This window comes from Danio rerio, chromosome 19 (genome assembly GCF_049306965.1).
Source record: "Danio rerio strain Tuebingen ecotype United States chromosome 19, GRCz12tu, whole genome shotgun sequence".
Lineage (NCBI taxonomy): Eukaryota > Metazoa > Chordata > Actinopteri > Cypriniformes > Danionidae > Danio > Danio rerio.
This window is the reverse complement of record NC_133194.1, coordinates 16,061,157-16,133,245: the sequence shown is the minus strand read 5'-3', so window position 1 is coordinate 16,133,245 and position 72,089 is coordinate 16,061,157. Positions and strand designations below refer to the sequence as shown.

At 37.4% G+C, this 72,089-nt stretch overlaps 1 protein-coding gene across 1 annotated transcript; it reads right to left on the bottom strand.

The window, feature by feature from the left end:
• Nucleotides 1–25,199: 25,199 nt before the first annotated feature.
• Nucleotides 25,200–56,060, bottom strand: oprd1a (opioid receptor, delta 1a). The gene is made up of 3 exons (NM_131258.4): nt 55,578–56,060; nt 25,926–26,281; nt 25,200–25,822 (listed from the first exon to the last, which is right to left on the bottom strand). The coding sequence occupies exons 1-3, from the start codon at nt 55,814–55,816 to the stop codon at nt 25,293–25,295; spliced, it is 1,125 nt and encodes a 374-aa protein (NP_571333.2). The 5' UTR covers nt 55,817–56,060; the 3' UTR covers nt 25,200–25,292.
• Between the last annotated feature and the right edge of the window lie 16,029 nt (nt 56,061–72,089).

Sequence of the window (72,089 nt, the reverse complement as noted above, 5' to 3'; positions counted from 1 at the left end):
GACTCCACGTCAGGGCATAGGCGCGCTCGGGGAGGGGGCTCTAGCCCGAGTGACGGTATTAGCCACCGCAATCGGAGGTTACCTAAGTCTTCCTCGCGTCTAAAACTCTTCAAAGATCGGCGAGGGTGCCAGGTGGTGCCCTGTCCCTGAGAGAGTAGGTGCTCTCTCGAAGGGACTGCCAGGGGAGGGCTATCGCGAGGGAGAGCTCTGACATCCAGGTCCGGTTGAGCCAGAGGGGCGCAACCAGCAACCTGTTCCTCGTCCTCTTCCTGACCTTGCACAGTAACTGCGCGAGCAGGCTCACTGGGGGAAACGCGTATTTGCGCGTGCACCGAGGCCAGCTGTAAGCCAGTGCATCCGTGCCGAGAGCACTCGGTCAGGGAAAGAACAACTAGCAATGAGCGATCTCGGGGGAAGCAACAGATCGATCTGGGCTTCCCCGAATCGCGCCCATATCAGCTGAACAGACTCGGGGTGGAGTCTCCATTCTCCAGGACGCAAGGCTGCCGTGAGAGCGCATCGGCTGCACGGTTGAGCTTGCCTTAATATGAATGGTGTGCAGCGATTTCAGCCGCGGATGACTCCAGAGGAGCAGACGGCGGGCGAGCTGAGACATGCGGCGAGAGCGCATACCCCCTATACGGCTGATATACGCCACCGCCGCCGTACTGTCGTCCTGACCAGCACGTGTTGCCGCTCCAGCACCGGAAAAAAACGGTGGAGAGCGAGGAACACTGCCAACAGCTCCAGGCGATATGCCAATGCAACTGGGTACCTTTCCACAGGTCCGCAGCCGCATGCCCGCAACGCACAGCCCCCCAGCCCGTGTTGGAAGTGTCTGCTGAAACGACAACAAGACTGGACGCCTGTTCTAGAGACACCCAGGTCTGTAGGAACGAGGGGTCGCTCCAAGGGCTGAGGGCGCGGCGACACAGCGCAGTAACAGAGACTCGGTGTGCGCGCGCGTGCCATGCGCGTCTGGGGACTCGATCGTGAAGCCAGTGCTGAAGTGGTCTCATATAGAATAATCCGAGCGGCATGAAGCGGCTGCGGATGCCATATGCCCCAGGAGCCTCTGAAATAGTTTCAGTGGGACCACTATTTTACTGTCGAGCTCTCTCAGACAGTACAGCATCAGCTGAGCGCGCTCTCCGGAGAGGCGCGCTGCCATGGTGACCGAGTCCAGCTCCAGCCCGAGAGAAGAGATCCTCTGCACGGGGGCGAGTTTGCTCTTTTCTCGGTTGACCTGAAACCCCCACAGGTGGAAGTGCCAGAGCACTTTGTCTCTGTGCATAATCAACTGCTCTGAGAGAGGGCAAAAATCAGCCAGTCGTAAAGAAATTGAGTATGCAGATGCCCGCGAGCCTTAGGGGCGCTGAGGCACCCTCCGCGGGCTTGGTGAGGACCCGCGGAGACAGAGAGAGCCCGAAGGGGAGGGCTTTGTATTGCCAAGCTCGACCTTCAAACGCAAACCGCAGAAACTGTCGGTGGCGAGGAAGAGTGGAGACATGGAAATACGCGTCCATCAGGTCTAATGCTGCAGACCAACCCAGAGGACGAACGCACCGGAGGATGCGCTTCTGCGTGAGCATTCTGAACGGCAGCTTGTGCAGGCAGCGGTTCAAAACGCGCAGATCTAGGATTGGCCGTGACCCACCGCTCTTTTGGGCACGATGAAGCGTGGGCTGTAAAACCCACTCTCCATCTCGGCTGGAGGGAGCGGCTCGATTGCATCCTTCGCCAGGAGGACAGCAATCTCCTCTCGCAAGACAGGGGCGGACAGGGGGCTGACCCTGGTGAATACACACCCGTGACTTGGGGGGCCGTTTCGCGAACTGAATCGCATAGCCGAGTCTGATTGTGCATATGAGCCACCGCGAAGAGCTGGCCCGCGCTAACCAGGCAGGCAGAGCTCTCGCTAATGGACTCATCGCTACAATCGCTGACGTACCAGCAGTGGGGCAGCGCGGAGTGGGTGTGCTGATCCAGGAAGCTCGCGGGTCCCACGGAAAAGCTGGAGGTGAGATATTTGCTCTCACTCCAAACCCGAGCTCCGGAGGGGAGGCTCGAGGGGTGGGAGAAAGGAGACCGTCCTCCCAGCGCTCGTGAGCCACTGGCGAAACGCACCGAATCTGCAAGCTAGAAAGCATAGCGTCCCAGACTGGCAGATTTCGGGCTGTCACATCTGGGGAAGTGAAAAGTGCCCTTTCATAATGTTTTCATGGCAGTAAAAAGTGCCGTTGGAAATGGGGCCCCGCCCTCCAGCGGGGAAAGAGCAAGTTCCCTCTTCTCCAGATGGCCTGTCCCAGGGGCGCTTCACGGTCCGTTGCCGGACTTAGCGGCGTTCTGGGCAGGGGGGCTGCCTGCTTCCAAGGTGCCCGACGCGCTCGCTTCGCCTGAGGCGTGTGCGGGGGCGGAGCAGCTCTCGTAGGCGGGCGCCTTCGGCGAGGAGCAGGTATGAATGGCACGGCGGGCGGAGCGGGCTACGGACCGCCGATAAGACATCACCCACCAACTGCTCTCTCACCGCCTTGAATTCCTGGGTGAATTCACAGACAGTGTCGCCGAACCTGGCTGGGGATATGGGGAAGTCAAGAAAGCGGACTTTGTCGACTTTGCGCATATCAGCCAGGGGTGGCGCTCCTGGACCACTAATGTGGACATCGTCCTCCCCAACGCACACGCAGCGGACTCAGTAGTCCGAAGAGCTAAGTCGGCGGCGGTGCGAAGCTCGTAAGCCTGGGTTGGACCCACCCTCGTGCAGCTCGGCCAGCGCCTGCGCTTGGTAGCGCTAGTAGGTGGCTATCGCATGCAAGGCGGAAGCAGCCTGGCCCGCAGCTATGCAAGCTCTAGCTCTGAGGGAGGTAGATAACTTACAGGCTTTGGATGGGAGACGAGGCGGATCCCGCCAAGAAGAGGCGCCGCGCGGATTTACCGCCATCGCGCACTCAACCTGAGGAATCGCCACATACCCCCTGGCTGTTTCACCGTCAAGAGTGGTTAGGGTGGAGGAACACGCAGCACGAGCAGAAAAAAGTGCTTTACAAGACCGCGTGAGCCTACTGTGCACCTCCGGGAAGAAGGGAACGCCCCTCTAGTCGGTCCGGCCGCGGAGCTGGGGGATAAACCATCTCCAACCCACGGCCGAAGCAGCCCGGGAAAGCACGGCTAACATGTCCGTTTCAGGATCCGTAGTGACAGCGCTCACCAGCCCGAAGGGGGCGAGCGGGTCTGGATCATCATCGGACAATGAAAGCCCACCCTCCGATGCCGCGGTGGACATCTGGTCTCCGGTGTCATCGGGCGTAAGGGCTACCATCTGTTAGACGGATCGCTTCCCCCGCCCGAAGCTTGGATGGAGCGCTTAGAGGAGCGGGAGGTCCGCGGGCCCGTGGGCGACGGATTATCTCTCGCTGAAACCCTCAGATCTGCCCGAGTGCCCGCTGCAGAGCAGGGGACAACTGGGGTGGTTCACCCTTTTGCAAAGGCTAACCGCGATCTTGCGCAACAGTCATGGCATCGCAATGACGACATGAACTGCCCGCGAGCCGCGCATTAACATGCTGGACCCCCAGACATGTAACGCAGTGCCCGCGCCCATCATCCGAGGACAGGAAACCACCGCATCCAGAAACGCACAGTCGGAGCGCCGTCCTGATAAGGACGTGCTGCACGACTGTGTTGCTCTTTCTGTGAAGTTTGCAACTTTATACGCACCGCTCTGGAGGACCGGACCCAAAGAACGCCAGGCAAGGGAGAAACCCAGCTCGACCGTCTGCCACTGCGTGTACACACTCTGGACCGGGAGAATGCTCTCGTTCGCTCAGAATCGCTGGTCACAGCAGGAGGAACCCTCATCGACTCGATCAGAAAGTCTCTGAAGCGAAAAGGATAGCGTCTGCTGGCGCCAGGTGAGCTTATATACTCAGTTGATTGCTTATGCCGCTCACCTGCGCAGGCTTGCGCTGCCAATTCATTCTTAATTGGCCCGTTCAATACTCTTTCAGACGAGTAGCTTCTGAACCGAACCTCCCAATGCGTGGATTTTACAAATCAAATCCACTTATAGTGCTGAAGTTCCCCCCGAAGGGGAACCGTGGTGTTCGTGGTTTATCAGTATCAAAGGACTATAGCAGAACCTCCCGCTGTTCGTCTTCACAGATTTGTCCGGATCACTACTGTGTTTATTACAAGAGACAACAGCTATAACCTTATCGCCGAGACATACAGACCCTTCAAGCTGTGCTGAGGAAATTTGTTTGACAGAGGTGTCGTACGGGTTTGCATAACAGACAGGCAAATTCACAGAAACGTACACACTGTTTAATGTTAATATCAAATAAAATTAAATAGACTAAAACAAGACGGTCAATAAAGATTATCTGTTGTATGCCAGATTATTAATGTAAACATTATATAGCCTAGTTGCAATCATTAAAACGATGTAAGTGGTTATCATTCATCTGGATTAAAATATGTAACAACATAGTATTGAGTAAAACAACATAGTCTACCAAATTGATGATGGTTTATTAAATACTGTTTCTTGAATTCATTTGATCCATTATTTCTATATTGGGCCAAAATAATATACAGTTCCAATCGTGTTGAGTGTTTATAATAATATTTAATAGTCATCGTGTAGGATTTTAAATTATTTGTGATTGAACATTTATTCACAGGTTGCATCATAAATATATAAAAAAATTGTATGAGATAAGCTTTACATCAGAAATGGGTCATACAACACAGATAACTGTTTATTATAACATTTAAATAAAGTTAAACATCCATATTAATCATGACGGTTTAATATTTGTCTATGCTGAACAGTCATTCTCTCTTTCGCATCCATAGAGAGACATACAAACACACCGAGAACCATACCAGAGAGACAGACACAAGCACAAACACACAGACTCACGCTTAAAGAAACGGAAAGAGCCGGACTGAACGATAACGATGTAAATGGACGTTTGCGCTTATTTAACAACCGATAACATTCATAACGTTCTCTTATCAGATATACGCATATAACAATTGCGGTGTTACAGTCATCAGATGTCTTTTATCTTTCTCAAGCACGCTTCAACCGGTTCAAATTTCCCTCACACACACCCACACAGGCACAGCCAGAGCCTCCCGCCACACCCAGACCCGAGCCGGAGAGACGCACACACACATACACAGACACACAGTTCTGACCATAACAGAGCAAAGGCAAGACAGCGGTGCATATACTATAGTTTATTAATTCTAATATAATATATTAATATATCAATACATAATTTAGTTATATTAACGTAATTTACTACAATAATTACAATATAATAGTGTATAATTATAACAACATTTTTATCACAATAATTAAAATATAATACTGTATAATAGTATATAATTAAAATATAATTTTAATAACGGTTGATATATTTTATTTCATTTGATTTAAAATCAAATTAATAACATTATAATATCTAAATTTAATGTAATATTACAGGAATTAATAATTTAATTAAACCGATAAGAATCTAATTACAGGAATTAATCATTTAATTCAACTGATAAGAATCTGATTACCAGAATTATTAATTTAATTTAAATGATAAGAATCGAATTACCGGAATTATTAATTTAAATCAAATGGTAAGAATCTAATTACCAGAATTATTAATTAAATTCAAATTATAAGAATCTGATTACCAGAATTATTAATTTAATTTAAATGATAAGAATCGAATTACCGGAATTATTAATTTAAATCAAATGGTAAGAATCTAATTACCAGAATTATTAATTAAATTCAAATTATAAGAATCTGATTACCGGAATTATTAATTTTATATTTTAAAAGGGGCGGGGCTTAAACTAGAAGTCCCGCCTAAAAGGGGCGTGTCGGTCATCAATCAAATTTCTTGACACATGCCACCCCATATTCCTCTCTCTAAATATATTTCTTAAAATAAAAGTATCAAAAAAAGTACCGTTCGGAACTGGTATCGAATTCAGGGTATCGGTTTTGAAAATATTGGAACAATACCCAGCCCTAGTTTACAGTGTGCCCAGCTTGCTGGTTTGTCTAGTTACACACATTTGCACCATCACATGATCTCTTATCACATAATCACATAAACTTTTTAAATGCGCATACTGAAATTTGTGTGGTAAAAGTGTTTCCATCTTAGTTTATGCGCATCTTTTCTTATTGAATAAAAAGTTTATCCTATTCAGTTATGCGCATAAGTTTTTATGCACATTTTCAAAACTTATGCACATCATGGCGTTTCCATCAACCTTTTTTATGCGCATATGCAAAAGGTACATAAAAATAAGTTGATAGAAACATACTATGTACTAAGACTGACTGAAACTATTTTGTAGGTGATATGGCTCTCAATCCGGCATAATATTCAGCAAACTTTGTTGCCATACCATAGCATGGAAATCTTGTAACCATGGAAACATTTGTGAGAAAAGATTATAACTATTTTCAAGCCTTGTGTAATATCACCTGCTGCAACCATGCACACAATTAACACAACCCACAACTACACACTGCAAGATCATAAACAACCAATTTGACTGCTTTCCTGGTATGGATTCATAAAGCCAAATGTGTTAAAACATATTGACCTTATTCTCCGCAGACGAGCGGGCGCTGCCATTTAAATCTTTTTGGCACGAGACTTCCGGTCTCATTCACTTCCATTCATTTTTAGACATTAAAAACTGCTCGTTTCGCTGTTTGATGTTGCAAACTGATATTTCCTTGTTATATTATTTTACTTGGTCTGTATAGTCATGTAAACATATTTTTACAAAAACATTGTTTGTAGAGCAAGTAGTTTGACCATTTTTTGCTGTTTATTATTCCTAGTAATTTCTCCCATAGGCGACTGAAACGGAAGTTCTAAGACAATCGCGAAAACAGGCGCACTTCCACATTTTAGAATAAGGTCAATAATATCACTTCCTCTCTGCCAATTATTATCATTACAGGACATGTGGAAATGGAAAGGACAGGGACATGCAGAGCATAATTTTATATATAAATATCGGTAGCATATTTTAAAGGGCAGGAGCTCAAGTGGAATAATGGCACTTTTCTTGTTTATTTACATATATATATATACATTCCTTAGTACTTCCACAATCACTGACTTCCAGTGGCTACCATATATATTCTTTGGATATTGTTGTGAGGTTTTTTGTGAGCTCTTGGATGAGCTGCCGTGGCTCGGATGAGGGTTCTTCAGTGTCCCATGTCTTCACCATTTGGAGATAATAGCTCACACTGTGGTTTGCTGTAGCACCAAAGCAAACCCTCCAGAGTAAGTCTTCTACAGTTTAAAACAAAGCAAGCTTGTTCAAATTTATCTACAAGAGGATTGACAACTTAATAAACAGTTTACAGTGACAAATTGGTCATTGGAAATTATACATCATTGCTTCTCACAATGCAAATGATGTGTTAATAAGATTACAGGTTTTTCCTTGTTTCCAGACAGAAAGACACTAAAATCCTTGTTGACTTTTTGACAGAACTGTACTGTACATAGGAAGGTCCAAAAGATGCTCTAAGAGAAGTTAAGAGCTAAGTATAAACACTTCATTACTCCTGGTTCATTGTCACTGCCTGCCTGCATGCTGACCTACCCCTTGCCTTCTGATCATTTAAGCCAAAGGTGTCAATTCCAGTTTCTGGAGGGCCGCAGCTCTGCACAGTTTAGTTCCAACCCTGCTCAAACACACTTATCTGTAGGTTTCAAACAAGCCTGAAGAATCAAATTAGTTTGATCAGTTATGTTTAATTAGGTTTGAAACTAAACTACACTGAAAAAAGTGTTGCATGCAGAACAATTTAGTCGCAAACAATTTATTTGTGTTGATTTTAAACAATCAAATTAAATTAAATAATATTCAACTTAATTTGTTTGTTTAAATTCAACACAATTAAATTGCTTACAACCACTTAACATACAAAAATTGAGTAAATCCAAGGAATCATCTTTGATTAATTTTTTTCAGTGTATGCAGAGCTGCAACCCTCCAGGAACTGGAATTGACACCTATGATTTATGCTATCATAAAGACATACAGTAAGCCAAGTCTTAGCCTCATCACACTTTTCTATACGTTCATAGTGTTGTATTCACAATAAAGCTGTCTCCAACTTTTTTCTATTTGAAATCACAAGACTCTGAATCTTTCAACCAATCAAGACATCACTTTCCATCTGCAAACCTGTAAGAACCTCTTTTATGAAAGGAACCACAGGAAAAAAAAAATCCAATTGCAAGTTAAATGCAATACATTCATTCATTCATTTTATTGTCAGCTTAGTCCCTTTATTAATTCAGGGTCACCACAGCAGAATAAACCGCCAACTTATCCATCAAGTTTTTTACGCAGTGGATGGCCTTCCAGTCACAACCCATCTATGGGATCCACACACACATTCACACACTACAGACAATTTAGTCTACCCAATTCAACTGTACTGCAGGTCTTTGGACTGTGGGGGGAAACCGGAGTACCCAGAAGAAACCCACACGAACGCAGGGAGAACATGCAAACTCCACACAGAAACACCAACTGAGCCGAGGCTCGAACCAGCGAACCAGCAACCTTCTTGCTGTGAGGCAACAGCACTACCTACTGCTTCACTGCTTCACTAAATGCAATACATCCAAATTCAAAGCATAACTCTTCCAAAATCTAATTAAAAACTCAGTGCAAAGGCTGAATTAATTAATAATGGAACATGTAAACGTTTCCTGACTCACTCCTCCAGAACACCCCAAATGGACTCAATAAATCTAGGTGCAGGCCATGGGAGATGTTCAACTTCACTTTCACGTTCATCAAACCACTCTGTCACCAGTCTTGCTGTGTGTATTGGTGCATTGTTATCATAATGCACAGCACTGCATTCAGGACACAATGTTTAAACCATTGGGTGCACATGGTTCTCCAGAATGAAGCACAAATATTGGGACTAGGGAATGCCATGACATTGCAGCCCAAACCATCACTGATCCACCCCCATGCTTTACTTTGAGCATGCAGCAACCTGGGTGTTATGCTTCTTTGGGGCTTCTCCACATTGTAACTCTCCTAGATGTGGTAGAAACAGTAAAGGTGGACTCATCAGAAAACCACACATGCTTCACACATTCAGTCCAAGCTTTTCAGTGCTGGTCCCACTAAAATTGAGTTTAAATTAATCTCACTAAAATTGACCAAAGTTTTGGCTATAGTAGCCTGGTGTTGCACGTTTAATACTGCCGTGAGTTGGGCAGATGTGGTTTTATGTTTTTTTTTTTTTTTTTTTTTTTTGTGCATACAATCGGGTAGAGGTGTGAAGCTATACTGGTCTCACGGTTCGGTTCAGATACGATTATCATGCCTTCGATTTGGTTCAATTCGATATCTCGGTGCATTGACAATGCTTTCCATATACAGTATTATATTTTAGGGGGGAGGCTATAACATGCTGTCTGTATAAACACACAGACACAGCACCACACTGTCTCTCATTCAAACACATACACAAACATAGTAAGCAACAAACACACACACAGACACACACACACACTTAAGCCCTTGCAACAGGGAGAGCTCGAGCTGAGCGGAGCAGAAAAATGGAAAAAGAAAAAGAAAATAAAGAAGCACTTTTCCGACGGTCCCTTACTGAGAGCTCCTCTCAGCGCGAGCTCTCCTGGCTAAACACATATTGCGAGGGCTTAAATTTGAGCAGTGCTCGTAATGTCGAGTGAAAAAAAAGAAACACCGCTGTGAAACATAACCAGCTTTGTCTTTTTGTAGGAAACACACTTTAGATCTTTTTAGGGTAAGAGTTTTTTTAGTTAATGCCATCTATAACTGAATGTGTGTTAGGAACATCGATAACAAAATTAACTGAACCGCGCTCATTTCTGGCGCCCCCCTGGATATACAGCGCCCTTAGCATTTGCCTATGGTGCCTATGCCATGGGCCGGCCCTGAGTTGGGTGAGTTTTCAGTGCGCATAGGAGATAAATGACGTCAGTACATAATAACCGGTTATGATTATTACCGACCGATACTAAATTGTCCTCATCTGCATCGCGGTGCACCGAAGATACAATTAATTTTGACACCCCTACAATCGGGGTTATCGGCTGTACATCCCTCAACAACTTTCTTTTGCGTTCACAGTTCCTCCTGTTGGATGTGGTTTGTCTTTCTTGGTGGAATGTTTGGATTACCCTAAACACTGTGGAGCTTGATTTTTCACAAAGACTTGCTGTCTTGGACCCAGATGCACTAGCGACTCACACACCAACAATTTGTCCTCTTTCGAAAAGGCATCATACAGATCAAAAGTACACTCTGGGTTACCAGAAAGCTCAGTTCTTGGTCCCTTACTTTTCACACAATATATGCTACTGCTAGGTGATATCATTAATAAACATGGAGTTAATTTCTACTGTTATGCTGATGATACACAACTTTATATCTCCTCTCAACCTGAAAATTTGTATGAATTTACTAAATAAATAGATTGTATAACTGGTATTAAAAATAGATTAATAATAACTTAAAGGGACTAAGCGAAAATAAAATGAATTGAATGATTGAAGGAATGAATGAATGGTTAATAATTTCTTAATACTAAATTCAGATAAAAATGCAGGGTTCCGCACAATTCATTAATTTTGTCCCAAAACGTATAGATTAAATCAACTTAACATTTTTAACGTATTTATGTGCATTGAACATACGAAAATTAAGTTGTCCCAATGAAATCTCAAGAATAGTGTTGATAAACACATATATATATATATATATATATATATATATATATATATATATATATATATATATATATATATATATATATATATATATATATATATATATATATATTATTGAGTGAGTCTAAACCTTGATGTATTCTTAGTTCAGTCCTCATTTTCAATCAAAAATTTGGGGGTGATTTTTGATAGTAACCTGTGGTTTGAGGGATGATTTCAGTAATCTGTAAAATTGCATTTTTTTATCGTAATAATGTTGCTAAGTCTTCGACATATGCTGTCAATGTCTGATGAAGAAAAGTTTATACATGCTTTCATGACCTCTTGGTTAGACTATTGTTATACGCTACTAGGCAGTTGTCCTGCTGGCCTAATTAACAAACTTCAGCTAGTTCAAAATGCAGCTGCTAGAAGTGCTTTCTAGAACAAAGAAATATGATCATGTTACTCCAGTTATTTCATCATCACATTGGCTTACTATTAAATATTGTATAAATGATTAAATTTTATTGATTACCTACAAAGCCCTTGATGGCTTAGTTCCCAGTATTTGAGGGAGCTCCTGGTGTATTATAGCCCCTCACGTAAACTAAGCTCAATTTATTCGGGACAATTATTTATTCTCAGGATTAAAATCAACTGTAGTCAGTAGATTTCTCATATCTGGCACCTAAACTTTAGAACAGCCTTCCTAGCATAGTTCCAGACACACTCTGTCAGTTTTTAACTAGATTAAAGACACATCTCTTTGCATTAGCATACACATAAAACACAAATGCTTTTGAAATCCAAATTCTCAAAAGAATTGTTAGTCTGGTTTTTATGGGATTTAGGGCCAGGAACACTTCCCTGAGTACATTATAATTTGAACAGCATCTGCATTTATGTTAGTCTGTTTTTATTATTCCTGAGGTTTTTGGTAATCCTGGACCAGGCCGTATCCTCAGCAGCTGCTGTGGTGGTCATGAAGGAGTGTAGAGCATGAGACTGATTCATGTAAGAATCCACAGCCATGTCACCCTGCAGCCCAAGACCGGTTACTCACTGAAGCTAAGCAGGGCTGAGTCTGGTCATTACCTGGATGGGAGACCACTAGGGAACACTAGGTTGCTATTGGAAGTGGTGTTAGTGAGGCCAGCAGGGGGCGCTCAACCTGTGGTCTGTGTGAGTCCTAATGCCCCAGTTAAAGTGAAGGGGACACTACACTGTCAGTGGGTGCCATCTTTCGGATGAGACGTTAAACCAAGGTCCTGACTCTCTGTGGTCATTAAAAATGACCATGGCACTTCTCGTGAAAGAGCAGGGGTGTAACCCCGATGTCCTAGCCAAAGTCCCTCTATTGGTCTTATGATCATGGCCTCCCAATCATCCCCTTTCACCGAATTGGCTCTATCACTGTCTCTCCACTTCACCAATAGCTGGTGTGTGGTGAGCGCACTGGCACCGTTGTCCTGTGGCTGCCGTCGCATCATCCAAGTGGATGCTGCACACTGGTGGTTGGTGTGGAGAGACCCCCCCTCATGATTGTGAAGCGCTTTGGGTGTATGGCCATACACAATCAATGCACTATATAAATACACATTACATTACATTACATTACATTACATAAGACCCCAGTGACAGGCAAGTCTTTGCATTGATCCTGAAGGGCCTGCATGTACACCAGCCAATGACCTCTCCCACCTGCAGCTTCTTCACGATGAATGTCCAGAATTCTCCAGCCTCCAGCGCCTAGACTGCAGCACTGCCCAAGAGGTTTGGCCAAAAAAGAAATAGTCATGCCCAACTGAGCCTGGTTTCTCTCTAGGTTTTTTCCCTTCACTTTTGTCAGTTGGTAAAACTTGTTCTTTACTGCTATCGCCACTGGCTTGCATGGTTCAGGACTTGTGGAGCAGCGCATCAATGGATTTGCTCTGCAGTGTTTGGACTTCCAGCAGTGAAAATTAAACCACACTGAGCTGAACTGAACTTAAATTCTGAAAACTGGACTGACACAGTTTCAATTTACTATAATCTTCTATGTTAAGCTTCTTTGACAGTCTTCACTGTAAAATTACTATAGAAATTAAGATGAATTGAAAAAAATAAATTGATATTTTCCCCATAATGTTGTATTCATTGCACTATTTTAAGTGAAACAGTCCTATTACTTTGCTAAAAAAAAAAAAAAAAAAAAAAAAAAAAAACCTTTACACTCTGTTCTTACTTATGGAATTTGCAATCAATCAAGATTGGCGACTAGGCTGGTCACATTTAGCCATGAAACCTGCAAATCTAAATTGGCCAGTGTTTTAGTTTCATCATCAACACAATGCCTTGTGTTAACTTTGGAAAATGGTTTGGCAAAGTGAATTATTCTCAACTCTTAACTAATAAACAGTTTAAACTGTGGACTATGACTATGTAAGTTGTGATCACACATTGGATGACATTTATGCTGCTTAAAGAATGGTTGACAAAGGTTCGTTGTGCAAGTGTCACAACTCTGAATGTCTGGAAGGATAAATAAATTAGTCTGCAGAGTATTTTGGGAATTTTGAAACAGCAACTAACATAAGCAGTGCCTCTCTAAAAGTTAACCCGCTTCTGTAATTCTCTCCAGAAGACACTCTGTGATCAGTTTGTGCAGATTGCTCAAAGATTTCAGAACTTTGCTGTGTATTCCAGCAGATATTTCCATGGTGTTAAAGGATATTGTATTCACAGTGCTTCCTGTTCAGGGCTGCTGACAACAAAGCTCGTAAACCTTTACCTAAAAAGACCCAGACCTGTGTGAATCACGCTTCAGGAACTCTACCTTCAATGATAAAAAGTTGTTGTGTTCCCGACATCAGGAACATCCTCTACAACAATCTACAATCTGCACAATCCAGATTATTCAGATCTTTACACAAATCTTAAGAGACTCATGGTTGTTTTTACATGCAAATGGACCTTCAGGATGATCTATCTTCTTCCTACCACTGCATTGTCAACAGCAGAAGCAAAAAAACCCTTATCAGAGGTCTTGGCATGGTGTGCTTCAGTGAATTATATTATATACACTGTACCAGATCTATACACTCACCAGGGTGCTCGAGGGTATATAGGAGTATGCCCAACCAGTCCAGATTTGTTTTGTGGACTTGGAGAAGACATTCAACCTTGTCCCTCATGGCATTCTGTGGATGGTGTTCTGGGAGTATGGGGTTAAATGTGCTTTGTTAGGGCAGCCTCATCCATGTATAAACAGAGTAGAAGTTTGGTTTGCATTGCTGGCAATAATTCAGACTTGTTTCGAGTGCATGTTGGACGCCAGCAGAGCTGCCTTTTGTCACCAATTCTGTTCATAATTTTTATGGACAGAATTTCAAAGTGCAGCCTTGAGCTGGAGCGGGTCTGGTTCGGGGACTTAATTGCAAGGACTGAATTTAATCACAAATGATGTTGTTCTGTTGGCTTTGTCGAACATGGACCAAACCACCGAAAAAAGGTGGTTTGCCATCTCCAGCTTGGAGGAAAGACCTTACCCCAGGTGGAGGAGTATGTTAGGGTCTTGTTCACAAGTGATGGATTGATGGAACATTTGACAGATGGATTAGTGCAGTGACAGCAGTAATGCGGTCGACGTACCAGTCCTTTGTGCTAAAGAAGTAGCTGAGCCGAAAGGCAAAGCTCTCGATTTACCGGTTAATCTACGTTCCTACTCTCACCTATGGTCATAAGATTTAGGTCATGACCAAAAGGATAAGATATCAGATACAAGTGGCCGAAATGAGCTTGCTTTGCAGGGTGGCAGGGCACACCCTTATCAAATAAAATCCAATCAGGCCTTAATTTGTCACATACACTTTTGTATAGTGAAATAGAAACTCCACCTGACCATACACAAACATTGCAATTTTCAGGGGAAGACAGGTCACAGGAGGTAGCATTTAGAAAAAATATAATGAGATACATTTCAAAACTCCCTTTCGCCCTGCTCTTCAATTAGGGCAGAGTGAGAACAGGGAGAAAAAAAGCCCCAGCAGTCATGCACATGAACAGACAAGACATGACATTGCAACAGGGGATGGGAAAAGGGGATGTGGATTTGTCCGATGATGGCGGGCTGCTATCTGGTCTTGTAGCTAGGGGCGCTGGTCAGAGAACTGCCTACTCCTCCAGTGGGTGAAAGCACACAAAGGTGTGGGATGAGGAGCTAGGTGGTAATTGTCTGTAGCTGTGTATGTGTGTGTGTGTGTGTGTGTGTGTGTGAGCCTGTAGAGTCCAATAGGTGTCCTTGACAGGGAGCAAGAACTTAAGAGCATCTCCTTATCTTGCAATCAGGAAGAAGTTGTTTTTCTTCAGCCGAGGCCGTCTGGCAGGAAAAAAAAAAAAAAAAAACGGGAGCCGAAAGAGTAGAACAAGTACTTAAGTTTTAGGTCAATATCTGCCATTTTCACAGATATTTAATTTCTGTTACTCATCTCCAGAAATGGCCAAATGTTGTTGCAAAGCCGCTAGTTCCCCCCAGTGTTTTTCAATTTGCGGTCTAGGACCATATTCTGAGTATTAGCGAGCCTACCCATCAGTGTTTCAATCAAGACAGCCAGCTTGGTGGGGTTTTGAGCTTATAGATAGGTTGAGGAGTTCTGTCACCCTGAATGAGCTCGAAGTAGAGATGCTGCTCTTCCACATTGAGAGAAGACAGCTAAGGTGGCTTGGGCATCTGTTTCCGATGCCTCCTGGATGCCTACCTAGGGAGGTGTTCCAGGCATGTCCCACCTTGAAGAGGCCTCAGGGAAGATTGAAGACAAGCTGGATGGGCAGGCCTGGGAACACCACATAAGGAAGATGTGCCACCACAAGGAATATGTAAGAGTGCAAGTCTGTGGGAAACACAGTTATTCTTAATCAAGACTTCAAAAAGTTGTCACTTATCATTTACTAGACAGAAAATAATCATAACAAAATATGCTTTTATTTAATTTAATGAGGATATGTTCAAGGATTTATACAGTATAAGCAGTTCTTGTGCAAGCTAATGATAAATTGTAAAATTATCTCCGGCAGACTGATGCAATTACAGTATACACTTAGCACTGTATCTTGAGATACAGTTTCCAACCAACAAAATGTATACCTTCTGTTCTGCCACATATAAACAGCCAGCAAAAATAACAGAAATCAGACTTTTTGCTTTCTTATGATAAATACTAAATAGGGGGAAATAATCTCAAAACAACTGTGCAGATCATGCTACAAATGCTTTAAAGCCAGATATAAGATTGAATATTCTGTTATCTGATGTTGTGTTTGAGCAAATGAAGATGGCATGATGTTTAAACTATTAATCACTCTTTAAATAGCCAACAGTTTATGTTGTCTCTATGGATTTAGAGTGAGCAGTGTAGCACAGACTTGAACAGTTTAATTTAAGTTTATTTAATTTTACACCCACTCCAGACAATACAAGGTGATGGTGACTTTTCTCTTTAGTAGAACATTAATAAAGTTTTGTTTAATTATTTGTTTATTATTATTATTATTATTATTATTATCATTATTATTATTATTATTATTATTATTATTATTATTATTATTATTATTATTATCAATGAAACTGCGGTCCTTGGTAATTCATAAAAGTTATCTGCTACCATGGATTGAAAGTCAAACCAACCTAGATCTGTGGCTCCTGCTGATACATTAAAGACGAGGTATTATAAAGCCAAAAGAGTTATCTGTTTAAGAAATTAAACATTATTACTGTTTACCCACAGCAATCTGTTCTAAGTATGATTGTGGTAGTATGGAGATTGAGTTTGCTGTTGAATAAGTATACCAAATGTATACCAAATATTGTAAATCTATAAAGTCTTGTTTAAGATCACACATGTATTTAAGTATACTACTCTACAATTTTGAGAAATGGTATAACAATACATTTTCTCTCTTCTCTCTCATACAGTCAATGAATATATCAAGGCTGTTTGCTACAGCTGTGGATAAAAAGAAAATAAGGTTTATATTGTTGTACATTTAAATACTTTTTTAAGACCTTAGTTTGCCAAATTCCTTCAAAGAAAAAGAGAGCAGAAGCAGTGCGCAGGCGTTTGCCTTTCATATTGACTGCGTATACAGCATGCAGCTCTTCGGTAGATGCTGCACAAATCAATGTTCTATCTAGTTACCCATCTTTCTCTTTTCATCTGCACCAAGGCCAAAGGCAACTTCATTCCATGCTGTTTCCTTACCCTGCAACTCTTTATTGAACAAATTAAATAGACCATACAGTACTATATGCTTCTCATGCTCTATGAGGAGTGTCATTCATGTCTGGGGCACTCAGAAGACAATCGCCTGTGACATGATATCATGTTATTTTGTTTTTGATTGTCAGGATGTTGTAGGCCTATAGTTATAATAATATTTATACAATATAGTTATAATGATATTTAAACATAATTAAACTAGTGTTACTTATTTTGATTTAGAGATGTCCAGTGGCAGAGTAACAACTTGTTAATCCATGCTCGTGCAAAGGATGAGACGGATAAAAGTAAACAATGCATGCCCTTATTTTACTTATTTTTTGTGTTGTCAGGTTCAGCGAACAGCTCCCGGGTGCAATAACTTGAGTGAACATAAAATAAAACAGAAAAAAAAAAAACTTTCTTCCTCTGCTTTAACTGCACAGCACACAGCAAGCTCACATCATCCAGCATACGTGTCGAACAACACTACCCACAATACACTTTGCTATGGACTTCAACTCCCATAAATAGCAGTCTTGCGCCCCAATCACACGGGGCGTCAGCTTCAATGCTTCCCATTCACTCTGAATGGAAGACGTCAGGCATTGTCAAACTGCATTGTGAATTCGTCAGCGCTGCTTCAGTGGTGTTGCTCACTGCAGAAGTTGGGACTTTCTCAACGGAAGCGTCAACTAATCTGATCGCTTTTTGCAAATATATCAGCTAAGACAGTAGCCGATTGCAGATTAATTTCATTGGCTGATGCTGCTTTGACGATCGCGTCCGCCCCAACTTCAGACACACTCTCTGTCAAGTGTTGACACTGAAGCCTCGTGTGAATGCACTGTTAAAGCATCCACTTGTATTTTTTGCACTGCTACTGTGTGCGATATAAAAGCTCTAATCTGTTTACATGGACGTTGGAAAAACAAGCGCTGCTCACGCTCTGCTCACACGCTTGCGGTGTGAAACAGGCTTTATTTCGAACAGTTTATGTCGAACAGTTCACAAATCCAGTTAAATTTTTCCTGATGGTACTGATAACCAAACTTTCTGGATTCTAATACAAATGTGTCAGTTGTTGTCTTTGCACCATCAGTGTAATGTAAACCATGATATTGATGATAATCAGATATTTATGTTTTAGGGCTTTTTTGTATTTACTTCATTAGCAGAAAAAAAAAACATGTGTACTTGTCTAGCTAAGGAGAAACTGGCAAAACCACCTGCTTCGAATGCTATCACTCGATCGAATGGACGTTATCAGTGGTTATCAGCTGATAAGATATGGGCCAGTAGGGGCCTTCTGAGCCTACTGGTAGGCTCAGAAGGCTGTTATCATCCATCCACATGGTAAATCAGCTACACTATTAAAGAAGACTTCAGATCTGTTTTTTTTTTACTGTGACAGTTGGGTTTAGGGTTGAGGTGGGGGTCGACGTTAATAAAAAACATTTCATGGGAAATATAATAAATAATTTAAATAATTCTTGTTAATTTCCAGCTGATTAACCATGTAGATAGATGATAACAGCCTTCTATGCCCCTACTGGCCTATTTCTATCAGCTGATAACCACTGATAATGCCCATTTAATCGAGTGATAATGTTCGAATCGGCTGGGCAAAACACACAAAAAGTGGCGATACCATGCAAACACTCAACAGGTTGCACACCATTAAAAGTGTTACAACTTATTGGTCACACTTTACAATAAAGTTTCATTGGTCAATGTATTGACTAACATGAAGTAATAATGATCAATACTGTACATCATTTATTAACCATAGTTCAACCTTTAGTAATGGATTATTAACATCTAAATGTATGCTTGCTAACATTAGTTAATGCTCTGTGAGCTAACAAACTAACAATATATGTATTTTCATTAACTAATGTTAAACATGAATAACTACTGTAATAAATGTTTGTTCCTGTTAATAAATGTGTTAACTAACACAACCTTATTGTAACTTATTTTCACTAATTGTATGAATTATAGCAACTGTGCCATTTAGCAACTGACCACAGTGTCCAGCTATGACTCAGCTCTGTTCAAACTCCTGCTGCTCCACCATCTGTAGTTTATTAAATAACATAACAATAACATATATTGAATGTGTGTTGTATCTGGTGTGAAATACCTTGAGATGTCATAGATGTGGCACTGCACGGTGTTGCACTTCCTGTCTGTTGCGCGACCCACCTAACTATGCCCACAGTGCATCCAGAAAGTATTCATAAAGCTTCACTTTTCCCACATTTTTTATGTTACAGCCCTATTCTAAAATTGATTAAATTCATTTATTTCTTCACTCAAGATTTTTTGAAATTGTTACAAATTTAGTAAAATAAAAAAGCTGAAAAAGTCTTTGCTGTGAAGCTCTAAATTGAGCTCAGGGATATTCTGTTTCTACGGTTCATTCTTGAGATGTTTCAGCAGCTTAATTGGAGTTCACCTGTGGTAAATTCAGTTGATTGGACATCATTTGAAAAGGTTTAAATTTTCTACATAAGTCCCAGGGTTGACAGTGCATGTCAAAGCACAAATCAAGCATGAAGACAAAGGGATTGTCTGTAGACCTCTGAGACAGGATTGTCTCGAGACACAAGGCTGGGGAAGGTTATTACTGCTGCTCTGAATGTTCCAAGTAGCCCCCATCATCCGCAAGTGGAAGATAATTGGATTCACCAGGACTCTTTCAAGGGCTGCCCGGGCATCTAAGCTTTAGCGGGGGAGAAGGGCCTTAGTCAGAATGGTGTGATCTACCTTACAGAGGAGAACCCTACAGAAGGACAACCATCTGTGCAGCATTCCACCAATCACAACTGTATGGTAGAGTGGCCAGAAGGAAGATTTTCATTTTAGATTTTCAGCAGCAGGTACTGGAAGACTAGTCAGGATAGAGGGAAAGATGAATGCAGCAATGTACAAAGACATCCTGAATTAAAAACCTGCTTCACAGTGCTCTTTGTTTCACAACAACTCTGTGAATGTCCTTGAGTGGCCCAGCCAGAGCCCAGACCTAAATCCTATTGAACATCTCTGAAGAGAGTTGAAAATGGCTGTACACTAATACCATCGGTGTGCCAAGCTAGTGGCATCTTATTCAAAAAGACTTGAGGCTGTAATTGCTGCCACATGTGCATCAACAAAGTATTGAGCAAAGGCTGTGAATGTCCATGTGATTTTTCAGGTTTTATATTTTTTTATAATCTTTTATTTATTTTTCTAGAATCTAAAAAATCTTTTTTTTCACATTGTCATTTTGGGGAATTGTGTGTAGAATTTTAGGTAAATGAATTAATAGAATCTATGTTGGATCTACTTTCCGGATGCACTGTACATTGTCTGGAATTCTGGGCTGAGAATGGATTGTAATCATGCCAAGCCATTTCAGGCTCACGTAGAAATACAACTGTAACTGCATTAGGCTGTGCCTTGAACCATTCGGCATGATTTAAAATAGTTAATTATTTAATTAATTAATTAATACTAATGACAATAACTATAATAAGCTGCTTTTATTCATTCATTCTTTCTTTCTTTCTTTCTTTTATTAACTTAATAAAATAAAAAAAAAATCTCAATGATTATTAAAATAATAACAAGAACTGTGCCGTGGCCCTTTCAGAAGACTACTGAGACTACTAAGCGACTAAATGATAATCAGAGACCTAAATATTTTTATTATTATTATTATTATTTTTTTGTTAAGCAAGTTAAAGGTTACACAGCTTTACCTTCAGATGGGAGTGTAGATCATTAAGATCTTGTCTGATTGGTCACATTCAAATACTGCAGTTCAGTCCACTGAGGATTATATTAATGAGCCACATGCTTCAGGTTTTAATATGTCATTTATTTGTAAACTTGCATCAGAACGTTTTTAAACCATATACGTCTCTGTCATTTTTGTAACATTACTAGTTGTTTTGATAAAAACTTATACAATAGGACAATACCTACTATAAATACTATACTATAGAACAATTGATTCTGACTGGTGATGAACATTCCAAAGCCCATGAAAACACCAAGCTGATATCAAAGAATTAGCTGTGATGAAAATCGACTGTCTTGTCACCTCATTTTGGCTGTGTCTGGATCTGTCTGAACTAGAAATTTATTTCATTTATAAAACATCAATAAAAACTGAAATGAGAACTTTCTTTCTGCACAAGTAGGCTTACAGTTTATAAATCACCAAGAGCCAAATCGTCTTTGGCATAATAACAACTCAGGCTCATTCTGAAAACGTACTTCTACTTACATTTCTTGTGAGTGCTAAATAGGACACAGGAGCTATGTTTTTTTTTTTCATGAATCCACCAGAGGCTGCTGTGTACGCTTTTTAAGATCTCAAATTTCTTTCGGGAGTGCCATTTGCGCCTGCTCTTTTCTCATAAATCCACCAGCGGCCGCTGTCAACTGACTTACTGACTAAATGGCTGACTGACCGACCGATCAACTGACCTACCCTCCTCCTTCCCTTCACCCAACCAATAGTCTTTTCAAAAGCAACGATTGATCCACCCACCCATTTCTCTAAACCCAACCGACAGTTTAAAAAAGCAATCCAGAAATAAAAGCCCTTGCCAGATTTTTACCATGTTTTCAGATTTTACCACATTTACCCGCTTTATGGAACTGTTCTTCACCAGACTTGAACCCCGTCATCATGGTCAACTACTCTCTGCATTTAAACTCCATCAACAAACATTTCAGGCTAATTGGACAAACTGGTAACAGCGGAAACCGCTCCGTAGCATTCGTTTTAAAGATGAAATACAGCAATATGTACTTCTGGCTACATAATTCGAGATCTCCAGAAACGTATATAGGGCTACATTTTCTGAATGAGCATGTGTTGCATTATAATGAAGAAATAAAATAACAACACAATAAATGGAAAGAGTAAAATAGCAAATTTCCTGTGTGTGTGTGTGTGTGTGTGTGTGTGTGTGTGTGTGTGTGTGTGTGTGTGTGTGTGTGTGTGTGAAATATCCGTTATAGTACTTTTTTTAAACAATAGTTTAAGAAGTACTTAAACTATGTGATCAATGTTGTGCAGTTTAAAATGTGAATATCTGTTTCACTAGTGTTAACCACAAACCTACAAACTGACTCAACAGCCCTATAGAGTTTAATACCAAATATGAAACTTGAAATCATTCTATGCTGCAAATGTCTAAAAAACACTTTTTTGTTTCTTATTCAAACAATGCAACACAAACACAACTCCACTAGATTCACTTTTCAACAAAATTACAGCTCAGTACAATTATCAGCATCATAACAGCAAAACTAGTGACTCAATGAGATAGCACAACTAGAAAATATCCAGAGGCAAGGCATCAACAATACTTACTCTTGAGTTGTGAGTCATGTAGTAGGCCTACGCTGTTGTTGGTTAACATCAAAACGAATCCAGTTAGCTGGCGCATAATTAAATTAAAACTGATCAAGCATTTATAAGGTATGTTAAGTTCACCTCTTAAACAGCAAAACACTCATTTATATTTTGGTCTGACTTTATATTAAGTGGCCTTTACTGATATGTTTTTAAATTTAACAAATAAGTCAACAAATGTGGTGTACTTGGTTCAGACTCTATTGCAAAACGCTTTTGGGGCTTTTGAGATAGGAAAAGGTTAAGGTTGTCAAGTTTGGTGGTGTGGGTAGTTTTAAGGCTACGCTAAGGTGTGGGGGGTAAGAGATGGGTCAAACATGTAATTAAAAATGTAATTACAGAAATTAACTACGGATGTAGTTTTTTTTTTTTTTTTTTAATATTCATTCATTCAGTTTCCTTCGGGTTACCGTGCATTCATACCAAAAGTGGTAAAAGCATCAAAGTAGCCAAAAGTCATTCATTTTCAATGGGAGCCAGCACTAATAAGCATTGAGCATCAGTGCTGTGCATGTTCGCCTGTGTGGGTGTCTAGGAGAGTTGAAATCAATTCTACTTTATGGTAATGAGCTATGATGCCGTTCGACAGTAACCAGCCAAAATGTAGACATCCACCGCTTGAGAGGATTCCAGAGAACACAGACACTGTGAACTTTGGTTTACTGGTAAGTTGATGTGCATTAATGTTATTTATTCTATCTTAAAAAAAAAAAACGGGAATCTCATGCGAACAATAACAACAGTGCAAAACAGTATTGCTGCTTCAGAATGTTTGTGACATGAACCTATATTAAATAAGTGGAGCAAGGCCACAAAAACTTGATCTTCCATAGTTAAATAAATTTGATCAACAACATTTTCACACTAGAGAGCATGTTTTTATGTGGGAATGTAACTAATTTGCTGCAACGACCCCTTTTAACACGAGATCGATGTAGCAAATTTTGATGCTCCCGCCAGCAGAGCAGAAAGGCAGACAGCGTTGTCGCCATAGTGGCCAGAGCGAACTTTGACACTCTCATCATCTTTGTTGTGAATGCACAGTTAGTGCCTTATTATCAGGGTTCACCACAGCGGAATGAACCACCAACTATTCAAGTATATGTTTTACGCAGTGGATGCCCTTCCAGCCACAACCCAGCACTGGGAAACACCCATAGCCTCACACATTCATACACTACGGCCAATTTATTTAATTTACCTATAGCACATGTCTTTGGACTGTGGGGGAAACTGGAGCACACAGAGGAAACTCACGCAAACAGTCGGCCCAGTCGGAACTCCAACAAGTGACCTTGTTGTGAGGCCAAAGTGCTAACCACTGTGCAACCCCCCTTCCTTTTTTAATATAGCAGTGTAAAAAAAAATAAGCATAAATGCAGACAATAATCACATCATACCAAACTATTAGTTTAAAAGCACAAAGTAATGTTAAGGCCACATTTAATATAAAGTGGGACCAATCATTTAAAATTAACAAAAAATAAAATGCCTCCACAACAAAAGATCCCAAATAATAAAAGACATCTTTCTACACACATTCTTTTGCTACACTTCTGACTTGTCTGTAAAAGCATGGTGGTATAACAAGCAATATAAGCTACAGTATAACACATCATCAAATTGCTCACTGCATTCATTAAAGCTCAACATCAAGACATTCAAAAATGATTGTAGGATTTTAGGGCTTTAACATGTTTCACTAATTTAAAAAGAAGCTAGTAATATAATTAATATATATCGAAAAATCTATTGAAAACAACTTTTGACATAATCAAAAGTTAAAGCAATGACATTAAATGGTTCTTCTATTTCAACACTTTAAATATTAATTTATAGTGATTCTTTAATTGGGATTCATTTTCCTAAATAAAACTTATAGAGTATATCCTTGAAACTGAGGTTTTCATAAGTAAAGCGAGGAGTTAAAAGTTTAAAAAAGTTTGTCTGAAGAGGCGCTCTTGGTCAGTAAAGTTGGATAGTGGGTGTAAATTTTGGTGCAATGAGCTGATCTTCAACAATGATGCCTATAGCAGTCCATCACTATTATTTTCATTATTTTTCTGTCCATATCACCAGAACTAGTTTAAGACAATACTGTACCCTCTGGTCTGTTATAATACATCATGTTTCTTCACTCGAAGTGCTCCCATGTATTCTGGGGTAAGATAATGTCCAATCATTCCCCGCAATTTCACTGGGAGTAAAAATATGTCAGAGGAAAGTTTTTACATCAATTCCCAGTGTTTGTATTTTTTTTCTGCGTCCCCAAGGCTCTAGCATCCAATATCTCTGAGAGATAGTAGAAAGTAAATATAAAATAAACTACTGAAAATGTTTTTTCCTTTTCAGTCAGAGTCCTTCAATTGGACCCCATTTCCACTATTTTCTCGTAGCCTGTGGATGTCAGGGTTTTGTTTCTTGATGTAACCATTATTCTCACTCACAGGGAATTGATTGTTCCATTGTTTACAAATTCCGTTTCAGTGCATGGTCTTTCCTTCACATTAGTACTATGTTCTCAGAACCAGTAAGATTTCACACCAGGAAAGTCCACCAGACACTGTGCGCCTGATAATGCTGACATAATTTGCCCTGTTTTTCCCCTGGTTAGTTTAATATCATTGGATTCCAAAGAAGATCATCAATGTGTTTGAATTCTTCTGAAGGGAAGAAAATGGTACAGTAGAGCAGATGCTAAGCTTAGTCTCTTCTTGGAATGCTAAACTTGAGTACTCAAGCTGCAATCAATTGATTTCCCTTTTGCTCCTAGAATTCAGTAGTGGAGATTTGGGTGACCTCTGATTGTAGGTCCTGCTGTACTCTTCTAGATTGGGACCCCCGTGGGATCCTGTCCAGGCCTAGTCATACCGGCTTCTTTCCTGTATCCGAAGGGGCACAAACTGAAACTGGCTCCCTTGTGGCATTCCTTGCTCGGTTCAGATTACTCTGGTCAGCCCTTGTTCTGAATGGTAGGCAAAAGTCTCGGAAGCATCTCTTGAAATTCTCATCCAAGAAAGCATAAAGCACAGGATTGAGGCTGCTGTTGGTATAACCAAGTGCGATGCACAAGTGCCAGCTAGCAATCACGAAGGGGTTCTTTTGGTTGATGTCAACCAGTGTTTTCACAATGATGAAGATGTGAATTGGTGTCCAGCAGATAATGAAGGCAGCCACAACAACCAAAACCATTCGAGTGATTCGACGCATGTTTCTGTCCTTCTCCTTTGAGCCTGAGAGAAGACGGACACTTTTCAAGCGTAGGATCATCAGACCATAGCAGATTGTTATGACTAGGACTGGTACCACAAATGCAAAGATAAACACACAGATCTTTGTGACTGTGTCCCAGTACCAGTCTGGATCAGGGAACTTCAGCATGCAGACTGTTGTATCTGTTACAGAATAAATTAAAACAGTTATGATAAGTTGTAGAAGACGTTACTCAACAAACACAACATGTGTTGAAATGAATTTAGCCTATAAATATGTACTCACTCTGATTTGTCACTCTAGTGACTGCCATAATCATGATTGGCACTCCAACAGCGGAGGAGAGGATCCAGATGCACACATTGATTATTTTGGCCTTGATCGGGGTACGAAACTCCAGTGCTCTCACAGGGTGGCACACAGCAATGTAACGGTCCACGCTCATCATAGTGAGAGTGAAGATACTGGTAAACATATTGTAGTAGTCTATGGCTATGACCACTTTGCAAAGGAGCTCACCGAAGGGCCAGGTGTTCATTAAATACTTGGTGCTCTGGAATGGAAGTGTACTAGTAGCCAGTGCATCTGCCAGGGCCAAATTGAAGATGTAGATGTTGGTGGCAGTTTTCAGCTTGGTGTATCTGCAGAGACATAATCAACAGAGCAGTTTTTAGGACACATGTGTGGGTTGGCTCGTGTGGCTTTTTGCTTTTTTGTAGGTGCTTTTTTTAAAGCAGCTGAAAGTAACATGGTATAGAACTCACAGATAAAAGCTTTTAATAATCAAAAGTAAATATGTGGTAAACTCAGTGGCCTCCAAGTATCCTGACTCCAAAAAAATATATAATAATAATAATAATTAGGGATGTAACGGTATTGTAAATACCAAAATACCGCAATAGTAATTTTTTTCAATATTATCGTAGTCGCATGACTCGATAAAACTATAAGTCTTCTGAGAAAATTTGCTCAGGCGAATGAAGCAAACAGGAGGTAGCGGAAACTACAATTCCCATCAGCCCAGGCATGGCCATCATCCTTTGCGGTCTGTTGTCGCTACAGATCCAGTAATGCGGAAATGGAGTGTGCTGCTAGTAGCAGGGATGAAAAAGAGTTGGAAAAGATCAAACCTAAAGCAGGTTTTAAATCGAATGTGTGGAAGCATTTAGGTTTCTCTCTAAAAAGATCCGAAAAAAGGAGAAAAGGTGACAAAAAAAAAAAAAAACGGTATGCAGGCACTGCCAGACTGTGGTGAGATACAAGTTGGGGAATACGACTAATAACAGTCATGGGCACTGCAGAAACACAGCACACTGTTCAGATTGATGCAGACATTGACTTGTACCGCAAAGAGACCTCTATCTCACTCATGGCTTGTCCTCTCAAGTGGGGGAAAGACAATGCACAACGTTACCTACTGCTGTCAACCTGGGCCAAGTCATATATCTCTGTCCCAGAAACCTCAGTCCCAAATGAGAGGGTTTTTTTCTGTTGCAGGGGACATTGTAAATGCCCAGAGATACCAGCTTTTACCAGATTATATTTATACGATAATTTTCCTTAAAACCCATCTCTATCTAAGTGAGTGAGTGAGTTATTAAATGTTGAATGTGATGAGTTTTCAACAATACTAAATTGAAACTTTATTTTTTTTACATGGTTTAATAATTTTTTGTTATTAAAATTGAAAAATTGAAGTTCCTGTTTTAAAGCTTATAGATAGATAGCTAATTTGTATGTCATTGACACTTTTGGCACTTTTTTTGAGTATTTTCATTTGTTTTGTTTTTCCTGTAAATGAATAAATAAATACCGTACCGTGCCATTCATGCCGAGGTATTACCATACCGTAAAATTCTGATACCGTTACATCCCTTATAATAATTCTTATTCTGCTGCCTTTTGAAATTCCAGACTCTAATGTACATTGCACTGTGAAGATTATTCTAAACACTCGTAGGTGTCAGATCAGCTAACCATGGAGTAATACAAGGAGAATGCCATCACAATGTAAACCACATAAATCAGGAACCTAAGCATAGTGCTTGATGACTAAGATAAACCAAATTAAAAGGATCTTTCAGTTGTGCCTACAAGATGGGGTGAAAATCTTTGGATGTCTCCCTTATCTTTTTTTTATTATTACCAGGCATCATGTCCTTGAAAAGAAGCAAATTTGTTTAACCAAAAGTAACATCATGGAAATAAAATTTGATGTTATTCACTGTGAGAACTGTGTTTTTGCTCCAAATATTTATTCAAGGTACAAGAGTAATTTGAACTTGATTAATTAGATCAATTAAAATGGATTGCTAAGAGCTTATTAGCTTTTTAAACTACGGTCAAAGCTCTCACAGCATGCTAATGTTGCATAAATCATTTGATACATCAAAAATAAACAAAATCATACGATAAAAAAACACTGAGTATTTTGCTTTTTGAATTTAATTTATAGTTTTTATTGCATAAATGCATAAATACATAAAACACATACATGTGCAATATACAGTATATGTCACTCAAAACGTAGACATGTTTAATCTTGAACTGAAACATCATCTAGCCTATTGCAGGTACATGAGGCATAACATAACACATTTTTAACACAAATGCAGCTGGTATTATATAAGAGTTGCAAGTGCAGATCTTATATCTTGCTGATCATTTACAGAATTGTGTTTGTGGGTGTTGGTGTTTTTGTGCAGTGCTGAAGCGATATTGATTTCCCAAAAGGGATGGCCATTTTCAAAGACTACATTTATTACTGTTCCATTTATTTCTCCTCTGGTTGACATGAAATCCCTCCGTAAATATCAATAAATAAAAATAGCCTTGGTAGAAATCATGGTTCAGAAGAACATTTGCCTAAATTGTAACTTTGAATTTTGTTTGAGAAAAAAAAAAAATTGAATAATAATTATGGTAATAAAAATAATTGAAAAAAAAAATGACAATGAATTTATGTGAATTATTTGAAGCATTGTACATTCATACAGGGGGGTCTCTTGTCAAATGAATTTGTCATCCACAAGACAGACAATTTGATCTTCGCTTTTTTTCCACTAAGAATTCGGCAGTTATGTAAATTTCTCTGAATCACATTAAGTCTTCAGAAAGCTCTAGAGAAAAACCATCTCATCTCACCTCTATTCCCAGAGCAATTGTCCAGAACGATTGACAGTGCAATATACGGTCTTGCACTCTCCACTTTTTCATCTTCATATGGGGAAATCAATACAAACCAGTTCATTGCAAAGTGAGAAAAGCAGGGGGAAGGAGAAAAGGACAGAAGGAGTAAAGTAGCTAAAAAGCTATTTACAAGTATATTAAAAGCAGTTTAACATCTCACAGCTATTTAGTTAACTATAACATTTTTTGATGCTAATTGTTTGATAAAAAAAAGATGCTTTAACATCTCACAGGCAATGAAATGTCCTGTTTTTTTTTACATACCATGTCCGCCATGCGCCAGCGAATTCACCATGGTGCGACAACACCTCCTCTTAAAGGGAATGGGAGAAAACATGCCCACACCGCATTAGGAGAATAAAAACAACTCTTTTTAGCCCCCTAACCATCCATTAAACGGCAAAAATTGGGTTGGAAAATGCCCCAATTCCATCATTTCAATCTCTGATGACTCGTTTGAAACATATCTTGCTTTACGTCGCAAAACTTAACTGTTAAAGGGTTAAAACTTAACCCTTGTTCCCCAAGAGGGGGGGGGGGGGTGGGGTGTGGAAATGCTATGTGGAAACTTCAACTATGGGGATTTTGTTATAAGCCAATCATCGAAAGAAGTAATAAAATGGGCCAAAGAAATGCCAATGAATTTGTGGTGTCAGTGTACACAGCTGGCAGCAATTACAATCATTTGTGTATAAAAATGCCAGCCGTGTATCGCAGAGACACCTTTTCTAGCTGAAGAGACAAACTAAGCTGTCAGCTAAGGCGCAACTATTTGTGGGGAAGAAACATAGCATTTCCGCTATAGGAACAAGGGTTACATAGTAACCATTTCATTCCCCAGTGGGAGGGAAACTTGAATGCTATGTGGAAACTTTCACTATGGGGAAATATATGGAAAATGCCACAGCGATTGAACCTTACCACATCACCGGTGAGAGGTTTACCAGAGACGTAATTACTTAATTTACGTGTGAAGCATTTAAAGGCTAATAAAATTTTTTGGGAGTCATAAAAAATACATCTAGTTAAGTTTCAAGGAATTTTTAAATACGCCAGTACGTTCGGAAAACATGCAGTCCCAATAGAGAGGAAACTGCGGAGACCACCTGCTGCCCAAATTGACCTGGTGTACACCAGCACACGTGAGGGAATCATTTCCAATCAACAATTTTAAAATCTTGCAAATGTATTAGGTGTCACCCAGCCCGCAGCTCTACAGATATCTGTTAGAGAGGTGCCACATGATAATGCCCAGGAATAAACAAAATTTTTAGTGGACTGCGCTCTCACTCCTGTGAAACATGGCTCGCCATGTTTGCTATATGATAAGCAAGGCAGATGACATACACTATCCAGTGGGCCAATCTCTGTTTGGATACGGCACGCCTCTTCTGCCCACCGACAAAAAGCTGCTCGGAGGATCTAAAGCTCAGAGTGCGGTCCACATAAATACACAGAGCGTGAGCAGGACACAGCAATAAAACGACTGGGTCTGCCTCCTCCGAAGGGAGTGCTTGCAAGCTCACAACCTGGTCTTTAAATGGAGTGGTAGAAACCTAGAGCACATATCCAAGCCGGCCTGAAATTCAAACACGAATCACTGACAGAAAATGCCTCCAGGTCCCCAACCCTCTTGATCGATGCCAACGCAACAAGCAGAGCTTCCTTCAAGTACAGAAATCTCAAGCATACTGTGTTGAGTGGTTCGAACGGATCTCAACGTAGGCTTGTAAAAGACTACAGAAAAATCCTAAGAGGGCATGAGAGGGAGCAGGGTGGATTTAATCGGCTGATCAAGTCCAGCTCCAACCAGAGGAAAGAGATTTTCTGCACAGGGGCAGGCTTACTCTGTTCTCAGTTGACCTGAAACCCCAATAGGTCAAGGTGTTGGAGCACCCTGTCTCTAATCAATTGATTCTGCAAGTGAGCTAAAAGCAGCCAGTCATCGAGATAATTGAGTATGCGGATACCTGCGAGCCAAAGGGGCGCTAGGGCTACCCTCCACGAGCATGGTGAAAACATGTGGAGACAGTGAGAACCCAAAGGGGTCCTGAGAGGTACACAGGGTATAGTAGGTTGTAGTGCAAAGCTCATGCATTAAGCCTGGGTCGGAACCACCCTCATGCAGCTGGCCAAACTCCTGCACTTGGTAGCACTGATACGTGGCCATAGCATAAAGGGCAGAACCCTGGACCTCGGCTTTGTAGGCTCTGGCCCTGAGGGACAAAGTTAACTTGCATGCGTTGGACGGGAGACAAGGCTGACCATGCCAGAAAGAGGCACAAAGCTGGCATGAATTGACCACAATGGCATGTTCAACATGGGCAATTATCTCATGGAGATGGAACCATCTCCAGACTGACAGCGGAAGTAGCCCAGGAAAGCAAGCCCATCATATCTGCTTTTAGATCTGATGCCTTGCTTAGCACCCCGGAGGGAGGGAGCGGGTCCAGATCCTCATCAGATAATGACAGACCAACCTCTGATGCAGCAATGAATATCTGGTCTTCAGTGTCATCGGCGACCATGCGAAAGGATGGAACCCTTCTCTCACTCGAAGCTTGGATGGAGTTGACTGAGGAGTGGGAGGTCCACAAGCCTGAGAGCGCCGGATTGGCCCCCACTGTAACCCTCAGATCTGCAGGGGGCAACAGGGGTGGTTCGCCCTTTTGCAAGAGCAAGCCGCAATCTTAGCTACGCAACAGACATGCCATTGTAGTGACGGCATGCACTGCCTGCAAGCACTGCATTAACATGCTGAACCCTAAAACATGCAACGCAGTGCTCCTGCCCATCATCTGGGAACAGGGAACCACAGCATTCGTAACGCACGGTCAAAATGACATCGTGAAAAAGACGAGCTGCACGACTGTGGTGAGGGGGCAGGGCCGAGAGCCGTGGGAACGGAATGAGGCCACCGCGTAAGTGGATACAACTGTGGCGCGCACCGGCCTCGAATCCCACAGAAGAAGCTCTGGACTATAAGAGGAGGAACGATGGCAGAGGAGGCCGAGAGAGGACCAGGCCCGGACATATTGTTTTACTTTTGTTTTCAGTTTGATGGCAGTCTCTGTGAGGAGCTGCTGTCCCTGTTTTTAATAAATATTTTAAAACTTAGTCCGTTCTCCGCCTCCTTCTTCCTGGCGGCCAAATGGCCGTAAACTTCATTACAACGACCATGTTTCTTTTTTAGGAAACTTGCTCCTTATACTAACTGCTCGACAAGAACTGGACCCAGAGAATGCCCGGGCAAGGGAGAATAGAGTCAGCTTGATCATCTTTCACTGGGTGTCACACACTGTGGAACCAGGAGAAACCGCCTGATCAAACACCAGCAGCTTTCTTGCTCACCCTCTCTCTCTCTCTTTCTCCGAAGAAGGTTTGGAGGAACCACTCTCTCAGACTCTCTCAGTAGTGTGAGGCTCTAAAAACGAAAAGGTGTCTCTGTGATGCACGGCTGGCATCTATATACACTAATGATTATAATTGCTGCCAGCTGTGTAGAATGACACCGCCAATTTATTGGCATTTTATTTTCCTTTTTATTACTCTTTCAGATGATTGGCTTCTAATAAAATCCACATAGTGGAAGCTTCTGTATAGCATTAAAGTTCCCCTCCCGCTGGAGAACTAATATTGATTTGTTTTGTTTTTTCTGCATAAAACTATGTGTTAATATTTTTAAAAATGTACAACTTCAATAATTTTTTTTTTTCACAAAAGTTGAACTGCATGTGCTGTATTCTGTTTTCTCTTAATAACTGTCACATTGAATCACCAACAACAGCTCTAACTGTCCTCTGTGCCAACACAGCAGTCAGGCATGTTAAGCCACTGTCAAAAAAGCATTCATCTTTTGACATCTCAAACAGTCAGCTGCGATTCAGTTGAGCAGTTCTTCTAAAGACCCATGGGATGAAGACATTTCAATGACCTGTGGTCTGAGGACACAGTGCAGGGTGGATTCACTGAAGTGCTCTTGAACTTTAAAGTGTGTTGTGTCAGGCTAAAACATGTGTATTAAGGTATGGTCCCATTCATCACTGTTAAACAGAATATAGGCAGAATATAGCCATTACAATATGGAGCACTGCAGCGATAAAATTTATGGATTTTTGACATTTTGTGACAAACAACAATAAAAAGACAATTTCTTGTTTTGTTTGTCATAATAATCAACACAAATGAACATAACTTTAATTAATTTGGAATCCTAAATTCAACCTTGGCAGATGCAAAAATCTAAGTGCTGGCATTATTCCATCATGGTTGCATGTGTTTAAATAATGTTTAAGCAAAGAGTGCAATTATAAATTATTGTGGGTGCTTTATTATAAATTTGTATAATTATAAACACATCAAGGCTGTGAAAGTGGTGTGATTAGAAGAGTGTTCTTTTTTTGATGGACAATAATTGTCCCTAACAACCTATTTAATTCCAATTAGACGTTTGCAAGCAACGCAGTGGCGCAGTAGGTAGTGCTGTCGCCTCACAGTAAGAAGGTTGCTGGTTCAAGCCTTGGCTGGGTCAGTTAGCAGCATATCTGTGTGGAGTTTGCATGTTCTCCCTGCGTCCGCGTGGGTTTCCTCCGGATGCTCCAGTTTCTCCCACAATCCAAAGACATGCGGTACAGGTGAATTGGGTAGACTAAATTGTACGTAGTGTATGAGTGTGTGTGGATGTTTCCCAATGATGGGTTGTGGCTGGAAGGCCATCCGCTGTGTAAAAAAAATGTGCTGGATAAGTTGGCGGTTCATTCTTCTGTGGCGACCCTGGATTAATAAAGGGACTAAGCCGAAAAGAAAATGAATGAATAAATGAATGAATAGACACTTGCACGCCCATAGCCAGTGGGGCGTTCGGATGGTTCAAGAGACCCACCCCTCAATGACAAAGGTCCAGAATTTGTCTCATACTGAGCTCATTTGTCCTATTTAGACTGCTACGCCATCATAAATAATGAAAATAACCCATCAAAAAAGGCTTAAAGACGGAATTCTCTGTTGGCTGTCACAATTATTTTTCATGAGTCTCAACATCCAGCTGTGCAAGAAAAAACTAAATCTGACATAACAGAAGTCATCTTTTGCTACTCTATTGTTTGTTTTATTTTTTAGTATTCTTCAAAATAGCCAAACTCTGACTGAGAAAAGTTGAATGTGCTGGCCACTTTGTTATTTTCCTCATAAAGACAATAAGCTACAGTTTTTTTTTTATTTATTTAAAAGTTTAACAGATTCCCATCTGATATATGATATAATGTTTGTTTCTTAAATGTAAATATTTATACACATTTATTTATTCTAAATATTTAGGAAATATTTTGGTACAGTAAAAAGTGTGGTTATGATGACCACCCGACAAGCTAATTCAGCTAAAAATAATGCTTAAAATGTCACTTAAATGCAGCAATTAAATTTTATAATTTAATAAAAATGTGGTGAATAACATCCACAAGATCCAGATTTTCAAGAAAAAAAAAGAACTACCCCTTTCACCAGGCTAACTACGGGCTTGACTTTTTCACAACCTTATGTTTCAAGCTTTAAAAACCAAAAACCTCTTTGACTACAGAACTACGTAATCAGAATTGCCTTAATATGAACCTGTTTCTGTGTTTTGGTCTGCAAAATATGTAATTCAGTAATACAGTGCTATATGAAACCATGAATCCAGAAGTTAGCAAGAGATTTATGCCCTTCAGTTAAAGTCAGAATTATTATCCCCCCTAAATTATTATGTGATGAATGATTAGCCCCCCTGCTTATTTTTTCCTCAATTTCTGTTTAATGGAGAGAAGCTTTTTTCAACACATTTCTAAACATAAAAGTTTTAATAACTCATTTCTAAAAACTGATTTATTTTATCTTTACCATGATGACAGTAAATAATATTTGACTAGATATTTTTTCAAGACACTTCTATACAGCCTAAAGTGACATTTAAAGATGTTACTAGGTTAATTAGGTTAACTAGGCAGGATGGGGTAATTAGTAAGTTATTGTATAATGATGGTTTTTCATGTAGACTGTCGGGAAAAATAGCTTAAAGGGGCTAATAATTTTGTTTAAAATGTTTTTTTTTTTTTTTTTTTTTTAAGTAATAACTTTTCCTTTGTTCTTTCTTTTAACTTTTCCTCTAGCCGGAATAAAACAACTAAGACTTTCTCAAGAAGAAAAAATATTATCAGACATAATATGAAAATTTCCTTGGTCTGCTAATCAAATTTAGTAAATATCTAAAAAATAAAAAAAAAATCCAAGAGGGCTAATAATACTGACTTTAACTGTATATTTAGCAATGGAATTTCTCACATTTTTTTATGTTGATGAATGAAAATCTAATTGGTTTAAAAGTGACATGTGTGAGCTGTGCAGCACTACCGACAATAAACAATGGACATTTTTACCAGTTTTGTAGCAATCATGTCAGCAATAATTGATGGGAGAATGTTATTATGTGGCATTAGAAAGATGTGATATAAAGTCAAAGTGAAAAATAAAGTATGTCAGATTGTTAGTATACATTTTCTAAAAACTAGTGTTTTGCAGCTTACAAAATGGAGAACTGCACATGCAAATTGTGTTCATCATTTATTTATTGAGCACAGCTGTACCCTTGTGTCATTTGCATAATTCATATTTGTGAATCAGCTGGTAAATAAATGGTAACTGCACATGCAAATAAATCAGATAATAAGAGCGTAATAACCAATCCATTCTCAGTGAATTTTCTTGATTTCCATGATTTCTTCTATGAGATGCACATTATAATTAAACTTGATAGCTCCACTAAGTTGGATCAGAGTTTTCACGTGCGCAAGTGTTTTGTTAATAATGTGGATTAATAATAATGTAGTTGCATGCCTTTAAGCTGTAAACAATTCAGCTTTTCAAATTCAGATTAACATTTCTGTGTCCAAGCTAAGTGATTTTCAGGGTTTTGCTACTTAAAATCATGCAGCCAGATCCTACATTTTTGATAATTGTCAAAAAAAGGTTCCTAGAATATTTTGGTCTCTGTATTTCAGATATAGAATATTTTCAAAATAAAGAACTATCGTAAACTAGTAAACTAGTAAAATAAGTAAACTTGTGTTCCAGTAAGCAAGATTGATTCAGACATGCTAATAATGTTCTCTGGGTCTTTGGCCAGAGAAACAAACAAAGTGATGAAGTAAAACACTCAACACATGTTACTTAAAATAAATTAATAATAAAATAAAATAAATAAATAAATGTTACTCGTTTAAAAGGTTTTCATTGTTTTGACTATGGCTAAACTCTAAATTGTTAACATAATGGAAACTGCCATCATTACATTATTTTGTTTTAATTGTTTACTGTCCAATAGGCAGGTTCAAATTGATAAATGTTCCAACAATATAACAGTATTGTTCTCAATTTGCACACTATATTCTAAGACTTCGAAAGCCACATGACAGCTCAGTGTGGCAATTATATTTTTATGCATTAATATTTATCATCATCCACCTTCACAGTGAAATTGATTACACTGTTGATTATTTTAAATAAAATATTCCTTAATTTTTATGAACAGGATAAAAGGGAGATTTAGAGAGGATTAAAATTTGATTAAATATAAATGTTAGCCTTACACAGATATTGCATGCATTTATACAGTTTCAACTATGGCGCATTTGTAATTTGACTGCTGAATGAATAAATTAAAGAATGTAATATTTGTGTTATATATATTTAGACATTCAAGACTACAAAACAGTATGATGCAAGTATACAAACAAAACAAATGTATTGCTAATGCATCATGCTAAGCCTGTCACAAAATCTCTTAACTAATGGAAAACCCCAGAATTAACCTTAAGGGCTGCAGAAAATCTAACAAAGCTGAATAGACTAGTAGTATTACGATATTTTTATATATGATATTTTCACAGATGGATATGATAAATGGAAACAAGTGAATTGTGGAAATAAGTGTAAATGGTATAGATATATTTTGAATAGTGTATTTACTTAACACAGAAATGAATAAAACAAATTAAAGCATAACAGTCCATGTGGATATTATTGTTCATTTAATAACCAAAATTATATATATATATATATATATATATATATATATATATATATATATATATATATATATATATATATATATATATATATATATATATATATATATATATATATATATATTTATTTATTTATTTATTTATTTTTAATTTTTTTGCGTATAAAATTAATCCAATTAATTCTGGTATGCATAATATAAACCATGTTTATAATAGCCCAAAGAGCTCAAGTTCATGGTCAACTACTGTTTTTGAGCATTCTGTAACAGAAATCCTAATAAATCAGTTACTGCAATTAGTGCTATATAATACAAATCTCTAGGAGAATAATCAGCCTGTTCATGAAAGCATTTCAAGTCTTGCTGTTTCAAGTCAGGCTGTTTGAAATGATCAGTGCTGCTTTTCTAGATAACACTGTCTTATTAGGCTACAACAACAATAAAGCTTACTCTTTACTCAAGTTATAGCATTTATTGGCACGTTCCTTAAACAATAACTTGCTTAAAGGTTATGATATTAACCTGCTATTAATGTTATTAAAGGTTTGCTTAAGGTTTACCTTCTTTTGTACGGATTTGTAAGGTGCTGTCCCTGCAGGTGGTGCTGATTTGTTTGATATAGACAATGTGGAAATATAGATTTACATAATCTAATTTCAACTAAGCAAAAATCAACATATAACTGAAAAGATATCTTCTTTGGTTTTTAATTATATCATTTCATTAACAGCCCAGCCATGAGGGACATTTAACCTTTGTCTTTCTGACTACTGGCTGAGCCAAAGTACTGCAAGTACTATGGGAAGACTTTTATGCCTCGTTTCCACTGACTGGTACGGTACGGTTCGGGTCGGTACGGGTCACCTTTATCAGGCTTGCGTTTCCACTAGCAAGGGTACCCTTTTGGTGGGCGTGGTGTATGACAAAGTTTCAGTTGATGTCATGCTCGCTCAAGAAATTGTCTACAATAAAGCTGCACAAGTCGCTCACATATCATATGAAAAGCACTTCTCACAAAACAGATGCTTTATACACATAAATACTTCTGTATAAATGTTTATTACTGACATTTCTATGAACATGAGTTAATTATAACTGCAGATCAATGACAGTGCGAAATAGCCTGCTGTAACATCTGTAATTATATTAAATAAATGAATAAATAAATGAATAAATAAATAAATAAACATATATGAACACATACAGACCCTTACAGTCCCAGATATGTTAACAACTACAGAAAAAGTACACACAGCATACATTTCGTCCTTAATTAGGTTCAAAACATCGGGTCGGGTTTCCAAAGCTTGACAATAATCAAGCGCACGTTATAATTATCAGGTCAAGAAGTTTGTTATTTCAGATTTAGACACGCGGCGAGCGCAAGTAATCTCTCACTGTGTATTTCAAACATGGCGGCTCCTTTGTTTACATTCTGGCTTGTTGCCTAAGCGAATGACGTATCTCTGTAAACCAATAGCGTTCAGCTGCGCGTCTAGCTCCGCCTTTTGGTACCCTTTCTTGTGTTTGGGACCCTTTCGAAAAGGTGCCGAAAAGTTGTACGGTACGGTTCACCGTACCGTATCACTCAGTGGAAACGGGCCATTAACAACTCTTCCATTGTCTTCGGTTGATACTATTAGGCCAAAGAAGCCCCTTTTGTTGAGTAACGTATATGTGGTCAGTAGCTGGCCAAGTTTCTAACACCTATATGTGAGTTACCATGCTGACTCTAATACTTAATTTGCACGTTTTGTTTAGCCATCTTCCCTCCTGATAAAACACATTATAGACAAGGACTTCTTTGTCTCAAATTAAACTTGTGATAAAACTAGACTGCAGACCTCCAACAGGCTCCTGCAGACACATGGACTTCCTAAAAATGCTGTATGACTGCAGATTAACCAACATGTCACAATAAAGAAGATTCTGATTGTTTCAAGTGGGACTGGGTTCTCTCTCTTCAATATTTTTTTTTTACAACAACAGTAAAACATCTCGGTTATGTTGTAACCCTCGTTCTTTGGAGGAGGGAATGGAGACATTGGGCCTTATCATACACCCATCGAAATGCGGCACAAGGCACGACGCAACTGTTGTTTGCTAGTTTTAGCTCGTAGAGTCATTTTGATGTTTTGCAGCACGCTGTTTAAATAGCAAATGCATTTGCCCTCATTTTGTGCCCATGGGCGTTCTGGTCTCAAAAAAGGAGTTGTGTTAAGGTGCATTGCTATTTTGAGGAACTAAAATACACTGTTCAATAGCCCAGCTTAGAGGAGGTCTAAAGTTCAACCCCACCTCGCTCAAGCATTGCCTAATACACACAGAATGTAGAGCAATACGCAAATATCTTTTCAAATCAAAAAGAATTAAAGGATTAAAATATTTAAAAAAATATATATTTTCTAGCCTACATAAATATAAAAACCACCGCCTCCATGCCTTCTTCATCTCGAGGGGCTTTTTTAGTTTATTCATGACAATTTGCTTTTGTATAATGTTATTATTAGTAGTAGTAGCATTTATTATATGCATATTAATATTTGTTTTATTAAAAACAAGCTTAGATTTGCCCACCTGTCAGGTTTTAGACCATATAGGGCATAGCATATGTATATGGAAATAACTCAGTTTTTTGATCATATTTTGTTACTATTGTTTATTTATTCGCATGCCTATGAATGGAAGTCTGTGGGAGGAAAAGCCCAGTGTGACCACAGCTTTACCTGTAGTTTTCAAACAAGCCTCAATTAGGAATCGTTAGTCAGGTGTGTTCAATTAGGGTTAAATGCCTAACTGTGCAGAGCCCATTATATGTCTAAAGCTGCAGTCACACTGGGGCTGCGTCCGAAACCGCATACTTCCATAATATATAGTACGCCAAAATCAGTATGCAAGCCGAGTAGTATGTCCGAATTCATAGAATTCGAAAATCAGTATGCGAAAAGTACCCAGTTGACTTACTACTTCCGGCGAGATTCCGGAGTGCGCATCCCATGCATGCTGCGCTATCCCATGATGCCCCGCGAGCGAATTCATGAATGGAAGTAAAGCGACGCAACTGACGCACGTAGGTCACGTGACCATGACAAAATGGCGGATGTAGTACGTCCGAATTCCATTCATACTTTTCATATTCATACTGTATAGAACGTACTTTTCTAACGGCCGAGTAGTACGTTTAAATTCAAATGCAGTACCTACTGAGTAGTAGGCGGTTTCGGACGCAGCCTGGGATTTTCTCCCCGTAGACTTCCATTCATACGCACGCAAATGGTAATGCATCAAGTTTCGCAGGTTGCTGCGGTGCAAAGTTCACCTGCGAAATAGCATCACTTGACTGCATGAGACCAACTGAGGATCAAAACATGACCTTTATGGACAGAAATTTAAAACATGGAGCAATCGCTCACTTTTTTAATGCCTAGTAAACATGCTTATTCCCGTAGCTTTTTCGCAGCACAATAAGACTTCATAAGATTTCACATTATCAAACTCTAGTCACACTGCACTTTTCTCCTTAGTCTTCCATTCAAATGCACGCAAATGCATCAGAGTGGAAATGCAAACTCGATAGATAGGCTAAGTTTTGCAGTTCGTTGCGTTGGAAAGTTCAAGCTTGGCAAACTCTGACCTGCAAAATCGCATCACATGATTGCGTGCGAGCAATCAAACATCAAACATGACCTCTCTGGACAGAAATTTAATTACATTTTTTTGCTGTCTAATTATCTTGTTTAATCCCACCTCTTTTTGGCAGTGCCATACAGCAAAATTTTGCAAGCAAAAACTCTATTGTGACTGCAAAATTATTAAGATGATATTTAAATATTTGACACCTGCTTTATACATTGTAAGTGTTGTTTATTAGTTTAAACTCTTTGTTTCATTGTAAATAGAATTTTTGTGCATTCAAAATGCCATCAATAAAGTGCAGCTATGCTAATTGTTTATAACATATTTCTGCCCATACCAAGACCCCATCACCACCATGAGCCACTTGATTAACAACTTCATCAGCAAACCACACACCCACACAATGCCAAAAACGCTATCTGCCCTCTGCCTTGTATAGTGAAAACTGGGATTCATCCTTGAAGAGGAAACCTCTTCATAGATCCAGACTTAATTGAATGTAAGCATTTGCTCACTCAAGTCAGTTGCGACGGTGAACTCATATTGAGACCCAGCTTCTGAAAGTTGCGGCAGCTGTCTGGGTGGATAGCCTCAGACAATCTTGGAGATGAAGTTGCTGGATGTGAAGGTCCTTGGCTTTTGTAGTTACACGTGGTCTGTGGCTGTGAGGCCAGTTGGATGTATTGCCAAATTCTATAAAAACACCTTTGAAAATTACTTATGGTAAAGAAATTAACAATAAATTCATGAGAAGCAGCACATGCAGATATTCCTGGAGTCAACATCCCAGCAGTCATGCTCCCTTAAAACTTCCAACATCTGTGCCATTGTACTGTGTGATTTTAGAGTGGCCTTATATTGTGCAATAATCATGCTGCCTAATCAGATATTGTTCAGCTAATGACAAATAGGAGCACAAACCTTTTTTTTTTTTTTTTTGCTGTGGTTTATTGCACATTTGAGCTATTTATCTACAGCCTTCAAATTAGGATTGTAAGGATTTTATTGATATACAGCATTTCACAGTATGTCTGATAATACTTTATGTTCTGGAAAATGTCTTATTTGTTTTATTCTGACTAGAATAAAAGCAATTTGTAATTTTTAAACACCATTTTAAGGACAAAATTATTAGCCCCTTTAATCAATTTCTTTTTCGACTACAGAAAAAACCATATTGTTATACAATATTTTGTCTAATTACTCTAACCTGCCCAGTTAACCAAATAAACCTAGTTAAGCCTTTAAATGTCACTTTAAGCTGTATAGAAGTGTCTTGGAAAAAAATATCCAGTAAAATATTATGTACTGTCATCATGGCAAAGAGAAAATAAATCAGTTATTAGAAATGAGTATCAAAACTATTATGTTTAAGTGATGTTTTATAAAACAAATTTAGGGAGGAGCACAATCAGACTTTACCGAGGCTAATTCATCACACACACAATCATTCTATTATCCAATCAGCTCAAGAGCAAACTCCTATAAATAGTCAAACACATCATAGCTTTGTTTTCTCTCGACTTCAGCGTCTCTCCACCACCCCAACTCCTCATTATTAAACCAGATACCTATTTAAATCTGAGGGGGGAGCGTTCTTGAGTCGGGCTAGACACTGCGCTCGGACTCTATCTCGCTTTATCCTGATAAGGGGAATAACACGAGTTAGGGTGTCTTCCCGAGTTTATAGCCCTCTCCCCGGACAGCACGCCAAATACGCATATTCTATTAAGTCAAATATCTTTGAGTGTGAACTCGTGAAAAATGTGTTGAATAAATAGTCTCCCTGTTAAACAGAAAACAGAGAGAAAATAAACAGGGAGGCTAATAATTCTGTCTTCAACTATATATGTATATGTATATATCCTAAGCATATTTAAAATGTGTTAAATGTATAAATGACAGCTTAATATATGCAGATAGGAGACTTTTTTTGGAAGAGTTACATGGTTAATGACCATGATCACCATATGCTGTTCTCTGAATTTGTTCAGAAACTCAAGCAAAGCATGACTGGGATTGAGGGAAATAACTCCATTCATATAAAGTACTGTGCATGACTCATTTGCATTTAAACTATTAAACAATATAAACCATGTGATGTTATTGATTTCTTCTAAAGGAATAATTTATTTAATTTTTTAAAGTGTATTCTTACATAAGTTGTTGTGGACCATGGCCGTGGGTAGAACTTTAGTCATTTTTTAATATAGTGTTGACATGGAAAAGCACATTTATAAAATATGTTATGCAAATGTAAACTGCTGACAGAGGCACACATTTCTTGGGTTCAATGTGATGGTAAAAAAAAAAAACAAAAGTTATATGGAAAAATAAAACGATAAACGGAGAACAGTATTTCTGGCAACTATGCTCTTAGTGAGGCTGACTTTGACGTCATGAGCAGGATGTTAAATTGGGGCCGTATGCCTGGTTGGCTGGTCTGAACTCACACACACAGAAACAAACTGCAGTAAGAGGGAACATGCTGCGAGAGTGCTATGATGAGTCAGACCACAACATGCACAAACACACTGATACTTCTCCCAATTAAATGTAAACATAGACATGTGTCCACATTCTCCTTTAGTGCCATTTATGAGGTTAATTATGCAACATATTTAACCAACAAAACTAAATAAAAACCAAAAATACTGTGTTGTTACGAATGTGCAATATGTCATTTGGAAAAAAAAATATATATATATATATATATATATATATATATATATATATATATATATATATATATATATATGAGCAATTTCAACATTATGGATGTGACATTTGCAGTAAAAAGTCAAAACATTGTTTATATTTTGCAGAACAACTAACCACAGAGTTAAGGAATCAGAAAAATATCAGTCTGTAGACATGTTGTATACTTTAAATTAGGAAAATAAACATGCGTAATGGATGAGATGAAAAAAGTCTGCAGGTTTACAGAATACAAAATTCTTTGTAAAAAATTCTGTGAATTAAACTGTACAACCCAAACTAAACAATAATAATCAAAATAATATGAGTTGGCTGTCTATAGAACAAAAATGATTGGTTTATTTAATTTAATATTTTCACATTTATTTGGAAAAAGTGTCGTTAAGGATGTGACATCTCTGCGTTATGGATGTGACATTAAATCAAATAGAATAGTTTGAAAACATTGACAGAGACATTTCATTTTTTGGTGAAACCTTTTCTCATGGCAAGGTTGATATTTGCACAGAATTGCTCATTCATATATATATACACACAACAATGTTCACTAATAAATGTCTTCAGAGACATTCACAAATCAGTAATGATTAATTTAAGCCATTGGATTTCCCCTAAAAAGAATATCACCACAATAACCAACATAAAACTGGAAAATTGCGAGCCAAAAAACAAAAGAACACCACTCAAATTTTCCAGAAAAATATAACACTTGTGGCCGCAGACCATTAATGACAATCTATAGCCTCTTTTACAAAAATTATGATTAAGCGTAGATTATTAATAAATGAATACTTAATTATATATAAATCCTTGCAGCTATATCCTCGGTACACTCGGTTGCATGATTTGTAAATTAACATATTTTCATCTCTGCATCAAGTAATCAGCCCCATATGCATTATAAAGTTTTTTCGCATGTGCTCACAGGCAAAGCGATGCATAGCTAGAATGCTAAAATGACTGCTTCAGCAAATGCATTTTTGCTGACCACTGGTTATATTTAGTGTAGTAAACATGTACATTTTTAATCAATTTTAAAGGAACTTTTTGCAAACTAACTGGATGTTAAAGATGCAATGGCTAATGTCAAAATACTTGGCATGTTACTTTGTTTAATTTAACTACATAACATTTACTGTGATATGACACGACATGCTGATTACCATTGCTTTCCAATCAATCACTGACCCATGCACTTGTTGCACACAGACCCTGAAAACCCTGAACCCCCTCCCTTAAACAATGTAGTGGATTGCAGGGGATGGGATTTAATTATGATGTATGACTATGGTTATAAAGAGGTTCTGGGCTATGAAGAAAATTGGTTTTCTATGAGCTCGAGATTAGCTGTAAGGAATTAATGGTTAATATATATATATATATATATATATATATATATATATATATATATATATATATATATATATATATATATATATATTTTTTTTTTTTTTTTTTTTTTTTTTTTTTTTGCAACAAACCACAGTACACCCAACCTTGTGCTGTGTTCCCGTTGTTTTTTAGGAGACTGCTACTGCAACCACCCTGTAATGCGAGATTCGCTAGCCATTTGTTAGTACAGGAAAGATCAGCAACAAAGACTATTAATGTACATAGAACTTTGTCAGGCCTTTGTCAGAAGGATTTTGTTTGTACACTGTTTATTTAGATCACCTTCATCTGAATCACAACATTCACAATATGTATTTAGCTGTGTGTTGTACTTTTTCATGCTTGTACTGTATCTCTCTGGTACACTGTCTATGTAGATGTATACATACACTATGTATAATGTGGATGTACTATTTAAGTTACCAAGTTCAACACACTTCTGAGCTTATGCTCACATGGCATATGTCAATGAACATAGAAAGCATAGTTTGAGTTGTGCTGAACAGAACACACCTCCAAAGAGCTTGTGGTCTAAATATAATGTTTAAAGTAGTAAAACTTTTGTCGATGTGCCGATTATTACCGTCTACATGTCGTTGATATCACTTGGAGTTATGGTTAATAATTGAGCAATATTGCTTTCTCAAAGTGGCATTGAGCTCATACATATACTCTGTACCATGGCTGCATTTTGCTTTAACATTCTCTTGATAAGCCATGATGAGCATTTTGTGTCTCACAGCATGCAGTAGACTATTCACTACAGACTGGGTCATTGGACCAATCACTGCAGATTTATGTCAAGCAGTAAACCCCACAGCAAATGGTTGGTAAAGAACTACAATGAAAGATATAACACAATGCTTCTTTTATACATGTGTTTTTGCTTTCCAAATGCTGTTGGTTAAAATTGTATAAAGCAAATATATTGGCTCAACATTTCATTGAAGACTGCTGCCACAATCTGAGAGAAGCAGCACAGTGTCTCAGTGGCCAGCACTGTTGTCTCACAGCAGGACCTGAGTTTGATCGACCATCAGTGTACAGTTTAATTGTACAAACATCCAAACTCTCCTAAAAGCTCCAGGAGCCTCCTTATATTCATGGAGACTCCAGGATGCCTGCAAATTTCATGCAGTCTCCAGGCAAGGGAGAGAACGAGCCTGAGGAAATAACTCCACTGAAGCGAGAAAATATAACATATAGCTTTAGTGATCAGCTTCGAATTCCTTGAATAAAGCAGTAAAGATACATCTAGCTCAACTCAAAATACAGATTGCAGCAGGCATCCATGCCTTTCTCCCTCACTACTTCACTTTGCTAGTATCGTTCACTACTGCAGTGACTGGCAATGTAGAAACCTCCCATGAAATAAGATTTTGTATATGTAGATTTTGTCATTTAAAAGTTTTGTAGTGTGCATTATGGAACAATGAGCACTAGCCAATCAGTGAATCATCACACATTTGGCCTGATAAATAATAAAGGCTGTGTTCCTGAAACCTTCGTAACGCAATGTAATTTTAGTTACACTTTACAATAAGGTTCATTAGTTAATGCATTTACTAACATGAACTAGTCATGAACAACACATGTACAGCATTTATAAATTATAATTGAACATTTACTAATGCATTATTAACATCTAAGTCCATGCTTGTTAACATTAGTTAATGCAACATGAGTTAACATGAACTAACCATGAACTACTGTATTTTCATTAACTAATGCTAACTAACATGAACAAATACAGTAATAAATGTTTTATTCATTGTTTGTTCATGTTAGTAAATGCAATAATTAACATTTACTAATGAACCTTATTGTAAAGTGTGACCATAATTTTTATGTTGTACCATTCATATATTTCCCCAACTGTTCTTAGTTAAGTATACCTCATGTCCTCAAGTCATCGTAATGCAAGGCTGGTCTGGACCACACTTAGCTATCTATAATCACACCTTCTTTACATCTAAGTCTATGAATATAACTCTTTACACACAGTGTTTAATTAGGCTAATTATGTAGTCCTGCAAAAATTAGACTTGGCATTACACTAATAATTATGAAGTTAGGCTTCGGAGTCTTAGGATTTACAGTTTGGTGGCAGCTCCACTATGTATATGTTCATATTTAATAAGAGAAAAGTCCTCTGGCTAGCATAATAATAATAAACTAATAATGAATATTTCTTACTATGTTGAATCAAGCATCCCACATCTTCTCTTTTTTCTGCTCAATAAAGTATATGTTTCGCATGTTGCTTTTAGTCAGCTGTCCATAGGACCAATACATATATTGTTGCCTTAAATGCATGTTTTACAATTTAATGCACATTTTCCATTGACATGTTTTTTAAGATTTGAAAAATTAAACGCAGTTTTAGAACAAACAGAATGTAAAATAATTCGATAATAATTTCAATTAAATTAAATTCAAGTTCATTTTATTTTATGGCACTATTAAACTATTGTATTTTTTGTCTTTTGTTTCACTTTTTATTTTCTTGTATCCATAATATTTTTTATTATTTTTATTCATTCATTCATTCATTCATTTTCTTTTCGGCTTAGTCCCTTTATTAATCTAACATTATGTACATGTGGAATCATCACAGAGGAATGAACAACTTATTTAGCATATGTTTTATGCAGTGGATGCGCTTCCAGCTGCAACCTATCACTGGGAAACATCCATAGACACTCATTCACACACATACACTATGGCCAATTAAGCCTACCCAATTCACCAGTACCGCATGTCTTTGGACTGTGGGGGAAAACAGAGCACCCTGAGGAAACCCATACGAACACAGGGAGAACATGCAAACTCCACACAGAAGCGTCCAATTGACCCAGCCGAGGCATGAACCAGTGACCTTCTTGCTGTGAGGCGAACATGCTACCAACTGCTCCATCATGCAGCCCTTTTATTATTTTTACTGTCAATATTTATAATAGAAAGTATGTTGTGGAGGGCTTATAAATATTTTAAAAATCAATCTCTCTATAAATAATGACATTTGTCTTTGGCATAAAAATAAAGAGGATACTGAAATTGAGTTGACACAATATTAAAATCCTTTAACCAACTATTGATCCTTTAAAATCCAGCCGAACATAAGTGAGTGTTGACTGATGGTAAATCGAGACTCAAGAGTAGGGAGAGAGACCACATAACCTCACAACAAGGCACATAAAAAGACATACCTTAAGCAACCTCTTTAAAGGTGCAGTAGGTGATTGGCTTAAATGCTAATCAGTTAACATAATATCTTTCAAATACAATCCAAAGCCACACTTCCTGAACACACACACTGAAGATGACAGAGACCCACTAGATCATGTCATTCCCTAGTAAGAAAACTTTATAGAACTTTATAATACTACAATTCTGAACAAACTACTTCATACATGTTTTCAGTTGTGTAGAAAGCATAACTTATCATAATGTGCAATATTTCATGCATGAAAGGATCGCTGGTCTCACTGTCTCAAGCGCTTTGTCCTAAAGCGACTACTGTATGCTTAGTGGTTGGCCGGTGGGGTGCAAGAATTACACTTATTACTAAGCCATACTTCAGCTATTTCAGATCAAATATTCAAAGCATGGTAGACAATATAGATAATATATATTCATCAAAAATTAACCAATGTGAATATAAAACCCCAGAAAACTTCACCCCATTAAAGCAGGCTAGGCGGAATAGCTCTGTTGATTTATGCTTTGTTGTTAAACAAAATAAAAATCTACATTATCGATGTTGTAAAAGGTCCCTTATAAAATGGAAAATAGTCACATCAATTGTTTTCCGGAAGATTTCAGTAGCTGAACAACACTTCTGTACATATAGCTAATTTGTAACAACAAAATTTACATAAGCATTGCGTAAATGAAATAGTTTTAAAACATAACATTACCTGTCTAAAAGGAATACTTCAGCCATGGTGTTATCCTTCCACCAGCTTGCAAATGTAACTCCAATATTGATTCCGGATTTTAAAGTTTTGATTGAGCATTTGTTTTTACCACTGCAAAAGGTGCGCTCAAACAGTGAACAGAGGTGCGCAGTTTTAAAAATCTACACTTGTTGACACACAGTTTGGGGTATTTTTAATTGAATGAACATTTTTTTAGTCATATGCCTTACCCCGAATATAAAAGTACATATAAATACATTTAGATCATATACTTTATTCATTACTATTGGAATGTAAAGAGACTTTCAACCAGCACAACAGAAAATGCTACCTACTGCACCTTTAACGTATGTTTGGGGAACACACCTAGAAATGATATACCATTAGTCAATATGTACATTTAGAGTCTTCATAGCCTACAAAGAGATAACATTATCAGTAATTGCAGCTCAGATTTTCCAATGAGTAAGGAGCCTTCAGAAATCAGGAAAAAAAGCCTGTCATTTTGATGCTAGTTGAAAAACAGTGTACAATTTGGGCAAATTATGTGGAAAAAATAAATGTTTTTAACTCCGTGAACCCAAATTTGAGCAAATTTCAAAACACAAATTTCCACAAAATTACTTATAAATATAAAGTCTAAAATGTACACTTTTGAACAATTCAACAATATTGAAAACAAATGTGGTCTAGTTTTGTAATCTGCATGTAAATAACGCAATTCAGAATGAGCTCATTATCCGCTAATTAGTTCCTGCCTTCCACATTCAAGCACGAATCATGACGACAGCCATATTGAATTGTGAAGACCTACAAACAAGAAAGTTCATCAATTTTATTCTCATGAATGCATTGGAATCACAGCCTACATGTCCTTATCATACCACTGTGATCGGATGTGGATTTATTCAGAAGGTGATGCATGATATTTATTTATAATAATTTATTTATCTTACTGTAGTTGAACAATCAAAACGTTTGAAAAAGCTCACTAAGGCTGCAATTATTTGATCAAATATAAGCTATATTTAATAGGTTGTGAAGTATTATTTTGATTAAAAGTATAGTTTTTTTGTGTGAATGTAGTTTAAAATATTATTATTGTGGTCAAAGCTTTTATCATTACTTCAGTGTCATTCAGAAATTATTCTTATATAACCCAAACAATCAACAAACAATGTACCCCCCTCCCCACCGAAACACAATCAAGCCTTTAAAAATATATTAGACCACCCCTTTAAGAACATGAACGATTTCATTAGGAAGCAGACGAAAGCCAATGGATGTAAAGAATCACTAAGCAAATAGAAAGCAGAGGGGAATGAATAACATGTTTAGAAAACATCATTTTAAAAAGCAAGAGAAAGGTTGCCTCTTGTGTGTACATGATACTTTACCTCATATAATCATTCATTGTACCTAAATTATACCTAAAGCACAGAGTCATTGTACCTAAATTAGCTACTAGCATATGTTCATGTAGTAGATGGTTACAAAGATATACATTTTTATCCTATAAAAATGCAAGTGAAACAATGAAAATCAATAATATATATATATATATATATATATATATATATATATATATATATATATATATATATATATATATATATATATATATATATATATATATATATATATGATTACTTATGTTTAGTGGAGTATTTTATTACGGTATCTGGTTTAATTTAATATTGATTCATGTATTTCCCCCATCTCTGCTTTATGTTCAGACCCAGGCATGTCATCAGTTGTCGCCCACTATATCAACCACTGACAAAATCAAACTCTTGAACCCTGACATCCAGTGATGAATCATGGCATCATACATCAGATAGAAAGTGCCAAAATCAGGTTGATATTGTGTCTGAACCCACCATAATATAATAAAGCATTGCCTGATTCTTGTTCATATATTTTGGATAAAACCTAACATGATTTTAGTGCCACTCTCTCGACATACAATTTTGAAAGTGTCACAAATATGAAATATACTCCAGGCTAGGGCTGCACAAAACGAAATGTTGAGTCTGGATTAAAATTCATCATTTGCATGTGGTTTTGATGCCTGTGATTGTATAATGACCTTAAAAGCATTCAGGCATAATAAGTATTTGAATACTCTTAGGCTCAGAAAAAGGAAACACTTTTTTCAATTGTATTTATAGATTGTTATAAATGAAAATACAACACATACAAATACAGAAATACAAAAACAGAAATGCACTGCAGATAGCAGACCACATAGAAATGTGTTGGGGAGCCCAAAAAGAATAGGTGCATCCCAAATCGCTTACTTATGCACTATTCTACACCATTTTGCAATAGTATCTGGATGCAGCCTTTATGATGCAAGCTGAAATTGCATCACTCAGCGATGCAATGTCAGACACAATGCACTCAATGGAGTGAGTGACGTCACTGTGACGGGTAGGGTTAGGGGTGGGGTTAGGTGAGCCCATTAAAAAGTACTGGATGCAGCTTAGATTGCACTGCACTGAGTCTGCAGCCAGACCCCTCTCCCATTTTTTTGTGTAAATAGTGTAAGTAGTGGGTTTACACTGAAAACAATAAAAATAATAAGTGCACTTTAATTACCTGAATGATGCACTCATTTGACATGAAAATGAAGTGTGGAATGTTGGACACTTCACGCACTCAAGTTTTGCTCACACAGTGAAAGGGACGGGGCTATCGGGCGCACATGTTGGATAACTTTATTTATTTTGAATTGTGAAATTCTCCTATGAGAGTGATTATAGCACCTCCCGATTGTGAATGAGTTCATACTCATGGCAGGTATTATTTGGTACTTTGTTCATTTATTTCTGTAGCTATGTTTCCATCCAAAAATGTGAATAAATTTTATGTTTTTAAATTTCATAAAAGATGTGCAAATAAAGCAGCGTTTTCATCCAACGAGTCAAAGCAAACAAAATCATCACTTTCTAATTAACTGGCGCCAAATATCAACAGTAAAAACTGAATTTGCTGCAGTAAGAGAAGCTGCGTCAATCTTTTCTTCATCTAATAAATGACTTGCGCCACAGAAGGCAATCCTGACACACAGTGAACGCGCGGTGGCAGAGCACAGACGCACTTGATTCTGGAGGTCATTAATAATATAATAACGCAAATATTTTAACAGTAAGGCGTTTTAGAATGATCAAAACAACAGTTCCGAAGTTTTACAATGTGCTCAGCCTGCTGGTGTGTCCATTTACACACATTTTCATCATCACATGATCTCTTATAACAGAATCACATTACTTTTTTTTTAATCCGCATACTGAAATTTGTGCGGTAAAAGTGTTTCCATCGTAGCTTATGCTAATTTTTTCTTATCAAATAAAAAGTTTATCCTGCTCATGCGCATACGTTTTTTATGCACATTTTCAAAATGTATGCTCATCATGGCGTTTCCATTAAACGTTTTTTTTTTATGCGCACATACAAATTGTGCATAAAAATAGGTGGATGGAAACACAGCTACTGGAAACCGTCCAACGTCTTCTGTGAAAGGGTTGAATTTCGCCTAGTAAAAAAAAAAAACATTATTGCTCCATTTGGGACAACACTACATACATATACTATGTTGTTGAGTGTGTAAGTGCATAAGTACATAGTGCATGAGTGCATAGTGTATAGTGTGCCATTTGGGACGCAGCTATGGTTTATTAGATTTTATAGAGATGCACTCCCACTGCTGGTGAAATTGTATTCATATGGCAATATATATTGCAAAATGAATTAAAAGATAAAAAGTGCAATGCTAGATTTTTCTGATTCATGCAGCTCTAGTTCAGGCACATTGTTTTTAAATGGGATTTGAAAAACTTGAGAAAACAAATAATTCCTACATTACAATCTTTATTTAACAATTTTGAACAACCGTCCATTAGGTTTTTCTCTTCTTCCAAGAAAATGGCATTTGGCTTTGTAGATCAAAGTATAAATGTTGTGGGCATACATCTTGTAAAACTGCCTCTAAGTTCTATCTGCTACTAATTGCCACCACTATATGGTGGTAAAACAACAACACGCGTGACATTTACAGACTGAACACTAGTTCAAACTCTATTACAGAGTGTTCCTCTCCACCTATTCCTCCTAATAGAGTAGTGATGCTATACTTTTAAAAGACAGGCTAATTTCCTGCACAGAATAATGCTGTTGTTTAAAGATTGCACAAGCACAGGCTTTCATGTCCAGTCTCATCTTAATAATCAGAAGCAGACTTTCTCATTTGCAGAGCTCTTAGTGACGGCTGATGAAAAGACCCTCAGATAGACCACTGACAAGTGCCTTGAGCTACTGCTCAACTGTGTGATCCAAAATCATCATCAGCCTTATAGCACTGACGTTCACCTTGTTCTGATGTCTGACTGCAAGGCGGTGTGGTCTGGTTGTAATTCTGGATATTTTTCTTTTCCCTCCATTACAAAATGAGCTCATTTTATGTTACTCTCTGTTCTCCCTCAATCTATCATTTCCTGTGTTCAGGCTTGCTCATAAAATAATGCTTGGAAGATTGAATTTTTTTACTGCTGCAATTTCAGCACATTTTGTTGCTTGTGACCACTGCTGCTAAATGACTGTTTATTTCATGGTTTTCACAGTGAGGTACTGCTTGTATGAGAAGAAAGCCTTTAAATCTTAATAGCACTTTGAAGCATGAGTTGAGAATAATTTAAGGGTATTGAAAATTGCCTACATTGAAAAGGAATGTTGAATTTGGAATTTTAATCAGAATGAGAGAAAAATAAACAAACAAACAAACAAATGCATAAAATAAATAAATAAATAAATAAATAAATAAATAGACTGAAATAAATTAACTTGTTTTTCTTTTGCAGGTTTGTTGCTTCATTTTGAACACCTAAAATTTTATATAAGATTATTTTTTTTTTTTCCAAAAATAATCAGTTTTCAAATCTGAAATATTAATATATGAGTGATTTAATAAATGCATTTAAATTATTGTGCTGCCTATCATTTTCTAATTATTCAAAATGAATGCATCTTCTGCTGAAGCTTTGCTCGATTTTGCTCTGAGGTAAAGAAGAATTAGCGTTCAATTAGTGTGTTGATTAAAGCTATCTGTGTAGACGCACCTCAGTATCAGGAGAACAGAGCAATTACCGTCATCACGAAAACCCACAGCTGGTGCTGTTTCTTTTCACATCATGTCATTTTCAAGACAACCCAGCGACTTGAAAACTCACTGTGGCTGTCAACTAGAAGCTGACAAATTAAAATGATACTCTGCCATGCACAAAGATTGGTGCATTTAGCAATAGAATGCAAAAGCCATAAACATGGTGAGCCAAGGCCTTTAGTGATGTTAGATGGATCTTATTTTAAAAGGGTGCACTTTGAAATGTCAATTGAGCACCTACTCTTCGCCTCCACTCACAGAGTGCAAACATTACCTCAAAGAGAGATATTTATCACATCTGAATGCCACACTCTGAAATGAAATGAATCAGGCTGCACAAAAATATGAGATGAGCTGTCTCTTGAGATATGCTATTTTGATCATATGGTCCTAAAATGAGGTCATTCCTGTCCTAGCTCTCCTGTACTGATGTCTCACCACGATCATCACTGAGCTTCTCCTCTGTCCATACCTAAAGACCTGATAAATAAGAGAATCTATAGTGCAGACAGCTGCAGACAGCTCAATTAACACCAGGAGGAGATGCACATCTATTACAATCATGGATGAGATGAACAATCGATACGTGATAACGAATCTATGTGTTCATCCTCCCCCCTCATTACAATCTGCTCCAGAAAAAAAAAAAAAAAAAGCCTGTGGCAATTATCTAAGAGTGTGTAATCCTTGTGGTCTAAGGCATGTAACTAATTGCTGTAAAGTAAAATAATGTATGACCTCTGTGCTGTGTTTTCACACAAGGGCTTTAATAATGGTGAGGAATTTATGATTCATTTTTCACAATGTGTATTTGCTCCTTCTAGCCAGATTTATGACTCACGCATTAATTTTATAAAATCAAACCAACATAGAGTAAAATGCAGAGATCAGGGCAAAGGAGTCACCACTGCTTTATTGCATTAACTTTAAAATTAATTTAATATGTGGTTTAAATGTTTTTGTTTTAAAATTCATAATTTTATAATAGTACAGCAACTACTGGGTGAAAAGGGTCAATTAAAAAGCCAGACAACAGACAATTACATAATGAGTGATTCGACAGAAAGGTTGAACAGTTCTTAAGGCAAGCAATTATCTCAAATGTCATGTCTAGGAGGTCTAGAACATGGTTTTAAGTTTTCTTTATGCTCTTTATTTGTTGTAGGATTTAACAATAATGGGATATTTATTTATTTATTTATTTATTTATTTATTTATTTATCTATTTATGTGTGCATGCTGGCTTATTGCATATATGTTGTAGCTTACTGGTTTTATTTAATGTTTACATTTTGATTCAAAATTAAATAATTTTATTGTTTAAAAAAAAAAAAGTGACAGCTTACTGTCCACTGACAACATGCATCACTACTAGCTGGGTCAATGTCACAAAAGGTGAGAGTTCAGTAAAATAACTGTAATATATATATATATATATATATATATATATATATATATATATATATATATATATATATATATATATATATATATATTTTTTTTTTTTTTTTTTTTTTTTTTTTTTTTTTGGGGGGGGGGTTTTAGACAGTAACTAAAAAGTGCTTCAAGTTGTTTTAATTCTAGCAATATGGCAAAATTTATAAACTAAAAAAACTGCAGATTACGTTCAGATAGATGGATGGATGGATGGATGGATGGATGGATGGATGGATGGATGGATGGATGGATGGATGGATGGATGGATAGATAGATAGATAGATAGATAGATAGATAGATAGATAGATAGATAGATAGATAGATAGATAGATAGATAGATAGATAGATAGATAGATAGATAGATAGATAGATAGATAGATAGATAGGAGGACGGACGGACGGAGGAATTAACGTTTTGTCTTGCTTACCTGACCACCCCGTACATCACTAGGATGTTTCCTAAGAGTCCCACAACGCAGATAACGGAGTAAAGAGCGGTGATGGAAATGGCGATGATGATTCCCGCGGGGCTCTTTACCGGGTTAGGTTCGGTGTAGTTCCTCCCATCAGGAACGAAACTCAAAACGTCGTCGGGAAAAGTGACATTAAACGGGTTAATGGAGTAAAGGTCGGGTATGTCAGCACCGGGAATGACGGACGGCTCCATCGCTTCACGGACTCTGCCCGCTCAGTGAGGGGCTGGAAAGTTGCGTCTTGCGAATTCAACTTCTCGTTTTCAAAAGCGGAGACAAAGATGTAAAACGAGCACGGTTTGTGTGGGAGTCGACGCGTGTTTAATATAAACTAAAGTTCATCTAGGTAGAGTGAGAACGAAAGTTTCCCGCGGTTCAGCTGCCGTCCATCCACAGGTGTGAGATGAGCTGTGCTGTGCTCCTCTGATCTGCTCGAAGGTGCGAACTTGTGTTGCTGTCTTATGAGAGAGAGAGGGGTGAGGGCTCTACTACGTCAACCTGCTGTAGCTATTCGGGTTCCCGACATACACTTGACTACTTATATAATGAAACTCCCCACGGGAATCATCAGGACCAAGAAAGCAGACGTTTGACAGCAGCACAGAATAAGCTGAGAAGTAATGGGAAAAATTACTGGAAGCAAAATGGATATAAAACACTGTATCTGTAACGTTTACCACTGTCTTTGTTTTACAGTTTTTCTTTACAGGTTTTACAGTAGCTTTGGTGCATTTCTCACAACACTATTTAGATTTGCACAACAGTTAATGCATTTCTCAAACAATTAAAAACTGCAAAACTTAGTTGATAACCTGCAAAAGTGTCACTTGCTCAAAATGGATAGCTCATTCCTCAAAAGCAAGTATTGATGTTAATAAAAATGTCAGTGTCATCAAGATGAGAAGTCCTGCCACCATTGTTTATTAACAAAATAGTCAAATGGCTTTGTCATGTTTTTTTTATTATTATTATTATTATTATTATTATTATTATTTTGACGTTTACTTTGATTTTTTTTTTCCAATGCAAAAAGTCAAATTTTGGTGACATCCTGAAAATGCTTAATACAGCATATGCTATTTGCACAGCCATTTGAAAACTGGCAAAGTTAGACATCACTGCATTTAGTGAGGTATCTGAGTACAAGACACTGAATATGTATGTTTCACATTTTTACTGCATATGCTCTTTGCAATTCTAGTTTATTTACAGCATTGTGCAAAATAATAAATACACCCTTAATTACAACAAACATAAACTTCCTTTGGGTAGAGCTATGCACAACTGTAAACAGTATTGCAGTACATTTTGGAACTGAACCTACAACATACATAGGCCTGTAAATGATTCATGAAATTGTTCAATTTAGAAGACATTTTCAGGGTAAAAAAATTTAACATTTTTATAATAAAATTAGCTTGACAGATTTTGACAACTAGTTCAACATTTTTGTTTGTAATGACATAAGTAATGAAATGAGGACTATTAGTTTTATATGGAATGACTATTCAGCATTTACATGTTAAGTTAATTTTGACTGACATGACATAAGCAAATGATAATGTTATAAAACAGCAGAGAGATGTATGAAAGCAATTGATGCATGTGAAAAAGCATTCACAATTTGTTAGAAGGAATGAGAAACTGCTACTATGATGTGCACAAATGAGTAATTGTTTTGGGAAATACATGATCTGTTGTCCAAATGTAAATAGTGTTGTGAGAAATGCACCAAAGCCACTGACAAAAAAAAAAACAAAAAAACAGATGGCACAAAAAACCTTTTAAAAAATGTAGTTTTTATTTTTTATTTTTTTTTTTTTTACTTTGTTTGATTTTTTACTTTCATTTCAATAATTACCTTTTTAATGGGGTAACATGGGGTAGCTCATTCATTCATTCATTTTCTTGTCGGCTTAGTCCCTTTATTAATCCATGGTCACCACAGCTGAATGAACCACCAACTTATCCAGCACATTTTTACACAGCGGATGCCTTTCCAACAGCAACCAATCTCTGGGAAACATCCACACACACACTCATTCACGCACACACTACAGACAATTTAGCCTACCAAATTCACCTGTACCACATGTCTTTGGACTGTGGGGGAAACCGGAGCATCGGGAAGAAACCCACGCAAATGCAGGGAGAACATGCAAACTCCACACAGAAATGCCAGCTCAGCTGAGGCTCAAACCAGCGACCTTCTTGCTATGAGGCAACAGCAATACCTACTGTGCCACTGCGCCGCACACAATGGGGAGCTTTTTACACATTTTACACAACTTTACTAATTTCTTTTAAATATGTTTTATAATTTTGTGGTTTAGCTTATATTTTGAAAATTAGTTTTTTATTTTGTTATAAAAAGCCATTGAAATGTATATAATCTTTCTGTGACTATGCTGAAAATGTTCAGAGACTACTTTCCAAACTTCTCTGAGCTTATATTCAAGTGATTTTTATATATTCGGACTGATGTCTTTGCAAGTTGAACATCAAATAATAATTTTATTTGATTATTCATCAAATGGTAGATAGATAGAGTTTGCATGTTCTCCTCATGTTTGCGTGGGTTTCCTCCGGGTGTTTCGATTTTCCCCACAGTAAAGACAGGTGAATGAATATGGGTACTGAGCCAAAGGAAAATGATTGAATGAATGTAACAGAGGTTAATGCAGTCATCTATCAGTCTATTTATATTCTGACTGATATGATTGATTGTTTGAGAGAAAAGAGACATTTCCTTAATTTGTGTGCATGTTTACGTACCATTATTACTGTTTCTATGGTGGGTTATTACTTTTCACCCACCATATAAAATCAAACAAATCTTAAACATTCTGGCAACACTGACATTTAAAAAAAGAAAATACTTCTAGAACAACATTTAATGTACATAAATAAATAGGTTTATTTTAAATTGTGTTGTATGTATACTATGTGTAAGTTGGAGGCAGTATTTACATTTTAATCCAATGCTTTTTTTGACAATATATCATTATCTTGAATATCTGACCTTCATTCAACCACACTCCATGTTAAATCACTGAGCCTGCCATCTAGCACAGATGAGAGATAATCCTACTGATGGTGTCCTGCACTTCTGCCAAACTCTATTGCCAGTTTCACGCAGACATACACCTCTTGAGTGGCCACCATCTGGAGACCACAGAGAGACAATCCAGAATGAAACACTCAAAATGGAGAGACAGAATGTAGCTGGAAGCTGCAGAGAACATAATAAACATGCACTGCATAAAACGTAATGCATCAAGATCTCTCACCTGATTATGTCAGTCATTGCCAAAACACCCAGGAAAGCTTCTTCAATCCTTTGCATGTTCATTTTGAATTATTTTTGTTCTTGTCATGTCAAATTATGTGGAGTCATACTCAAGTCATCGTGGATATGAATGATGTTATTGCAAAACATTGTCAGTGTGTGAGAGAGAAAAAAGAAAGCGTGAGATTTCCAGTTCCATTCCTTACGCCAGCAGACACTCATACTACACAGCAAAACAGATGGATTTGAGATGAGCAAGACGTCGAAGCAGATTTGCCACACTCTTGACTTCTCACACATTCTGGCCACTCATTTCACAGAAGTGCCAGTGTGTGTGTTTATATTGCAAAGGTTTATATGAAACACACTGATGAAGTCTTCATGTATATGCTTTACTTCACAGGCATTTACTGTGAGTTCTCTTTTTTCTTTCGTTTTTTTTTTTTTTTTTTTTTTTCAATAAGCCACTTGGTGAGACGGAACTTGTCCCTTTGTTTAGATAGATAGAGACAAAGAAAAATGTGTTGAATGTAACAAAGAAAGAACAAATGAATTAACAATGACAGACGATAGATAGATAGATAGATAGATAGATAGATAGATAGATAGATAGATAGATAGATAGATAGATAGATAGATAGATAGATAGATAGATAGATAGATAGATAGATAGATAGATAGATAGATAGATAGATAGATAGATAGATAGATAGATAGATAGATAGACAGACAGACAGACAGGAAGATAGATAGATAGATAGATAGATAGATAGATAGATAGATAGATAGATAGATAGATAGATAGATAGATAGATAGATAGATAGATAGATAGATAGATAGATAGATAGATAGATAGATAGATAGATAGATAGATAGATTTTGTTGAAAAAGAAAGATTGATTTTTTTTTTCTGTGGGGCTCATGAGGAGACTGAGAATTAAACGGCTGTTTGTATGCTTGCATTTTAACCATTAAATTATCCGTAAATGACTAGCATTGACTAAGTGCCATTAAAAAGCAAATCTTATTGTGGGTTTATTTATCTGTTCTTAGTTTGAAGTCATTAGCACTCACATATAATGCACTCAAGAATACATTTATTGATTTATTCTGAGAAATCTCAAGACCAAAGCTTGCTACAGAGACTATTGCTTCCTGGGTAAAAGAAGAGAGGCCATTCTCTTTGAGGGTATATATAAATATATATATATATATATATATATATATATATATATATATATATATATATATATATATATATATATATATATATATAGAGAGAGAGAGAGAGAGAGAGAGAGAGAGAGAGAGAGAGAGAGAGAGAGAGAGAGAGAGAGTGAGAGAGAGAGAGAAATTGCTTTATTGGCTATTAATAAATTAGAAAAATGACAATAAAAGTACAAGCCTAACAATAATATATTTTTTTAAAGGTCTTACATGACATTGATGCGTTGCTAAGGTAAAAGTGGTTGCTATGAGGTTTGCTGTGAGGCTGATTATTGGTTTAAGTCAAAGAAATCTACCCTCAATAAGTATTTCTCGTTCCTTTATGGTTCAACTCCTTTTCTTTGCATTTTTTCTCATCACTTCATAATGAAAGTCTCTTGGCTCACACTGTCTCATTTCTTCTGTAGTGGGAAGTATCATTCATGAACAGGATTTAGATGCACTTGAAAAATGTACATGAACCCGAAAATGTATATTTTAAGCATTATCAAACAACCTGTTTCTAAAAGACCATTACATAATTGTGGCAACATTTGTTCACTCACTGAGTCTATTGTCCATTTTATTTTTATTTGATTTCCATTAATTTGTCCACTCAAATGTTTAATATATATATATATATATTTTTTTTTTGCATGAGGCACATTCTGAAACAAGTTAGTAATTGTTGCCCTTAACAGATGAATTTCTGATAACCAGTGTAGTAAAGCAGTGCAAATCATTTTCATCTGACAGTTTCAGGAGCTGGGAGAAACACTATTCCACTTTAATTCAGGCATTACAGCTCTGCACTGTAACCGTAGCAACCCAAGGAAGAAGCACCCCCACTGGATGGCATTTGAATGGTTTCAGAAGCGTATTTGAGGCTAGGTCACTTTTGATGAGCTGCTGCTTAATGGTTAAGCTTAATAATACAGTAACTATACATTTTGAATATTCATCTTAATGCGATAAGAATAATCCAAAACTAATGTTCTTGTCAATTAGATTTAATCTAGAATTATAAAGTTTTAATCTTTTTTGTTTTTTTAAAGGTTTTGTTTTATTTTGTTTACAGTGTGTAAGTGTATTAAATAAATCTACTGTCCTTCAGGGCCATTTAAAAGGGAGCCCTTACAGATGCATTGTCCTCGATACCTTTAAGTGAACTTGTTTTAAATCTACTGAATACATTTTGTACTTTTATATGAAATTTGTGTCTCCTGCCTGCTCCTGACATATGAGAAATAAATCTGTGTGATCTTGAGGGCTTTCTATACTTCAGTTGTTGGGTTAGTATCCCAAGCGTCATAGATGGTTGCAGTGTCATTAAATTGACTTGTTAGACTTGAATGTAAATGTCTGTATGCTCACCCACTTCCATTTTAAAAGAAAAATAAATAAAATAACTTTCCCTCAGCCTAATTGCACATTTATTTCTGCTCCACCAATTGAAACTGTTTTTTTTTTAATATAGTTTGCATAAAAAGAGCAGGACATTTTTATGTGCTGGAAAAAGGTGCAATGAATCATGTCTAGATTAAGCATTTTAAAGTCTAAATATTCATTCATTCATTCATTCATTCTTCTTAGTCTCTTATTTATCCGGGCTATTCACAGCAGAATGAACCAAGAACTCTTCCAGCATATGATTTATATGGTAGATGCCCTTCCAGCCACAATCTACACACTCTCTTGATCAAACTTACACACACACAAAGGCCAATTTTGTTTACCCAATTCATCTATAAATGCCACCACAGCACTCGAAAGAAACCCATGTGAACACAGGGAGAAGATGCAAACTCCACACAGAAAGCCAGCTGGCCCAGCCGTGGCTCAAACCAGCGACCTTCTTGCTATTATTGTTATTTCTTTCTTATTTCTTTTTGGATTAGTCTCTTTATTAATCAGGGGTCTCAACAACATAATGAACCACCAACTTATGCAGTACATGTTTTACGCAGTGGATGCCCCTCCAGCCACAACCCAACACTGGAAAACACCCATACAGTCTTGCCTTCACTATACAGCCAATTTAGCTTATTCAATTCAACTATACCACATGTCTTTGGATTGTGGGGGAAACCAGAGAACCCGGAGGAAACCCACGTGAACACGGGAAAGTATGCAAACTCCACACAGAAATGGCAACTGATCCAGCTGATCCGGCTTGAACCAGCGACCTTCTTGCTTTGAGGCAATCATATTACCCACTGCACCACCATGACACCTATTATTATTATTATTATTATTTATTGAATTGGTAGTTGTGTTGATTAATTTTAACATAACTCATTTATATCGTCTTAATTGGAATTTGTAACAGTTGGAAGGTACCATTTTCAATTCCTTCAGGTATGGTATTCAAGCATTATTGTCATGGATCTGCAGCTTGAATCACCATGAGACAACAGAGTAGACAAGCAAATCCAATTTTAACAGGAACACATAAGAAAGATGGGAATGGACTCAGAACATGGGCAAAACAGGCACAGGTAATTAGCCAAATGAACACAGGTAGTCAACTGAAACTGGTGCAACTGGTAAATCTAATGGACCATTAACAAGATGCCTTGTACAGATATCATCAGCTTAATTCCTTTAAAAACATGTACATCGTATTATATCATCTTTGCATCCAATTACAAAAAACTAAGAAAATTTGACATTGCTCTCTCTTCTGGCTGCCGTTATCAGCCTCACACTATTTTTTTCTTCCTTTTTCTGAAAATCTGGATAACACTATTGGGTAACACTTTAGAATTACTATCTGTTATAACTAGTTAATAGTCCATCAATAAACAATTAGTTGATGAGTTATTAATTACTTTTTAAATTAGTTAATAGTTTGTTAATTATTTATAACTATCCATTATAACTAGTTAATAGTTTATTAATAAACTGTTAGTTAATGAGTTATGAATCACTTGTTAAACAATAGTTATTAGTTTGCTAATTATGTATAACTATCTGTTATAACTAGTTAATAGTCCATAAATAAACTGTTACTTAATGAGTTACAAATGACTTGTTTAATAAAAGTTAATAGTTAGTTTGTTAATAGTTTATTTTTAACTGTACCTTATAGCCAATTGATAACTTGAAGTTAACTATTTGTTAACAAGCTACAAATTACTTGTCAACTGTATTTTAATGATTTATAATTACTACTACTGCTACTACTAATACTATAACCACTTTTTGTGCTAAACAAATAAAACAAAACAAAATAAATAAAATAAAATAAACAAAATAAAAAAAAAATATTAGAAAAGTTCTACAACGTTTCTCTGGTATTATTAGATGGTAGACAAACTATGAACAGCTGATCTTTTAATTGTGGGTTAATATATTAGTAAAGTGTTAGTTATTAGCTTATGTGTGTTATTGGGACGTTATTCTAAAATTGCAACTATTCCTCATTTACTAACAGTTAATAAATAATGAATAGTTTCAACTAGAATAATGTCTCAGCAACATCTATAAAGTATTATACTTAACAAGTTTTTAGTAAGTAATTTACTAGCTGCTTGTTAATAATCTAATACCAATTTATTAGGTATAGTTATAAATTATTGAAACACGGTTAACAAGTCATTTATAACTTGTTAGCTAACAGCGTTTAAGTTATCTTTTGACTATCTATAAGACACATTTATAAATGATTAACAAACTATTCACTTTTATTTAACAAGTCATTTATAACTCATTAACTAACAGTTTATTAATGGACTATTAACTAGTTATAATGGATAGTTATTCTAAAGTGTTACCCACTATGGTTGTGTTTTATTCTATTATTTGAGCAAATAGGAATGCAAAAATGTACTCTACCGTTTACTGTGTTATATGTTTACTCAGCTATGTAGACTTCCACTGTTGAGAAACCCAAAATTGTAAAAAGCGTCCATGACAATTGAACAACAAAAAACTAGATCAAAGTAAAGGCACAAAACGATTCTTAAAGTCAGCGAAAGATCAAATGTACTCTTCTTCATATGTAAATAGCAGTACGTTTTTTTTTTTACCAACAATGCATCTTTGCACTTCATTAATTTGAAAAAATAATTTGCCCTCATCATTCATTCATTAATTTTTATGTCGTTTTAGTCCCTTTATAAGTCCGGGGTCGCCACAGCGAAATGAACTGCCAACTTATCCAGCAAGTTTTTATGCAGCGGATGCCCTTCTAGCTGCAACCCATCTCTAGGAAACATCCACAAACACATTCACACACACACTCATGCATAACGGACAATTTAGCCTACCCAATTTACCTGTACCGCATGTCTTTGGACTGTGGGGGAAGCCGGAGTACCCGGAGGAAACCCACGCGAATGCAGGGAGAACATGCAAACTCCACACAGAAGCGCCAACTGAGCCGAGGCTAGAACCAGCGACCTTCTTGCTGTGAGGCAATAGCACTACCTACTGCGCCACTGCTTCACCTGCCCTCTTTGAGAAGTTACCATAACATTCCCTTCTCACAAAAAAAAAAACTTTTCTTTATTTCTGGTCACATGGAATGCCTCTAGGGCAGGGCTATCAATGTGTCTTCACACAGGCAGTGGCTCGAGTGAATATGATCTTTCAGATTTTCAATCTAAAAAAAATAGCTCTTCATTCTCAGGCATCTGAAAACATTCTGCAGGACAGGATGTCAATGGTGATTCTAGTGGACAATAATCTTCTACAACAAACTAGCATCCAAATCTTCCATTCTGTTTGCAACAGCCATCTTCCAATGACACAATCAATTCACCAAAGGAAGAGGCACCGCTACATTTCTGTTTCAGAAACCATTTAAGCGAACGTACAGAGAAATCACATTACACAGTCCAGACATATTCCTTCCTAGCGGAACAGGACAAGTGATAGATAGGACTACAGAGGTGATGATGGTGGGAAGAACCAGAAGGAATAATGGGAATGGGCAGGCAGAGAAGATTGCCAGGGAAAGTAGATGGAGGGAATATGGAGTATGGAACCTGGAGCAAGAAACTGGTGGAGACCCAGAATGCAGCCAGGAGGACAGCATAGTATGGAGCTGAGAGAGGGAGGGGGAAGTTTGGGCAAACGGAATCATAAAATTCCCTTCACAGAGGAATGATTTAGAACCACTGCAATAGAGCATTAAAAAAAAAAAATAACTTCATTCAAAGAGCCACTTTAAAGAAATAATTTTGTGATATTTGGTTATGAATTTGTATTGTGGATAGTTGCATATTTGAAGGAAACATCATAAGGGATTTCAATCCCCCCCACACACACACGATTGTCAATTGTATAATATATGGATACTCACTCTTGACTAGATTTTGTAAGGGCCCATCTATTAGTCTTATGACGAAGCTAATATCATGGGTGAAGGTTAAATGCGTATAAACCTTTTAGCACGTGAAAAGAAATATTTTTTTTTCCGTTAAAATTTATTTTGTTTCCAGCACCGAAGTTTAAACTGACTCCATTTTATAATAATTTTTAATTTAGATTCATCTAATTCAAATTGATCACCTTATAGGTCGTGATTAGGTCTAATTTAGATTGATTAACCTAATAAATTCTTATTTTTAGTTAATGGTTCATCGTTTACCCGAAGTCGCTTAGAGTCAGTATGCTGGCCAGTTACATCTGCTCAAGGACACATCCAGCCAGTTCTGGTCCTTAGATAGATAAGCTAATTTTTTTAAGTAATAATAGGCCTTCCCATGCTTGCTCATACTTAAAGAAAGTTTGATTTAGCTTAGCTAGAAGATATAACTGTAAGCTAATTTCCTTTAAGTAATAATAGGCCGCCCCATGCTTGCTCATACATAAAGAAAGTTTGATTTAGCCCCTAGATTATATCATACAGTCAGTGATTGTCAGAAATCAACAGGTCTCTAATGCTGTGCCTATGCTCCATCCATTGAGCCTGAATGTATGACTTATCCTGGTTGTAGGCTGCGGAAACATCAGTCTAAACAATCTACTAAATTTAAGTGATTTCAGGATATATTAGAGTTAAACAATAATTTTACATTTATTTGCCAGGCAAAGATTTTCCATTCCAAGTCACATAATAAAACAAAATAAGCCAATCAAGATTCTACAACATAAATTCCTGAAAGATACAATTAAGAGTTAGAGTTTAATACCTGACCATGTGGAAATACATTGTAGCATATACATCCTGATGCAGAGCTCAGAGACTTATACACTGCAATGGGATATCCTGGTTACCGAATCCCGCAGACACTTCTCCATATTTCCCTTAAATACTCAAAATCTCCATAAATTCAAGACAACAAAAGCTTCACCAAAACTCTTGTCTGGTCATGAGTTGATGTGAAGACCATTTTCCCTGGTGAGGAGCATCTGGCAAAGATCTTATCAAAGTCAAAACCCATTTTACTTTTATAAGGGAGATTGTAAAATATTACAGTGAAATTAGGACCACTTTACCAATCACACAGAGACACCAAACACCAAACATGAATATAGAGCCACAAGATACACTATATTAAAATCTTAGACATTCTGTGTGGAGCTGCTCAAGTGAAGAAGGAAGGGGGGGGGTCAAGATGCAAGACAACCTGAACAACTGGTTTTCTAGCTAATCTAATCCCAGATTAGAAATTGTATTGTTTTAGTGCCTGACCTCGTAGTCTTGTCTCATGTGGAGTTCCATAACAGTTTTCAGGATTTAATATTATGAAGAGATATAGCCATCCTTACAATATCAATGGATGAACATTATGTGGAAATGTTAGACTAATCTCCCAGTATTACCAAACTAATCACTGTCATAGCTGAAATGACAATGATGCTGTTAGTGCTCAATCAAGCCAATAATGATAAAATATGTGACATTTATCATCTGACTGCAGTGCTTAAGATAGTGAAAACATTGCTAACAAATCATTTAAATGCAAAACCTTGAGCGCAGTCTTGGATTTAAGGCAGAAATCAAGCATGACAGCAATATTTGACAGTGAATAAAGAGGGTGCAGAAAAAACTGCACTTGTCTTTTTATAGTGTTCAAAATTAATTCTCAATGCCAGACCAGCAGCTAAAAATTTTATTTATTTTATTTCACATGCATCCTTCTCTGAGGTCACAATATTTAAGCAAAACACACTTCAGACAAAATGGGGAACAAAAGTGCTTGGCAGTTATTTTATTTTTGAGTGGTGCTTGCTTTGTAACAAAGGTACAAAGGTATAACCAGATTTTAGTGAGGACACTTTTGATTTGGCTGACTGGTAAACATCTAATAACTTTCCAAAAACACAGTAGTAACCACGTAGCACTGCCATGTTGGGTTGGGCACCGAAACCCGGTGCCATTATAGCACCGTTACCTTTGTAATCGGTATGTAACGGATCAAATCAGCATATGAATTTCGGTGCCTAATTTCGGTGCCACTGGTGCTGCGACAAGGATGTAAGAAGCATCAAGGGGTGCATCAAAGGCACACATAGGTACTCGTTGTCACACCATCTCTAAACATTTAATTCTTAATAACTTTGAGGAATACGAACAGGCGATGTCAGGCGTTTGTTCTTGTTGCTTATGGAACGGACGCACGCAGTACAGCACATTCGGTGAGCGAGAGCGACTCTCTTCAGATCAACATGCATTCATCAAATTTGCTTAAACTAAACGTTCTAAAGCGTATTTTACAAGCAATGACTCTGACACTGCAACGAGAAGCAGATGCTTTACAAAAGTTGCGTGTAGGGGGAAACACGTCAAACTTAATGACACAATTGAGGGCTCAAATGCAGAGGAATCTGACATAATCTGGCACTTTTAATGAGTACGTACATGGAAACCGATGCTCTGATTTTAATATGATTTAGACAATACTCTGATTTAGAGTCTAGACTACCATGTGAACAGTGATTTTTGTTAATCTTTAAAGGACCACAGACACTTGCGTCACGAAATGTGAAGATTTTTTTTCTTTCCATTTAACGTGCGGTATCAAATTCCATGTAAAGAGCACTCTTCCACCAGTCCCCATGTCAACAAGCTTGGCCCCCTTAAATCTGGACACGTATTTTTGTGTCAAAACACCACGGAGAAGCAAGATCAGCCATCGGTGGCAGACTCCTGAGATATGACTGAGGCCTCTCTCTCTGTGCATTCTAGGTGTCATGTGCACTCGCTCTCTCGGGCACTCGCTCCCTCGGGCACTCGCTCCCTCTGATTTCTTGTGCACTTGCTCTCTTTATCATGACGGTGCTGCCCGCATTTGCCTAGTTTATTCGTCAACGGTTGGCGTCCAAATTGACACAGGTAATATCAATTTTAACACTTTTAATATAGGAAGTCCTCGGCTATGCAGAGACCATTATTAATTAGAAATAGTGTACATAGTTTGGAAATGCAGTATTGAAATTACAAACAGTCGGCAAGTACCAAAGAACAGAAGTAACACATTGCTCAAATGTAGTTTTCAGTCACGCTCATGTAAGTGATATTCACCTCGTTTAGTTTTGCCTTCATTTATTTTTGATGTTCGCCTTTAGCACATGGTTTATTTACAACACATTTTAAACATAATAGTTTAACCAATTTCTAATATCTACTTTTTTTAATCTTTCCCATGGTGACAGTCAGTGCATAACATTTTACTAGTTATATATAATATTTATATAAAACCTTTTCACAGGTAAGTAGTAAGCTAATGTAATTTCACAATGCAGGTCTTAAATTCATGCTAACCAACAAATGATTGAAGGAAATATATTATTGTAATTAGAATATATAAAATATGAATTGGTGTTTACTTTAAACTTTATTATATTGTTCTATGAAAAATTATTTTTTAAAACATTTTGTCAAATAAAAGATTTTTCCAGAGTCGTCCACCATAATTTAGTGGCTCAAAAAGTATCAGTTCGTTTTGACACGGTATCATTTTAAATGTATTGATTTAGCACCGGTATCGAAATAACTCCAATCGATACCCATCCCTACCGCCATGGAAACCATTCAGAACATCATCAGAACACCTTTGCAACTATAGGGTTTTTCTCACCAGGTAATTACAGGATCTCAGTCATAGGAACTAACTGCAAGGCATGATTGCTGAGGATTATTTCCCCCTTGACCATTTCCCTGGTTTCATTCACACTGTCAGTGGGAACTCTGATGTGTTGTAAGCTGGATGACAGTGACATCAATCACTGTATTCAACAAAATTAACAAATAGAGGTTGAAAAACACTGGGATCAAAGCTGTGTTTTTATTGCAAGTTGCATGTTTTTTTTGGTGATGGAGATAGAACATAGACGTAGAAGTTATGCCATTTAAAAAAAGAAGGACTACTCATACAACAGACAGTAGTAATAATCCTGAGGAAAAGAATGCAACAAGCAAAATGTTCATGTTGCTAACATTGCCTTTTTAAATGTGTTTTACTTGTAACAGTAAATAAAGAGCTGATGATTCGTATGGTGTTCACCCAGTCAGGCTCTTACATCACTGTCCTATATGCTTTGAAGTAGAAACTAATAACCCTGTTTTAATTTCAGAATATGCTGGATATGTATGTTTTGGGGCATGGCAGCTGGTTTGACCTCTTTCTAAACAAGCTATGAGCTGAATAAAGATGGTCATAAGTAGGCCCACACAGAATTTGCAAATACAGAATTCCACAGATTTCTGCAGATTGTTAGCCCATCATTGAGTCTGTTTATTTACTTGTGTAAATGTGTGTGAATTAATATTTATTCAGTTTTAAAATTAATTTCAGTAATATTATTTACTATTATAAAAATGTTCATTTGATGTATTTACAATACAGTTTGTAAAGCAATATTTTCTGTTTTTGGTCACACTTTACAATAAGGTTCATTAGTTAATGTTAATTAATGCATTTACTAACATAAACAAACAATGAACAATACATTTACTGCTATATTTGTTCATGTTAGTTAATGTTAGTTGATGAAAATACAGTAGTTCATTGTTAGTTCATGTTAACTCATGGTGAATTAACTAATGTTAACAAGCATGGATTTGAATGTTAATAAAGTATTAGTAAATGTTCAATTATGATTAATAAATGCTGTACATGTGTTGTTCATGATTAGTTCAAGTAAGTAAATGCATTAACTAATGAACCTTATTGTAAAGTGTTACCCTGTCTTTTAGTAGATATAGTATTTGAGAGACTTGCTTTGTTTACCCAATAAGTGGATCTAATTCGATGTGCATTGTAAACATTAAATGCAAGTTAAAAAGGTATTATTTTTTAGTTTAATATATTAAGTTTTTAGTTACGATACTCCCAAAAAACATTCTGCAGGTGCAGATTCAGAGTGGGCCTAGTCATAAGCAACTTGATCAAGACTAGTACATACCCAGTTTAAACCAGAAAGCAAAGCAGCAGCAATGCCTCAAAACGTACCTAACAAGCTTTTTACCCCTGGGATACTTCTCAGAATGGCATTCCTAAAACTAAAATTGCCTGTTCCTGTGGTGCAAACAATTGCTCCAGTGCAAAATTGTTAAATATTATAATGCACTGGCAATCAATTACAACATTGTGCAGGGTGTATTAATTTTATATCAGCATGAGGTTGACTCTGTAATGTTAAAGCAGCACGGGTTCCACCTTTTGTCAAACCCATTCTACTGTTTTATTTATTTATTATTATTATTATTCTGTTTAGCTGTCTTTCCCTAGCAGTTTGCAAAGGCATTTATTATTTAGAAAAAAAAAAACACTCAAAAAGTGTAAATAAAGCATAATTTGTTTTTAATAAGAACAAAAGATTTTTGTTTTGCCTTTAGTAAGGCAGCATCTATTTAATACTCAAATTTACATTCAATATGGTGTAATCAAATACTGCATAATGTTTAATTAAATAATATGTTTATTTATTTTGCATAGGTTTCATAATGTAGCCAAACCTGCCACTATTTCCATAAAAAATAACAGGGTCTACATTTACTGTAAGAAAAATACACATATTTTTTAAAGGTAGTGTAAATAGAATTTATGAATACTTACATTTATTAATTGCTTAATTATTACTCTAATTGCTATTGCACTATTCAAAATATAATATCTCCCCATTTATGAATACAACACAAGGGTTAAGAGCAAATGGCTATAGATTATATTTAAACAAAAGGAAATAGCACATTCTTTTAAAGATAGATGATATTTACAACAAGTTAATGCCAAAACCACACACATACTCACAGCAGGCTCTGAAAGGAGGAGATAAAGTACACAGGATCTATATTTCCACAATTCCATGTATGCTCTTAACAGAAAATGTTGAGATGTATCATCAGACCCAAACACCATATGGCAGTTGATGCAAATAATATACTACTGCCTGTAGTATTCATGTGATGGATTCAAGGTTGGAAGAATTCAATGGGTATGCAACAAAGCCCAAAAGGAAAGTTAGAGGCTTTAAAGCCCGGGTCTCATGAATCAAGAATAAATCTATATGAATTTCTTCTTATGGTTATATACAATACAATTAGTTCTAATATGCACATTAATCTTCAGTTGGGTGGGTTGAGAAATTTGTTTCTGTTTTTAACTTGGATCTTAATATTTGAGGATGGATTCTGGAGTATTTAGTATGACGTCTGCAGTGTGCCAGAGTCAATGGTGCTCTTTCTGACTTCCAATATTGTTCCACTGGGTCCCCTCAAGGTTGTTGCCTCTCTCCTCTTCTGTTCATCATGTATACTAATGATTGTCGGAGTATGTATGGGAAAAAGTTTGCTTCCTGGTGTGATAGATTTTCTCTAAAGTTCAATGCAAGTAAAACAAAAGACATGATGATAGAATAGGCTTCTCTTACCACCAGCATAACAAATATTAAAGGCTTGGACATTGAAACATGACACACATAAATATCTAGGGGTCGTAATTGATAATATGTTGACATTTCAACCTAACACCCGGGCTGTCTTTAAAAAATAAGTTGAATAAAGACTGTTTTTTTC

What these genes read in the sequence shown, in the direction of transcription:
- oprd1a (NM_131258.4), bottom strand. Translation starts at nt 55,816, where the DNA reads ATGGAGCCGTCCGTCATTCCCGGTGCTGACATACCCGACCTTTACTCC. An exon ending in GTGATGTACGGGGTGGTCAG is followed by an intron (nt 26,282 to 55,577) that starts GTAAGCAAGACA and finishes ATGTCTCTGCAG; the next exon opens with ATACACCAAGCTGAAAACTG. An exon ending in CACTAGAGTGACAAATCAGA is followed by an intron (nt 25,823 to 25,925) that starts GTGAGTACATAT and finishes ATTCTGTAACAG; the next exon opens with ATACAACAGTCTGCATGCTG.